This window comes from Bufo gargarizans, chromosome 1 (genome assembly GCF_014858855.1).
Source record: "Bufo gargarizans isolate SCDJY-AF-19 chromosome 1, ASM1485885v1, whole genome shotgun sequence".
In the NCBI taxonomy this organism is placed as follows: Eukaryota; Metazoa; Chordata; class Amphibia; order Anura; family Bufonidae; genus Bufo; species Bufo gargarizans.
In genome coordinates this window covers 91815547-91887635 of record NC_058080.1, presented here as the reverse complement: position 1 = coordinate 91887635, position 72089 = coordinate 91815547, and positions in this window count along the sequence as shown.

Genomic DNA, 72089 nt, shown 5'->3' with positions numbered 1-72089 from the left:
AATTGGGCACCAAAGAACTAGGACCTCTGGCACAGGGCAAGCTATTTGGTGAGACTTTTCTGAAGGAGCTCAATAGACATGTGAATGTCTTTACCTCGCTTAACAAAGCACAGACCTCCATGAAGCGGGTCTTCCGAGCCAACTCCCAAAGGGGTGTTTTTGGAAGGGCTGGCCGCCACAGAGGCCGAGCAGCCAGCCGATTCTGGCCTTCGGGCCCCAGTTCTCAAAGGCCTCAACCGTTCTACCCAGAAACAGGCTATAGACAGCCTTTCTCCTTCACCAGAGGAGCCGACAGAGGTCGTGGATCACGTGCCCGGGGCAGGGCTCGCTTCAACTCCACCGGTAAGTCGTCACCTGTTGCAGGTACCTCTTCTCACTCATACAGCAGGTCGTATTTCCCTTTGTTTTCAGAACTGGGCGGCTATATCGTCGGACGCATGGATACTCCAGACGGTGCAGGGTTACGTCATAGACTTCGTGGGACGTCCAGACCAGTCGATCCTGCCACATCCTTTTCTCTGCTCCGCAGAGGACTACAGGTTGATAGCAAACGAGCTACTAGACCTCCACTCCAAGGGTGCGGTGGAGCCCGCACACGATCAGGGAGGCTTTTTCAGCAATCTTTTCTTGGTGAAGAAAAAGACCGGGGATTTCAGACCAGTCTTAAACTTAAAAAAGCTCAACTCCTACGTGCGATACAGGCACTTCAAGATGGAGGGCATACACCTTCTGAGGGACCTCCTTCGAGACGGAGATTGGTTCACGAGACTGGACCTCAAAGACGCGTACTTGTCGGTACCGGTCCACTTGACCTGCCGATGTTTCCTCAGATTCCTGTGGCAAGGTCGGCCGTGGCAGTTCACGTGCCTCCCTTTCGGCCTCAGTTCAGCCCCGTGGTGTTTCACCAAGTTGCTGAAGCCTGTGGTCGCACATCTTCGTGCTCAAGGGATTCGGTGCATTATATACCTGGACGACCTGCTTCTGTTTTGCGACGACAGGTCCGGACTGACTCGGCACACACGTTTTACCGTCGACTTCCTGACCTCCCTAGGGTTCGTGGTGAACTTCTTGAAGTCGGAGTTGTCCCCGACTCAGACTGTCCAGTTTCTGGGATTCGAGATAGACTCCAGGTCCAGCACACTACGCTTACCAGCGACGAAGATCGCGGCTATCAAGAAGGAATTGCGCAGAGTCATCCGCTGCTTCTCCATTCCACTCCGTACTCTGGCTCGGATCGTAGGTCTACTATCCGCTTCCATTCAGGCCATTTTCCCGGGACCGCTCCACTACAGGGCGATGCAACGTCTGAAGACCTACTTTCTCCATCGGAATCCTTCCTACGATCAATCGATCCCGATAACGGAAGAGGTCAGGGAGGAATTCAGATGGTGGCTAGACAGCATGGAGGCTTGGAACGGCCGAGCCATCTTCGGGAGCTCTCCCGACGTCGTTTTGGAGTCGGACGCCAGCCTTTGGGGCTGGGGCGCGATGGGCGGAGGCAGATCAACAGGAGGCGCCTGGACCACTCAAGAGAGTCTTCTCCACATCAACTGCCTGGAACTGTTGGCGGGGTCGTTCGCTATCCGCAGTCTGGCGAAGGACAAGTCACATTGCTGTATTCTCTTGCGGATGGACAACATCTCGGCGGTCCGCTATATCAACCGCCTGGGCGGAGCCCGTTCCCGTCTACTGTCGGAGGTGACGAAGGAGATCTTCGACTTCTGCCTTCCCCGCAACATTTCACTCAAGGCGGAATACCTTCCGGGGGAGACGAATCTGATGGCAGACTGGTTCTCACATCACTGGAGGGACAGCAGCGACTGGAGATTGGATCCTCAGGTCTTTCAACGACTCTCGGTCAGGAGGGGCCCCTTCCGACTGGACCTATTCGCTTCCCGCAACAACAGGCAGACTCCGGCCTACTTCAGCTGGCTACCGGATCCGGAGAGTTTAGCGGTGGACGCGTTTCTCCAACAGTGGCCAGCCAAGGGAGCGTACGCCTTCCCCCTGTCATGGAACCATGAACCAGACGTACAACAAGAGATAAGTGGAAATAAGAAGGCTTTATTGAAAATCAAGCTGTAGCAAAAGTCCAAACGGATGGCTAAACCGAAGCAGGGTCTTGCGTAGACAGAGGTCAGGAACCAGGAGGGTAGTCAGACGAAGCCTGGATCAGGAACCAGCAGGGTAGTCAGACGAAGCCAGGATCAGGAACCAACGGGGTAGTCAGACGAGGCCAGGATCAGGAACCAGAAGCAGCAGCAGTCTTAGAAGCATGTGAACACAGGAGGACCAAGCAAGGAACTGAAGCCACAGACCTTCTATATATACAGTCATGTGAAAAAATTAGGACACCCTTTGAAAGCATGTGTTTTTTTGTAAAATTTTTAATAAAAGGTTATTTCATCTCCGTTTCAACAATACAGAGAGATTAAAGTAATCCGACTAAACAAAGAAAACTGAAGAAAAGTCTTTTCAAGATCTTCTGTAAATGTCATTCTACAAAAATGTCTATTCTAACTGAGGAAAAAGATAGGACACCCTTGCCCCTAATAGCGAGTGTTACCTCCTTTGGCTGAAATAACTGCAGTGAGACGGTTCTTGTAGCCATCTACCAGTCTTCGACATCGGTCTGAGGAAATTTTACCCCACTCCTCAATGCAGAACTTTTTCAGCTGTGAGATGTTTGAGGGGTTTCTTGCACGAACAGCCCTTTTCAAGTCACCCCACAGCATCTCAATGGGATTCAAATCTGGACCTTGACATGGCCATTCCAGGACTCTCCATTTCTTCTTTTTCAGCCAATCTTTGGTTGATTTACTAGTATGTTTTGGGTCATTGTCATGTTGCATGGTCCAGTTCCGCTTCAGCTTTAATTTTCTAACTGATGGTCTCACATGTTCTTCAAGCACCTTCTGATACACAGTAGAATTCATCGTGGATTCTATGATGGTGAGCTGACCAGGTCCTGCTGCAGCAAAGCATCCCCAAACCATGACACTTCCACCTCCATGCTTCACAGTTGGTATGAGGTTCTTTTCTTGGAATGCTGTGTTTGGTTTACGCCAAACATGTCCTCTGCTGTTGTGTCCAAATAATTAAATTTTGGACTCATCTGTCCAAAGAACATTATTCCAGAAGTCCTGGTCTTTGTCAACTTTATATCTGGCAAATGTCAGTCTGGCCTCGATGTTTCTCTTGGAAAGCAAAGGTTTCCTCCTTGCACACCTCCCATGCAAGTTAAACTTGTACAGTCTCTTTCTGATTGTAGAGGCATGTACTTCTACATCAACAGTAGCCAGAGCCTGCTGTAGTTCTCGAGATGACACTTTAGGGTTTTTGGAGACCTCTTTTAGCATCTTGCGGTCTGCTCTTGGGGTGAACTTGCTGGGGCGACCAGTCCTGGGCATGTTGGCAGTTGTTTTGAAAGCCCTCCACTTGTAGACTATCTTCCGGACAGTGGAATGGCTGATTTCAAAATCTTTTGAGATCTTTTTAAATCCCTTCCCAGACTCATAGGCTGCTACAATCTTTTTTCTGAAGTCCTCTGACAGCTCTTTTGCTCTCACCATGGTGCTCACTCTCACTTCAACAGTCAGGAGCACACCAAACTAAATGTCTGAGGTTTAAATAGGGCAAGCCTCATTCAACATGCAGAGTAACGATCTACTAATTATGTGCACCTGGTGTGATATACCTGTGTGAGATCTGAGCCAATTTAAGAGGGAATACATGTGAGGGTGTCCTATCTTTTTCCTCAGTTAGAATAGGCATTTTTGTAGAATGACATTTACAGAAGATCTTGAAAAGACTTTTCTTCAGTTTTCTTTGTTTAGTTGGATTACTTTAATCTCTCTGTATTGTTGAAACGGAGATGAAATAACCTTTTATTAAAAATGTTACAAAAAACCACATGCTTTCAAAGGGTGTCCTAATTTTTTCACATGACTGTATATGAGCTAGGCATCCAGCTCCTCCCAGTGGGAAGGAGAAGCCGCAGGGTGGGAGGCTACAAGAAACCCAGAAACCAAGATGGCCGCCAGCACATGTCAAACGAAGGAGAACAGTAAGAAGGTAAGACCATGACACCCCCCTTTCAGCATGATCGCACGGACAATTCAATTCCTGAGGAATCAACGCATTTCTCTCCTGCTCGTCGCTCCGCTTTGGCGGAGTCAACCGTGGTTCCCGGACCTTCTGGAGCTCTCCTACATCGATCCGTTGCTTCTACCGTCTTTCCCGATGCTCCTCACGGACCCGAAAGGGAATCCGCATTCCCTGGTACTCGAGGGCCGTCTCCTTCTGGTGGCTTGGGCTCTTTCCGGGGAGCCTGGCAGACCAGCGATTTATCGCAGGCAGCTAGAGACCTCATATGGGACTCCTGGGCTCCTGGAACTAGAAGATGTTACTTATCAGCTTGGGATTCCTGGTCCTCTTGGTGCTGTGAACGGGACTTCGATCCATTTACGGCACCTGTGACCGCCATATTGAATTTTCTGTCACATTTGTTCTCTTTGGGCCGCTCCTATCGTTCTCTCAACGTGGTGCGCTCCGCTATTTCGGTGGCGCACGTTCCCTCTCTTGGTATCCCAATCGGTAGGGATCCACTTGTTTGCCGTTTACTTAGGGGTATAAGGTTGCAGAGACCTCCGGGCCCCAGATATTCTTGTCTCTGGGATGTGGCCTTGGTTCTTCAGTTTCTGAAAGATTGGCCGACTAATACCTCCCTCTCTCTAAGACAGCTGTCGGCAAAGTTGACTTTGTTACTTTGCCTCGTTTCCTTTCGTCGAGTTTCGGACGTACGGGCTTTCGACGTCGACGCCTTTTCGGTCTCTCCGGAGGGAGTTACCTTTCGGGTGTCTAGACGTACCAAGTCCAACTCTACGTCGGTCTTTTATCCCTTCTTTGCCTCAGAACCGCAACTTTGTGTCGTTTCTACCCTTACTCGGTACGTTGAGGTCACTTCCGCGCTTCGAACTTCTGCCTCGGGACAGCTTTTGGTGTCCTACGTTCGGCCTCACGTTCCCGTCTCAACTACTACACTCGCCAGGTGGATACGGTGGCTTCTGTCTCTGGCGGGCGTGGACCCCTGTTTTGGGGCACATTCAGTTCGTGGGGCGGCTGCTTCCTCGGCCTTCTCGGCAGGCGCTTCTCTGACAGACATCCTACATTCGGCGGACTGGTCGAGGGAGTCTACCTTCAGGACATTCTACTTTCGTCCAAGCACGGGGGCGGCTATGTGTCTTGTGAATCAGCGTTAAAAAATGCAAAATACGAAGCCTCCTGTCATGTGGTAAAATTGAAGATTATGCTAGCGCTAGTGTACTTATAATCTTAATTTTAGTAATGACAGGAGGCGAGTATTTTCCCACCTCTTTCCCACCCTTGGTAAGTGCTCGTGGGTAAGTATATGGTTTCATTCCCTTTTGCGTTTTAGCAACCAAGATCCTTTTAAGTGATGTCATTTACTGTCATTTTGTGTGGGTCATGCCTGCAAGCAGGTTCAGTTTCGGTTCCTAACCCATTTCACATTGTTTTTCAGTATAAATGCTTGAGGTTTCCGGTCCAACTTCAGGGAGTTTCTTCGTGTCGATCGGACTTCGTCTCACGGAGATCTGAGTGCGGACAGAAGGTCTTTTGATTCCGGTTACAGTTCATTCCGGATTTTCTTCATGCCTTACAGTTACAGGACAAGGAGTTCGTTCGGTGGTTCGTGGTTTAAGAGACATTGACTTTAGTTTGTCCAGTTTTTGGTGATGTCGCATGCGAAAGAGGAGGAGGAGTCTCTCGGCTCAGAATATATTACCTCCTATTGCATTTTGATTGGTTACTGTTTTAACTGTTTCTTTACTGCTATGTGGAGTAAGTAAAGAGAGTTTAATGCAAAATACTCGCCTCCTGTCATTACTAAAATTAAGATTATAAGTACACTAGCGCTAGCATAATCTTCAATTTTTGTGCCACTAATACACACCAAAAAGGGCTTTAGAACTTATAACTGCACAGCTGAATGGTAAAAAGCTTCTGAGCTCTGTGGGTTCCCCCCCCCCCCCAAACAGATACGTTTTAAAACTGCCTGCTGTCGTTTACCCCTGGCTGTGCTGAAGTTGGTGGTGAAGGTTTTACGCTGACTGGATGAGGAGCCGGTAGAGGATGAGGAAGCGGAGTAGAAGGAGGAAGCAACAGAAGGCAAAATGAAGTGCCCCGCAATCCTCGGTGGTGGAAGGACATGCGCCAAACTACTATCCGCCTCAGGCCCAGCCGCCACTGCATTTACCCAGTGTGCTGTTATGGAGATATAACATCCCTGACAGTGCTTACTGGTACAAGTATCCGTAGTTAGGTGCACCTTGCCACAGATGGCGTTGCACAGTGCACACCTAATTTTGTCCCCCACTTGGTTGTGCAGGGAAGGGATGACTTGTCTGGAAAGTAGCGGCGGCTGGGCACGACATACTGTGGGACAGCCACCACCATAAGGCCTTTAAAACTCTCCGTCTCCACCAGACGGAATGACAGCATTTCAAAGGCCAGCAATTTAGAAATGCTGGCATTCAGGGCTAGGGATCGTGGGTGGGTAGGGGGGTACTTCCTTTTCCTCTCCAGTGTTTGGGAGATGGAGAGCTGAATGCTTCCGTAGGACATTGTGAATATGCTTGGTGGTGGTGTTGCTGGCAGATCCTCTGTTTGCGGGTGGCAGGTAGCACTGTCACTCCAGAGGGGGATGAAGATGCAGAAACTGCAGCAGAAGAGGAAGCAGGAGAAGCCAGAGACCTTTCTTGGTTTTTGAGGTGTCTACTCCACTGCAGCTCGTGCTTTGCACTTAAATGCATGGTCATGCAGGTTGTGCTCAGGTTGAGAACGTTTATGTCTCGCTTTAGTCTCTGATTGCACAGCATGCAAGGTGGAACTCCACCTTGCACATGCTGGCCAGACTGTGCGAGCAGCAGCAGGCAATAGTGGAGTTTCAGCTGCAGCATGCACAGGTAAGTCGCTCCGTGGAACAGCACCACTTCACCACCAATGACAGGGACTCCATGCAAGACCTGTGTTCCTTATTGCGCTGTTTTGAGTACTCCACCAACATGGCCATTGCCGATAACGCAGTTTTCAGCGCTACTATCCCACTTCTATGCATCCTTCCTTGAAAAAACGCTGCTGGAGAGGATGGAAGAGGATGTGGCACAGGAGGAGGAGGAAGAGGAATCATTTTGTAGGGTGTCCGGCCAGTCATTCACAAGTGGCTCCGAGGGTGGGTCCGTGCACCCACAAACGCCAGGTACACAATTGTCCAGGGCACAGTTCAGGAGGATGACGAGGTGGAGGATATGGAGATGGAGGTGGAGGAACCTTGTTCACAGCAGGGTGGCACCCAGTCCAGCTCATGGCCATCACTGTTGCATGGCTGGGGGGATAAAGAGGACACAGACTATACACCTCCCACAGAGGACAGCTTTTAGTTGCCTCTGGGCAGCCTGGCACACATGAGCGATTACATGCTGCAGTGTCTCCGCAACGACCGCCGAGTTGCCTACATTCTAACTTGTGCTGATTAATGGGTGGCCACGCTGCTGGATCCCCGTTACAAGGACAACGTACTGTCCTTAATTCCGTCACTGGAGCGTGATCATAAGATGCGCGAGTACAAGCGCACACTAGTAGACGCGCTGCTAGTGGCATTCCCACCTGACAGCAGGGGGACCGTGGAAGCACAAGGCGAAGGAAAAGGAAGAGGTCGCTAACGTAGCTGGGGCCCCGCCAGCACCTCAGAAGGCAGGGTTAGCATGGCCGAAATGTGGAAAAGCTTTGTCAGCACGCCACAACAATCAGCACCACCAGCTGACATGGAAAGTCTTAGCAAGAGGCAGCATTTCACCAATATGGTGGAGCAGTATGTGTGCACACGCCTACATGTACTGAATGACGGGTCTGCCCCCTTCAATTTCTGGGTCTCCAAATTGGGCACATCGCCTGAGCTTGCCATTTACGCCTTGGAGCTGCTGGCCTGCCCTGCAGCCAGTTTATTATCTGAACGTCTGTCTGCCCCTAGCACTGCAGGGGGTGTCATCACAGACAAACGCAGCCGCCTGTCCACAGCCAATGTGGACAAGCTCACGTACATTAAAATGTACCAGGCATGGATTCCACAGGACTTGTCAGTACCTTGTGCAAAAAAGACAAGCATGCCAAAAGTTTTGAGAATTACATAAATATTGTAAATTGGAAAAGTTGCTGCTTAAATTTTTATAATAGCAATTTGCATATACTCCAGAATGTTATGAAGAGTGATCAGATGAATTGCATAGTCCTTCTTTGCCATGAAAATTAACTTAATCCCCCCAAAAAAACTTTCCACTGCATTTCATTGCTGTCATTAAAGGACCTCTGAGATCATTTCAGTAATCGTCTTGTTAACTCAGGTGAGAATGTTGATGAGCACAAGGCTGGAGATCATTATGTCAGGCTGATTGGGTTAAAATGGCAGACATGACCTGTTAAAAGCAGGGTGATGCTTGAAATCATTGTTCTTCCATTGTTAACCATGGTGACCTGCAAAGAAATGCGTGAAGCCATCATTGTGTTGCATAAAAATGGCTTCACAGGCAATGATATTGCGGCTACTAAGATTGCACCTCAATCAACAATTTATAGGATCATCAAGAACTTCAAGGAAAGAGGTTCAATTCTTGTTAAGACGGCTTCAGGGCGTCCAAGAAAGTCCAGCAAGCGCCAGGATCGTCTCCTAAACAGGATTCAGCTGCGGGATCGGAGTGCCACCAGTGCAGAGCTTGCTCAGGAATGGCAGCAGGCAGGTGTGAGCGCATCTGCACGCACAGTGAGGCGAAGACTTTTGGAAGATGGCCTGGTGTCAAGAAGGGCAGCAAAGAAGCTAGTTCTCTTAAAAAAAAAATGTCAGGAACCGATTGATCTTCTGCAGAAAATATGGTGAATGGACTGCTGAGGACTGGGGCAAAGTCATATTCTCCGATGAAGCCTCTTTCCGATTGTTTGGGGCATCAGGAAAAAGGCTTGTCCGGAGAAAAAAAGGTGAGCGCTACCATCAGTCCTGTTTCATGCCAACAGTAAAGCATCCTGAGACCATCCATTTGTGGGGTTGCTTCTCATCTAAGGAAGTGGGCTCACTCACAATGTTGCCCAAAAACACAGCCATGAATAAAGAATGGTACCAAAACACCCCCCAACAGCAACTTCTTCCAACAATCCAACAACAGTTTGGTGAAGAACAATGCATTTTCCAGCACGATGGAGCACCGTGCCATAAAGCAAAAGTGATAACTAAGTGGTTCGGGGACCAAAACGTTGAAATTTTGGGTCCATGGCCTGGAAACTCCCCAGATCTTAATCCCATTGAGAACTTGTGGTCAATCCTCAAGAGGTGGGTGGGCAAACAAAAACCCACTAATTCTGACAAACTCCAGGAAGTGATTATGAAAAAATGGGTTGCTATCAGTCAGGAATTGGCCCAGAAGTTGATTGAGAGCATGCCCAGTCGAATTGCAGAGGTCCTGAAAAAGAAGGGCCAACACTGCAAATACTGACTCTTTGCATAAATGTCATGTAATTGTCGATAAAAGCCTTGAAACGTATGAAGTGAGTGTAATTATATTTCACTACATCACAGAAACAACTAAAACAAAGATCTAAAAGCAGTTTAGCAGCAAACTTTGTGAAAACTAATATTTGTGTAATTCTCAAAACTTTTGGCCACGACTGTACAGCACAATTGCTCATTCTTGTATTTTGGATATTTCACACTCTTTTGGAGTGTACCCTAATACAAAAAATAAAATTAAAACAAAAACCAGTGTTGGCTACCTCGTCCTCCTCCACCGCTGCTTCCACCTACACCACTACGTCCACCGTCTCCTCAAACTCCTACTCCATATGGAACTCCACCTCATAAATAATTTTTTTTATTTTTTTTATTTGTATGTATTTTATTTTATGCCATTTCATTACTTTGTCTGTTACATTTTTGGGTGAGATTCACAAATTTTTGGGTGTGATGTACCACTTCTATAACTAGTAGACAGATAAAAAAAAAAAAAACAACTACGGTAATTTGTCTGTTACATTTTCAGGTCAAATTCTGCAATTTTGTGGTGTAATATACCCCTCCTCTACCTAGTTGACAGCTTAATGAATTTCAATAATTTTTCTTTTACATTTTTGGGTGACAATAAACTATTTTTTTCTGTCATAGACCCCTGCTCTAAGAAGTAGACAGGTTAATAAATTTAGTAATTATTCTGTTACATTCTTGGGTTGACATTTTACAATTTTGGATGTGAATAAACCCCTGCTCCGCATAGGTGTCAGGGAATAAAAATTCTGAAATTCTTCATTAATTGATGCGTGCCCCCTCTTTTCATTCAATGCTTAAACATTAACAAGTTGTCCCACATTTGCTCTTCAATAATTTGTCCCACATTTGCGCTTCAATAATTTGTCCCACATTTGCTCTTTACTAATTTGTCCCGCTTTTGCGCTTTACTAATTTGTCCCACATTTGTGCCTCAATAACTTTTCCCAGATTTCCGCTCGATCCCCAAAAAGTTCATCCTTTTATCTCCCTTGGATGTGGTCTCTCTTTCTCACGCTCCCTTTCCCATGTGGAACCCTGTTTCGCCGATAACCGTGATCAACATGGTAGGTGCAGAAAAGAACATTGAAAGTTGATAGAGCAGATATACAATTGGATCGTGAACATCACGGGTACGTGCGACATGGTGGGACAGTATGTAAGCACACGCCTACATGAACTGACTGACAGGGGAAAGCCCCTGCAACTTCTGGGTCTCCAAATTGGGCACATGGCCTGAGTTTGCCCTTTTCGCGTTGGAAGTGCTGGCCTGCCCTGCAGCCAGTGTATTGTCTGAACGTGTGTTTAGTACGACTGGAGGGGGTTATCACAGGTTATATTTCCTAATGTTTTGGGGTGTACCCTAATTTAAAATAATACAAATAAATTTAAAACCAAAAAACTATGTAGTGTAACGGGGTGCCGAAGGCGCACTCGGTCTCCCATCAGCCGCAGACCTGCTGCTCAGCTTCGGGAGCGAGGATCTGTGTTTTACCTCGTTCCCAGGGCAGCTTTGCTAGCTGGGAGGCTCACTGCTCCGAGGTCTGCCTTGAGCGCCGAGCTGATCACTTGGTGCTCGACTGGTCGGTCTGTCGGTTATGTTACGCTGGCAACGTCACGTGACCCTCACTCCCCACTATAAATACTGTCAGCCTGCTGGCCACAGGTTGCCTGTTAATTTAGGTTCCTGGCGTTTGTTGGATACCTGTATACTTACCTGACCCTGTTCCCTGACGATCCTTTGCCTGCTTCTCCTGTACTGCTCATTCTCCTGGTATTTATGAACCTGGCTTCTCCTGACCATTCTTTGCTTATCACTCTGAACTGCGCTGTCCTCTTGATTTTGACCCGGTCTGTTCACTATCTGTTATTTGTCTTGTCTGTTTTTCCCGCACGTATCCTAAGTTAAGGACTCGTGTCCAGTTGTCCCCTGTCATCAGGACTCGTGAGGCAAGTAGGCAGGGCCAGGGGTGAGGGTGGAGCGCAGTGGTCACTATCCTCCCCCTGTGTGTGTGTACATGACCGTTACATGTTGGCTACCTCCTCCTACACCGCTGCTTCCACCTACACCGCCATATCCACTGCCTCCTCAACCTACTACTCTATATGGACCTCGTCCTCCTAGATTAGGATTATATATTTTTTATTTTGACGTATTTTATGTTATTTAAAATAATTTCCCTATCCACTTTTGTTTGCAGACTACTTGCCATGCTCTTAACCACATTTTGCTGGCATTTGCAGCCCTCTAGCCCTTTCCATGACATTTTTACAGCCATTTTAGTGCTCAAAAGTTCGGGTCCCCATTGACTTCAATGGGGTTCGGGTTCAGGTCAAGTTCGGGTCCAGAACTCAAACTTTTTTGTGAAGTTCTGCCGAACCCGTCGAACTCGTGCATCCAGGTGTCCGCTCAACTCTAATAGTGATACCGCATATAATAGTTATTACTTTATATTTCCAATATGTCTACCTCATGTTTAGATCATTTTGTGAATGTAACAGTTTTGGCACAGTTTTTATAGAGCAGGTTGATAAGGATGTGACAATACCAAATATGACAAATTTATTTAGTTGTTTGTTTCAGTTTTGCATAATAAAGCATTTTTTATAAAAAAAATTTTTTTTTTGTGTCTCCATATTCTAAAAGATGAGATGTCGGTTTGATTGGTACTATTTTAGGGTGCATATGACTTTTTTTATCACTAAGTACTACACTTTTTGTGATGTAAGGTGAAAAAAATGGCTTTTTTAACACAGTTTTCTTTTTTTTTTCTGGTGTTCATCTGAGGGTCATGTGATATGTTAATAGAGCAGGTTGCTATGTGTAAGAGCCTCACCTGTCTCACACTCCAGGTTGACCAAAAAGAGTCCTCGTGGAGCTGTGGGACAGGTTACGCGTGTTTCAATTGATAGACCAGCTCCGACCCCTTTGCGAACTGACACGGGGATGCTTTTGCATGTTCACCAGAGGGGAAGACCACATGGCTTTCGGGGACAGCTTAGCCGGGCTAGTGGCAGTACGCTCTCGGCCGAGCTTGTCTCTGGTGCTTATTGCGGATTCCATTCCAGTGTCCATGTTGACGCGCTCGCTCACTCTCACAGAGTCTGTTGTGCATCCGCATTTATGTTCAAAAACAGGTTTGCAAGGGGATACGCAGTCGCGCGTACGTGCTTCTTATGCGCTTCGCTGACCATCAAAGGGAATAGCACCTGGCCGCAAGTTCAAAGCAGATTAGGTGGCTGGCATTGGTCTAATTGACTGATGACCGACCAAAGCCTTGTACACAGGTGTAGGGCAGGATCATGACCTATGAGGAGTGGACACTTGGCGCCCTGGGATTTGTTAGCAGGCACAGAAAAGGTGGCCTCCCAGGTCGGTCCGTGGCCACTGTTATCCTTCCTTATCCAGGTGCAGGTCAGTACTCCTAGCTACTGACTGAAGTTTGCTGGGACTCCGTCCGTTCCAGTGGGACCCAGGACCCGGGACTTTCCGCGACGCATCCGTTTACCTGGCAAGTTGCACAGACACTTATGCACGGATCTGGACTACTCCTGGCTTTCCTTTGTTTTTTCTTTGCCTGACGTTTGCCTAGGGAAGTTTACCTGGACTTTAGTTTGTTAATAAACCTCTTTGACTTCATCCTCACTGGTCTGTTTCGTTGGTGCCTTGCATTACACTATGGACGTGGCAATACCTAATATGTATACTTTTCTTATTTATTTAAGTTTTGCACAATAATATAATTTCTGATTAAAAAAGGATGTTTTTTTGTTTTTGGGCGATTGTCTTAGGTAGGGTAAAATTTATGTAGGATGAGATGTTGGTTTGATTAACACTATTTTGGGGAGCATAGGAATTTTTGATTGCTTGCTATTACACTTTTTGTGATGGAAGGTGACAAAAAAATGGCTTTTTTGGCACCATTTTTATCATTTTTTTTTACATGGTTCACCTGAGGGGTTAGTTCATGTGGTATTTTTATAGAGTAGGTTGTTACAGACACGGCAATACCTACAGGGAGTGCAGAATTATTAGGCAAATTAGTATTTTGACCACATCATCCTCTTTATGCATGTTGTCTTACTCCAAGCTGTATAGGCTCGAAAGCCTACTACCAATTAAGCATATTAGGTGATGTGCATCTCTGTAATGAGAAGGGGTGTGGTCTAATGACATCAACACCCTATATCAGGTGTGCATAATTATTAGGCAACTTCCTTTCCTTTGGAAAAATGGGTCAAAAGAAGGACTTGACAGGCTCAGAAAAGTCAAAAATAGTGAGATATCTTGCAGAGGGATGCAGCACTCTTAAAATTGCAAAGCTTCTGAAGCGTGATCATCGAACAATCAAGCGTTTCATTCAAAATAGTCAACAGGGTCGCAAGAAGCGTGTGGAAAAACCAAGGCGCAAAATAACTGCCCATGAACTGAGAAAAGTCAAGCGTGCAGCTGCCAAGATGCCACTTGCCACCAGTTTGGCCATATTTCAGAGCTGCAACATCACTGGAGTGCCCAAAAGCACAAGGTGTGTAATACTCAGAGACATGGCCAAGGTAAGAAAGGCTGAAAGACGACCACCACTGAACAAGACACACAAGCTGAAACGTCAAGACTGGGCCAAGAAATATCTCAAGACTGATTTTTCTAAGGTTTTATGGACTGATGAAATGAGAGTGAGTCTTGATGGGCCAGATGGATGGGCCCGTGGCTGGATTGGTAAAGGGCAGAGAGCTCCAGTCCGACTCAGACGCCAGCAAGGTGGAGGTGGAGTACTGGTTTGGGCTGGTATCATCAAAGATGAGCTTGTGGGGCCTTTTCGGGTTGAGGATGGAGTCAAGCTCAACTCCCAGTCCTACTGCCAGTTTCTGGAAGACACCTTCTTCAAGCAGTGGTACAGGAAGAAGTCTGCATCCTTCAAGAAAAACATGATTTTCATGCAGGACAATGCTCCATCACACGCGTCCAAGTACTCCACAGCGTGGCTGGCAAGAAAGGGTATAAAAGAAGAAAATCTAATGACATGGCCTCCTTGTTCACCTGATCTGAACCCCATTGAGAACCTGTGGTCCATCATCAAATGTGAGATTTACAAGGAGGGAAAACAGTACACCTCTCTGAACAGTGTCTGGGAGGCTGTGGTTGCTGCTGCACGCAATGTTGATGGTGAACAGATCAAAACACTGACAGAATCCATGGATGGCAGGCTTTTGAGTGTCCTTGCAAAGAAAGGTGGCTATATTGGTCACTGATTTGTTTTTGTTTTGTTTTTGAATGTCAGAAATGTATATTTGTGAATGTTGAGATGTTATATTGGTTTCACTGGTAAAAATAAATAATTGAAATGGGTATATATTTGTTTTTTGTTAAGTTGCCTAATAATTATGCACAGTAATAGTCACCTGCACACACAGATATCCCCCTCAAATAGCTAAAACTAAAAACAAACTAAAAACTACTTCCAAAAATATTCAGCTTTGATATTAATGAGTTTTTTGGGTTCATTGAGAACATGGTTGTTGTTCAATATTAAAATTAATCCTCAAAAATACAACTTGCCTAATAATTCTGCACTCCCTGTAATATGTCTCCTTTTTATTTGTTTTACATTTAACACAATAAAAGCATTTTTGAAACAAAAAAAAACATGTTTTAGTGTCTCAAAAGTCTGAGAGCCATAGTTTTATTTTATTTTTTGGGCTCAGTTTTTGCGGGATGAGGTCAAAGTTAGATTGGTACTATTTCTGGGGGCATACACCTTTTTGATCAATTGGTATTGCACTTTTAGTGGTGTAAAGTGACAAAAAAAAGTTTTTTTAGCACTGTTTCTATTTTATTTTTTTGACGATGTTCACCTGAGGGGTTAGGTCATGTTATATTTTTATAGAGCCGGTCATTACGGACGCATAAATACCAAATATGTCAGTTTTTTCTATTTTTTTACAATTGTATGCATTTTATTTTGGGAAAGGGGCGTTTATTTTATTTTTTACTTGAAACATTTATTAAATTTATTTTATTATGAAAAATATAGTTTTAAAAATGTTTTTTTTTTTTCCCCACTCTGGGACTTCAACTTCTGTATTCCCGGAAGGCAGCCACGATGCCTAAGCAAGTCAGCAGGCTGCCTTTTATGCCATTGGGACCATGTCACAGCTGCACGGGGACCAGATGGACACACCTGGCAGGATACCGTAAGTGCCGTGGTCAGCAATGACCGTGGCAGTGCAAGGGTTAATGCCTCAGCATCAGTGTTTTCACTGGTGCCGGCGTATGCAGCAGGGAATCGGCTGTCAGTGACTGCTGGGTCCGTGCTGCTGATCGGGCGGGTGCAGCTTCTGTATCCGCCTGATCAGCCTGTCGTACATTTACGTCACTGGACCTTAAGTGACATCCAGCTGTAACATATATGTACGGTAAGGGTCCTTAAGGGGTTAAAACTTTTTTTTTTTCTATTTCAGTTAAGACAGAGAGGAGATGATGCTAGAGGCAGCAGACAGACCATAGTGTTTTGTAGTAGTCCAGTGGTGATGTCATGGGAAGAAGTACATACAATAATTAGGTGCACGCAACATAATTAGGTGCAATTAACATAGAGATGCTGTTGAAGGCCAAATCTACTGACTTTCCTTGGAAATCAATGGTCTTCCCTTGCTTAGAGATTACAATGATGTTGATTGTCCTCTACAATGAAAAAAGTAATTTTCAAGTTATCTCCTTTTTCAGTCACCATGCTTTCGAACATTTCCAGCAGCCATTGCCAATGAAGGCAAGTAGTACAGACCACTTCATAACACTTGCCAAACTCCTCTGATGTATGTCGGTAATAGAGCATACATATAGTGTACATTTTTATGATTCCTTCAATAAAGGGGTTTCACTGCTTGATTTCTCTATATGCAGTACTTGTGAGTGTTCCTTCATTGTAACATACTCTACTTGGCATACAATATTATGTCTTCAGAAATTGCATGGAGAAAGCTTTAAGAGGTGAAAAAGTAAAATTTGTTTCTAGATTTCTATTCCACTTCAATGCCTTTAACATCAAATAGGTTCTTATCTTCGTTATCTACTGGGACTAGGATTTAAACTATTAACCTTTTGGTCCATCTATAAAATCATCACAGCAGTAGATGAATTTGGGGCAGCAGTTTTGCCTTTAGCAAAAGCTGCCTTAGGTTTTCAGTGAAGCCTTCCCAGCAGGTTTTAATACATCAGTCAATTAAGGAATACACAGCTCTGAAAAAAGTTTTATGTTTCATTGACTGCAATTTCTGGGAAATAAATTACCAGAATGTTTAATTTACAAATTTAAATATTTTGGTGCATTTAATTTTTGATGACATGATTTTTTTTTCAATGACCTGGAGGTCACAGTTGTATTGATAGTTAGAGACACATGAGTTTCATTACCCATAAGAAACTAAAGAAGGTTGCAAAAAATAAATAAAAAATAAATAAATATATATATATATATATATATAGAAATGGAAATTCAAGGCAGCACTCCTGGTAGTAGATGGTATGGGTGCCAGCGGTGGAGTCACCTCACCAAGGTGTATCATATAGAAAGAAGAATAACACCGCAGCACTCCATTTAGTGAAAAAAGTGGGACCCTTTATTCACCTATGCGACGTTTCGGTCCGCTTGCTGGGACCATTATCAAGCAATACAACATTGTGAAGACTGTGGATATTTATGCAGTCGTGACTAATTGTCTAACATAAGTGACAATTATTAAAATATTCAAAAAACAGAATGTACAATACATATCATCAAAGAAAAATGTGGCTTATCTGGAGGGTAACAAAGAGTGAAGCCATAATCGGTATATATCAAGCCCCCAGATATACATATTCATAGTTATTACAATCAATATACATAAGTGACAGTAAATTGTGAATCATCATCACCTGTGAGTATAAAAAAATTAACAGGACCAGACGTGGAATCAGGCGTGCTCAATCCTGGGAGAATACAATGTAGCGAGTTGCGTCGCATGGATCCGGCGTCCCGGAACTGCAAATGCGCATGTCCGTGACGTCACTGTGGGTGATTCACGTGATCACTCACGGAACGTCACATGGTAACAGACATATCGCATCACTGTCATAGAAACTAGTATACAAGCAAGAATACCATATAGGAAATTCATACAGTAGTTAGAGGATAAAGCACCCGGGTTATATGGGCAGATGACGTGCAACTATACAAAAGCACCGTCACGCGGCATCTGCATACAGAAAACAGGGGGAGGAAACGGCATCAGTCGTAATCCTCCCACTATGTTCATCACAATTTAACCCTTTATCGGGTGGATGTCCTCCACAGTAATTGTGTAAACGCACGTGCAACAGTAATAATTGTACAATGTAATTGGCAGTAATCCAGGGACAGATCATACATGGCCAGAATGAGCATCTCGCCTCCCTTTGAGCAGAGCCTTTCCAACCGCAGGTCCTGAAAGTGAAATAATAAAAGAAATATATTATCCAAATATATTCATTAAAAACAACAATTTTTTCAACACAAACATCGGCAGGAAACAGTACTAGAGGAAATCATATGAATAGCCAGGGCCTATATTCTACATTCAAGCCCATCGGTCGAATGGTTTGTAACTTAAAAATCCATTCGGACTCACGTTTTTTGAGCATCCTTATGCGGTCACCTCCAGTCCGCGGTAACGGAACATGGTCAAGGATCATGAATTTAAGATCTCTTTCAACATGTCCCATATCCGCGAAGTGGTGTGAAACAGGCAAATCCATACGTTTTTTACGTATGGAAAACCGGTGTTGGTTAAACCGGGATTTGAAGTCACATGTGGTTTCACCCACATATAGTAATTTACAGGGGCACCATAAAACATAAATCACAAAACACGAGTCACAGGTCAGAAAAAATTTGAGGGGGTAAGAAATCCCAGTTTGTGGATGAGTAAATACTCGTCCCTTCACCATGTATTTACAATTTACACAGTGAAGGCACGGGTAGCTGCCATTATTTTTCGGGGCCAAAAGTAATTGCCGTGTGCTTTTTTGTGAGCCTATATCGTTTTTGACTAATTTGTCTTTTATATTACGGGCTCTCTTGTAAGAAATGAGCGGTCTACTGCAGAATTCAGGGATATTTTTATGTTCCATTTTGAGAATTGACCAGTGTTTATTGAGTATCTTATTGACATGTGGACTTGCTTCACAAAAAGTAGAAACAAAAGGTATTCGCTGGAATTGTTTTTGTGGAGTACCTTGAAACAGTTCACTTCTTTCTTTTTGATTAATACGTCTAAGTTGTTGCTGCAAAACGGAAGCAGGGTACCGTCTCTGTCTAAAGTTTTGTGTCGTAATATCCAAAGTTGTATTCAATGTCGAGGTATTACTGACTATGCGTTTTGCCCTGATAAATTGGCTATAAGGTAACGACCGCACCATCATCCGGGGATGAGCACTGTCAAACCTCAGGACGGTATTGCGGTCAGTAGGTTTGGTGTAAACCTCAGTGCTCAACGCATTGTCAGTGTACCTTACATTAACATCTAGAAAATGCAATGTATGAGTAGAAAACTCCAAAGTAAATTGTATATCAGAAGTCAGACTGTTTAAAAAATTGTGAAACAGGTGTAACTCCGAGGCAGTACCAGTCCAGATAACAAAAATATCATCTATGTATCTCCACCACCTCAGCACATGGCTGAAGTGGTGGGACACATAGAGGTAACGTTCCTCCAAATAGGAGACGACCATGTTGGCGTAAGTGGGGGCCACATTCGTCCCCATGGCCGTCCCTCTGATTTGCATGTAATAATCGTCCCCAAAAAGGAAATAATTATTATGTAAAATCATGCGTAGCAAAGCCAAGAAAAAAGTTTGTGCCTCAATCGTATAGTCAGAGTTGGCTAAAGCGGATTCCACAACTGTCATCCCTAAGTCATGCTGTATAGAAGTATACAGACTGACGATGTCGAAGGAGGCCAAAATGGCATCCTCCGGCATCGTCACGTCTGCTAATTTAGTCAAAAAATCTGTAGTGTCGCTCAGGTAAGATCTTGAGTTAATTACATACGTCTGTAAAATCTTGTCTAAAAAAATAGAAGCGTTACTGAGTAAAGAACCACGGCCAGAAACAATAGGTCGGCCGGGTGGGCACTGTAAGTTCTTATGAATTTTTGGTAACAAATAAAATAAAGGGGTGACTGGATGTTCTATCTGCAGGAACTCGCTCAATGGTTCATCAATGAGGCCAGTTTGTGTGTAAGTATTAACTAATTTAATTCACGTTGTATATCAAATCTGGGATCCCTTTGGAGTTTGACATAAACTGCAGAATCTGACAGTTGACGGACTGCCTCCGTCAAGTACATGGCAGTATCCATGACCACCACCGCACCACCCTTGTCGGCAGACTTGATGGTGAGGGAGTGGTCATGGATCAACTGCTCGAGTGCATATAGTTCCTGTTTAGAAATATTAGGGTGTTGGATGCGATCCAAGAGCCCAGATTGTTTTAGCTCCTGTATATCACCCAACACCGCATCTGAAAACACGTCAAAAGCCTTAGATGAAATTTGGGGGGAAAAATCCCTCCTGACCCGCAGTCCCCAGTCGGACAAACGTAATTCATGCATAGGCTGGGTAGTTACACTATGTGCATCCTGAAAATGGATCTTTAATTTAATTAGTCTAAAAAAATTTAACAAATCGGCTTCCAATTCATACCAATTAGTGACACTAGCTGGACAAAAACTTAGACCTTTTTCAAGTAGCTGTGTTTGTACAGGTGTCAATATGTGGGAAGATATATTTACCACCGTCAAGCATTGGTCTTTCTCAGCGTCTTTTGGCTTCTTGTCTTTACGGTACCGATTTCTGTTTCGACCGCCCCTTCTTGTAGCTTTTTTCCAAGGTTTGGTGGAGGCCCTAAAAAAGCCGTTTCCTCCCCCTGTTTTCTGTATGCAGATGCCGCGTGACGGTGCTTTTGTATAGTTGCACGTCATCTGCCCATATAACCCGGGTGCTTTATCCTCTAACTACTGTATGAATTTCCTATATGGTATTCTTGCTTGTATACTAGTTTCTATGACAGTGATGCGATATGTCTGTTACCATGTGACGTTCCGTGAGTGATTACGTGAATCACCCACAGTGACGTCACGGACATGCGCATTTGCAGTTCCGGGACGCCGGATCCATGCGACGCAACTCGCTACATTGTATTCTCCCAGGATTGAGCACGCCTGATTCCACGTCTGGTCCTGTTAATTTTTTTATACTCACAGGTGATGATGATTCACAATTTACTGTCACTTATGTATATTGATTGTAATAACTATGAATATGTATATCTGGGGGCTTGATATATACCGATTATGGCTTCACTCTTTGTTACCCTCCAGATAAGCCACATTTTTCTTTGATGATATGTATTGTACATTCTGTTTTTTGAATATTTTAATAATTGTCACTTATGTTAGACAATTAGTCACGACTGCATAAATATCCACAGTCTTCACAATGTTGTATTGCTTGATAATGGTCCCAGCAAGCGGACCGAAACGTCGCATAGGTGAATAAAGGGTCCCACTTTTTTCACTAAATGGAGTGCTGCGGTGTTATTCTTCTTTCTATATATATATATATATATATACAGACGTGGACAAAATTGTTGGTACCCTTTGGTCAATGAAAGAAAAAGTCACAATGGTCACAGAAATAACTTTAATCTGACAAAAGTAATAATAAATTAAAATTCTATAAATGTTAACCAATGAAAGTCAGACATTGTTTTTCAACCATGCTTCAACAGAATTATGTAAAAAAATAAACTCATGAAACAGGCATGGACAAAAATGATGGTACCCCTAACTTAATATTTTGTTGCGCAACCTTTTGAGGCAATCACTGCAATCAAACGCTTCCTGTAACTGTCAATGAGACATCTGCACCTCTCAGCAGGTATTTTGGCCCACTCCTCATGAGCAAACTGCTCCAGTTGTGTCCGGTTTGAAGGGTGCCTTTTCCAGACTGCATGTTTCAGCTCCTTCCAAAGATGCTCAATAGGATTGAGGTCAGGGCTCATAGAAGGCCACTTTAGAATAGTCCAATTTTTTCCTCTTAGCCATTCTTGGGTGTTTTTAGCGGTGTGTTTTGGGTCATTGTCCTGTTGCAAGACCCATGACCTGCGACTGAGACCAAGCTTTCTGACACTGGCTAGTACATTTCTCTCTAGAATTCCTTGATAGTCTTGAGATTTCATTGTACCCTGCACAGATTCAAGACACCCTGTGCCAGACGCAGCAAAGCAGCCCCAGAACATAACAGAGCCTCCTCCATGTTTCACAGTAGGGACAGTGTTCTTTTCTTGATATGCTTCATTTTTTCGTCTGTGAACATACAGCTGATGTGCCTTGGCAAAAACTTCGATTTTTGTCTCATCTGTCCACAGGACATTCTCCCAGAAGCTTTGTGGCTTGTCAACATGTAGTTTGGCATATTCCAGTCTTGCTTTTTTATGATTCGTTTTCAACAATGGTGTCCTCCTTGGTCGTCTCCCATGTAGTCCACTTTGGCTCAAACAACGACGGATGGTGCGATCTGACACTGATGTTCCTTGAGCATGAAGTTCACCTTGAATCTCTTTAGAAGTCTTTCTAGGCTCTTTTGTTACCATTCGGATTATCCGTCTCCTAGATTTGTCATCAATTTTCCTCCTGCGGCCACGTCCAGGGAGGTTGGCTACAGTCCCATGGATCTTAAACTTATGAATAATATGTGCAACTGTACTCACAGGAACATCTAGTTGCTTGGAGATGGTCTTATAGCCTTTACCTTTAACATGCTTGTCTACAATTTTCTTTCTGATCTCTTGAGACAGCTCTTTCCTTTGCTTCCTCTGGTCCATGTCGAGTGTGGTACACACCATATCACCAAACAACACAGTGATTACCTGGAGCCATATATATAGGCCCAATGGCTGATTACAAGGTTGTAGACACCTGTGATGCTAATTAGTGGACACACCTTGAATTAACATGTCCCTTTGGTCACATTATGTTCTGTGTTTTCTAGGGGTACCATCATTTTTGTCCATGCCTGTTTCATGAGTTTATTTTTTTACATAATTCTGTTGAAGCATGGTTGAAAAACAATGTCTGACTTTCATTGGTTAACATTTATAGAATTTTAATTTATTATTACTTTTGTCAGATTAAAGTTATTTCTGTGACCATTGTGACTTTTTCTTTCATTGACCAAAGGGTACCAACAATTTTGTCCACGTCTGTATATATATATAATCTCATGAACGCTATAGTCAAAATGCTTTTTTTTTACCGTTTCATAAATATATATATATATATATATATATATATATATATAATACTTTATGGACTTTTTGCATAAAAAGAGTTAAAACACACTGTAAAATGCAATCAATTTTTTTCTGCCATTGCTTTTGCATTTAAAATTTTGCACCTTTCACAGTACCGACCTATATTATTTCATTCAGTATGACTGTATTGATATGATTACGGTATTTACTAATTTATATTTTTTGTTCAGTGAAATCACTTAACATGGTGTGTGTGTGTGTGTGTATATACAGTACAGACCAAAAGTTTGGACACACCTTCTCAAATAGTTTTCTTTATTTTCAAGACTATGAAAATTGTAGATTCACACTGAAGGCATCAAAACTATGAAATAACACATGTGGAATTATATACATAACAAAAAAGTGTGAAACAACTGAAAACATGTCATATTCTAGGTTCTTTAAAGTAGCCACCTTTTGCTTTGATTACTGCTTTGCACACTGTTGGCATTCTCTTGATGAGCTTCAAGAGGTAGTCACCTGAAATGGTCTTCCAACAGTCTTGAAGGAGTTCCCAGAGATGCTTAGCACTTGTTGGCCCTTTTGCCTTCACTCTGCGGTCCAGCTCACCCCAAACAATCTCGATTGGGTTCAGGTCCGGTGACTGTGGAGGCCAGGTCATCTGGCGCAGCACCCCATCACTCTCCTTCATGGTCAAATTGTCCTTACACAGCCTGGAGGTGTGTTTTGGGTCATTGTCTTGTTGAAAAATAAATGATGGTCCAACTAAACGCAAACCGGATGGAATAGCATGCCATTGCAAGATGCTGTGGTAGCCATGCTGGTTAGGTATGCCTTCGATTTTGAATAAATCCCCAACAGTGTCACCAGCAAAGCACCCCCACACCATCACACCTTCTCCTCCATGCTTCACGGTGGGAACCAGGCATGTAGAGTCCATCCGTTCACCTTTTCTGCGTCACACAAAGACACGGTGGTTGGAACCAAAGATCTTAAATTTAGACTTATCAGACCAAAGCACAAATTTCCACTGGTCTAATGTCCATTCCTTGTGTTCTTTAGCCCAAACAAGTCTATTCTGCTTGTTGCCTGTCCTTAGCAGTGGTTTCCTAGCAGATATTCTACCATGAAGGCCTGATTCACACAGTCTCCTCTTTTCAGTTGTTCTAGAGATGTGTCTGCTGCTAGAACTCTGTGTGGCATTGACCTGGTCTCTAATCTGAGCTGCTATTAACCTGCAATTTCTGAGGCTGGTGACTCGGATGAACTTTTCCTCCGCAGCAGAGGTGACTCTTGGTCTTCCTTTCTTGGGGCGGTCCGCATGTGAGCCAGTTTCTTTGTAGCGCTTGATGGTTTTTGTGACTGCACTTAGGGACACTTTCAAAGTTTTCCCAATTTTTCGGACTGACTGACCTTCATTTCTTAAAGTAATGATGGCCACTCGTTTTTCTTTACTTAGCTGCTTTTTTCTTGCCATAATACAAATTCTATCAGTCTATTCAGTAGGACTATCAGCTGTGTATCCACCTGACTTCTCTACAACGCAACTGATGGTCCCAACCCCATTTATAAGGCAAGAAATCCCACTTATTAAACCTGACAGGGCACACCTGTGAAGTGAAAACCATTTCAGGTGACTACCTCTTGAAGCTCATCAAGAGAATGCCAAGAGTGTGCAAAGCAGTAATCAAAGCAAAAGGTGGCTACTTTGAAGAACCTATAATATGACATATTTTCAGTTGTTTCACACTTTTTTGTTAAATATATAATATATATATAATTTTTTCTATATTCTGAGAACCATGACTTTTATTTTTTTCATTAAGGGAGCTGTGTGAGATCTTGTTTTTGCCAGTGTGCATACAACTTTCTAATCATGTTTTACTTTATTTCTTTTTGAGAAGCAGCATGGGCAAACATAGTTTCCTGCTGCCAGAGGAAAAAAAAATTAAATGGTACCCCCATGCCAAATTTGTGACCTAACCCCTCCCCTCCAGCCAGAGGTGTAGCTTGAAGACTCTGGGCCCCAGTGCAAAATCTATGACAGATGCCTCCCAATATGCGCTTTATATAATACTTGTGTCTTCTTATGCGGCACAAGTATTGTTTGGCTAGTAACTAACCTACAACCTACATTTATTTGATTTTGTTAGTTTTTTCATGCGGCACCTTAGACCTTTCTTTTCTGCCTTTAGATGAGAGATATAATAAATAAAAAAAAACATTGATGGAAAAAATGTAAGTTATAAAAAAATATATATTTTCCCTTTATCATTTTTTATCAAATCGGATATCACCATTTCCAGGCATGTCAAATGGAGATCCGAGTTAATTGAAATTCTAGGGGGTATATGTAAAAAGTCATTTAGTGCAAGAAAGGGCGATTTGGACAAAGTCCTCCTTCAGGAAGAAACAAGGTGGATATATCGTCTTGACAGCGTCAGTTCCAATGGCATAAATGAAGGATTTACACTTTCCTCATTTCCTATATTTCTCAGGAGCGGTTAGTCATCTTCTTATGACATATCAGTCATTTTTGTAATTAATATGAATTAGTGAGCGTTTTAGACTCCTTTTTTTATTTTTGTTGCTTTTAGTTTTTCATTCATTAACAACATGTATATCTATTTACCCTGTATTTCAGTGCCACTTGTGACATAGTACATTATTTAGTAACTTTCTATATGTTTTCTTTAGTTGCTAATAAATCTCAGTACAGTATTTACTGCCTTTCAGATGTATCAAATAGGATGTTGGGCATTATGTCACAGGTATGTGTTCTCTCAATATTGTGACCTAGGTAGGCGTGCATGTCCTTTATTTAAATGAGCTTATTCATCAGTATGGGCTGTAAGTGCTCATTCTTACCAGAGACTAAGTCCGTGGCCAGAGGTAGCAACAAGTGCACGGATGTGCTGGAGACTAAGTCCATGCGCAGCCTCAGTTGATACACACGGTCCTGCCAGATTCTAAGTTTTTGTGCAGCCTCCTTTGAGAGCGCATTGTCTTCTGGCAGGGCTAAGTCTGCACGCATTGAAATTGCAAGCATCATGTCGTAGGTAAACCCCTCCTTTACCTTCCGATAAGACAGATGAGTTTAGCATCATTACCTTATATGGAATTTTACTGGTCCAGGGTTATGCTGTCTATACCTACCCCAAGGTGCCTCTGATTCCCAATGGTAGCTTTTACTGTCACTTATCTTTAGGCACTTGTAAAATATCTGGCGTCTTTTTTTTCAATTCTGCCCATTACCCCTGATTAAGCCAGTGTAGCTGGCAAAACCTGTTGGGTTGCAGCTCATAGGTTTTTAGGTGTCTGAGCTCTTTTGTCAGTGCGTGTAGATACATTCATACTTAAAAAATGAAGACATAATTACAACTATGTAGCATATGTCAGTGGCAGTAATTTATGGCAATTTAGGGCATAGTAGTGAAGTTCACTCCCAATTGCCCTTCCAGTGAATTCTTCACTTAGTAACCAGCAATTTTTAACCACTTTAGTAGCTCACTTTAATTTGAAGTTCAGCTTTTATGGCAAATATAGTAAAAGTTAAGTTTCATTAATTTTTGTTTTCTGGGACAAGATAGGTTTAGGGCCCTCAAAGGCTTTTTGTCTAATAAATATGATATAACCTTTACCAGATAGGGTCCCCCTTTTCTTTTGCTGTGTAAATAGTAAACAGTGAACAACCAAAAATTATGGAACACTGTACATCAACCATGGCCTACTTGCACAATAAATCAAATATAGAACTGTGATATACTGTAAATCATGAGTGGAAATATGTTGGTTTATAGATTACAACATTCGGATAAATTTGTCTGGTTTAGGTCTTTTTTGGAATTTATTTTTTTTAAACTTATTTTTATGGAAAAAAGGAAAACAAAACCTAGGGAAATTAATTTCAGATACAGAATCATATCCCTGCTCGTGTCAACATTCAGCCAGCAGGGACGGCATTACAGCATGACCCCCAAAGTAACTTCATCACAGTGTAACATCATTTATATTCTCATGTTTCCCTTTCTTTTCTTTTCTTTATTTTTTCCCCCAGACGAATTAAAGTATATGATAACACAAAGAATAACTTTAACCTCCTTCCCTACCCCACCCCCCTCCCATAGGACCTTCTCATTTGTAAGAAGAACCCACTCTGTAATCTCTTGTTTATGGAGCAATAGAAATGGTGGAGTTCAGTAAATGGGTAAAAGTCTAGCTTGTGATACTCTAAATTTCCGGTTTACCTAATTTTCCCCCAACTCTAGCCTCCAAGTACCATGTAGTTTGGGTGAATGGCGACATTAGCTCTTTAATTTCTTCTATCGATAGAGAAACTTCAATAAATCTTCGCCATTTTTTTTATAAAAGTGCAAATAGATTGTTCTTTATGCCTCTCCATTTCCAACGTTTCCAGGTAAAGCACCTGCTTTATAATACCTATCACCACTTCCCATGAGGGGGATTCTTTTTCTTAATGGACATAAGTAGTATATGAACTCCCTTCTCGGATAACCCAGACCCCTCCGAGTTGGACTGTGTATTCAATATGTAGTGAAAAATACATTGAATTGGTAACACCTCTATGTCCCAAACCTCCTTAATATATCTTACTCCCTTCGACCACAACTGATTTAGCCTCGGGCAATCCCATATGCTGTGTAGAATACCCGCTTTAGGCAATTCACATTTAGGACAATGACGCAGATAGTGGGAAGGCGCATCTTTAAATGATAGATCAAACGCATAGGTCGCCCTGTGCATTAAACTCAGTTGCGTTTCCCTTCACTGTTCATTGAATATAGCTTTTCTCACAAATTCATAACCCTCTCATGTTTTCGAGTCATTCTCTCTCCCCCACTTCGAGAAGGCATTGGCAACCACACTTTTATATTCTTGGTGTTGTGAATTTTGCGGTACAATTATGACAGAGGGAGCATAGAGTAATTTACCCCCACCAACGCCTCAAACCATGGCATTCTATCCGTTTCCCCCAAGCTCTCCGACTGTGCTCTACAGTAGGACCGTATTTGTTGATACCGATATAGTGAGAGGCAGCAACATTACATTTATTTCAGAATTCTTCCTATTCTATCAGCTTCTGATTTAAGGCATCTAAAATGTCTCGTAGTTTGTGGATGCCTTTCTGCTGCCACAACTTATACATTTTATTGTCTCTGTCCTGAGAAAAGGCAGGCAATGTCCACAACGGCATGTGGGGGGTGAGGTACATAGGCAGTCTGTAGAGTTTACGTATGGCCTTCCATGTCATTATGGTATACCAAAGTAGGACGGTCTGTTTGATACGTGGGGGTAAGTCTTTTAACCTGGTGTGCAACAGAGCTGTTAAGTCCCAAGGTGCAGTTAGCGCCTGTTCTATATGCCCTGCAGTAAAATATGAAGTAGCCCACCACAACCCCTTTAATCTGCCCACAAAATCCTCATCCGTCAACAGATGAAACGGCAGTCGCCATGTAAATTCCGATCCATTTGGGGTCCCATCTCTCATCTCCATGATTACCGGGGGCGTGATCCGATATAACTAAATCAGAAATCTTTACCTCCCGGACACTGGAAAATACCTGTGATGTGACAAGGAAATAGTCCAGACACGACCGGGAAGACTGGGCATGAGAGTAATGTGAGAATTCCCTCGCTTTAGGGTGATAATGTTGTCATGCATCCATTTCTGTTGTTTGCAGAAAAGGGAATAACGTGTGGGCACCCTTAGGGTTCAAGTGTGGTTTAGACACTTGTTGCCTCCTATTCTCCCCGTCATGTATCCTGTTAAAATCTGCCGCTACCAATAACTGCCCTTTCCCCTCCTGAGTCGCTTATAGCTTTCGGTAAAAAACATGTTGGGCCCAGTTGGGTGAGTAGATATTTTATATTGTCATTTGACCTAACGGAGAGACTAAAACCCCCTTTGCCATTCTGCCATCATCATCCACCATCATGGATTTGACCTCCCATGTCAAGCGGCTGTGTAAGAGAATGAGAACCCCTGCTTTCCTATCTTGTGAAGAGGAACCCACCACTTGCCCTACCCATTGCTTCCACATTCTCCAAGAATCCTGTTCCTCAAGGTGTTCTCCTGGGGAAGAGCTACATCAATTTTGAGTTTTTTGAGATTCCGTAGTACATTTGTGCGTTTATATTGGGAACACAAACCCTTCACATTCCACATAGCTATCCTCATACTTGTGGTGCAACAATCAGGCATCCCAGAGACATCACCCAGAGGAACAGAATCGCCCCTTGACTTCCCATCAGAGTGAGAACATGCATTTTGAGAGAACATTGACAAGACACCTATCCCACCCCCTGTAGCCCCATTCCCCTCCCCAAACAAAACATAACCTGCTAAACACAACGTTAACTTATAGTTTGTAGACTTCACTTTTTTCGCGCGGAACTTGGCTAAGACATTGTTGCTTCGAAATAATCTCAACATTACAACATGTAATGTTTTGGACTGATTTTTGTAGGAGGCGTGTCCCTTGCTGCAGTGCTGGCCAATCGCAGCACACAGCTCATAGACTGTGCGCTGCGATTGGCCAGTGCTGCAGCAAGGGACACGCCTCCTACAAAAATCAGTCCAGTACAACAGACGGAGCTGAGACACCGGAGCCTATACTGGGCGAACGGAGCGGCGCCCAGGCATACTAGTAAGTGCAGGGGGACCCCTGGGCGCCGCTCTGCCCACAGATAGAGTTAGTTTTTAGTTTGTATACGAGTAAAAGGTCCTCTTTAACAAATACTGTAGTAGATCACTAGCAGTCCTATGTAACACAGTGATAACTCTCTGAGTACAGATAATGTTGTAGATGGGTGTGAGGCCCCAGAATTCAGAACACACACAGTGTGACCTCAAGTCTGGGGCCAGGCTGAGGCAGTGTGGGTCAAATTCTATATACCCCTTACCCTACCGAGAAACAGATATGTGCATGGATAATATTATTACAGGAGAATGCTGCACCATACCTGTTACATCCAGTGACGTCTCCTGTGATGTAGACTTTTCTCAACGTCTTCATCCAGAGATAAGACCGCCATGATACCTTCTTTCAGCCGCTTCTCGTCTCTGCAGAGTTTCACAGAAATTATTTTAGGTTCCTCACTTTACTATAAACCTCTCCTTCCTGGTGTCTCAACAACTCATCCTGCTGCCCCCCAATATTGTGCTAGAGCCAGACAGATAGTCCCCCATTCCCCATAATATTATTCCCCCTGTATATTATAATGGCCCCCACTTTATTATTAATATAATGGCCCCCTCTTTATTATTAATATAATGGCCCCCTCTTTATTATTAATATAATGGCCCCCTCTTTATTATTAATGTAATGGCCCCCTCTTTGTTATTAATGTAATGGCCGCCACTTTATTATTAATATAATGGGCCCCTCTTTATTATTAATATAATGGCCCGCTCTTTATTTCTAATGTAATGACCCCCACTTTATTATTAATATAATGGCCCCCTCTTTGTTATTAATGTAATGGCCCCCTCTTTATTATTAATGTAATGGCCCCCTCTTTATTATTAATATAATGGCCCCCTCTTTGTTATTAATGTAATGGCCCCCTCTTTGTTATTAATGTAATGGCCGCCACTTTATTATTAATATAATGGGCCCCTCTTTATTATTAATATAATTGCCCGCTCTTTATTTCTAATGTAATGACCCCCACTTTATTATTAATATAATGGCCCCCTCTTTGTTATTAATGTAATGGCCCCCTCTTTATTATTAATGTAATGGCCCCCTCTTTATAATTAATATAATGGCCCCCTCTTTATTATTAATATAACGGCCCCCTCTTTATTATTAATGTAATGTCCCCCTCTTTATTATTAATGTAATGACCCCCACTTTATTATTAATATAATGGTCCCCTCTTTATTATTAATATAATGGCCCCTCTTTAATAACAAAGAGGGGGCCATTATATTAATAACGAAGAGGGGGCCATTATATTAATAATAAAGAGGGGGCCATTATATTAATAATAAAGAGGGGGACATTACATTAATAATAAAGAGGGGGCCATTATATTAATAACAAAGAGGGGGCTATTATATTAATAATAATGTATTGGCCCCCTCTTTATTATTAATGTAATGGCCCCCTCTTTATTATTAATGTAATGGCCCCCTCTTTATTAATACTATAATGTCCCCCTCATTGTTAATATAATGTCCCCCTCATTGTTAATATAATGTCCCCCTCTTTATTATTAATATAATGGTCGTCTCTCCACTCTTATTAATACTTTGATGTCCACTGAGTACTGTCAGTGGTCCTCCTCTCGTGCCCCCAGTGCCTCTGCAATAAGGGTAGAACGTAGGGTGGGTACATAAAAAAAAATAATAATAATACTTACCGCTCTCTCCTTCACAGCTTGTGGCATCCTGGTACAGGCGGTCACCAATGCCTCGCTCACTGTGCCTTCCCGCGCCGCGTCATCGCGTCATCTCGCGAGATCCGACGCAGGAGGTCACAGTGAGGTACGTGAAGCTGCTCCCCCGGCCCCTCCTCACTTCGCCTGCCCAGCTGCTCTGCACAGTGCGCGTCACGCAGGGCCTCTCCTCTCGGCCTCCGCTCCGCCCCCTGTAAATGTTATTTTAGTTTTTCAGCTGCGGCTGCGTTCTCCAGGCTTGAGGGGGCCCTGTGGGCCCCCCTGACTCAGGGGCCCGGTCGCAATTGCGACCGCTGCGACCCCTATAGCTACGCCACTGCTGTTGGAAAATCCATAGAGTGGCCAGACCAAATTTGGTCTTTTGTGCGACCAGAGAAGAGCAAATGGCTGAGAAAGCCCTCCTGTGACGCATCACCTCGGCAGAACAGTCACTGAATAGTAGAAGAGGGTGTTTACTTTTTCTGTAACTGCGAAGGATTTCTTCTTCTGCAGCGCAATTTAGGTATTTTACAATAACCAATCTTGGTCTGTTTGCATTCTAATTATGCTCAGAAGGTCTCCACAGCCCCAGCCTGTGAGCTCTCTCCACTATAAATTTACCCAGAAGCCCCAGGGCAAGCGGGATGTCCATCTAACACAACTTAACCAATTGGTGCGGTTGAATCGATTCCGGAATCCCTATGATTCGTAAATTACTCCTCCTGGAGCGGTTCTTCAGATCGTCAACCTTTTCCTTTAAGAGCTTGATTAATGCAAAGTGCCTCACTCGTCTGGGAACGGGACTTCTCCAACTCATCTTCCACCCTTGTAATCTGCTGTTCCAGTTCCGCGATTAGCACCAAATGGTTCTGGATATCACTGTGGAACTGCTGCAATGCTGCTGCTACTGTGACTTCCAAAGAGGCTTTAATCTCAGGGGCCAGCAGCTTGGCCACTTCTATGGCCATACTTTTACATGATATGGCGAGATCTGGCTCTGGGGGCAACTCGCAGTCCTCCTCACTAGTGATCTGAACTGTCTGCGAGCGCTGGGGTGGCTGTGAGGCTGACCTTGAAAGTCTGCTTCCTCTCTCACTCACCGATGCCATCTTGCCCCTCTGCTCCTTTTCTGCACGCTGCAGGAGTGCCGGGGATTGCTGCTGGGCGCCGCACTGTACAAATGTGTCCATAAGGGGGGGGGTCCCCCGGACTAGCAGTAGTAAGTATGAGGGGCTATTAGGGGCCCCTGATCTTGCGGCTACCCAGGATATCAGGCAGAAGAAATCAGAGCCTGCTACTCCCCTGTCCGCGCGCGCCGGAACTGGAAGTCTAGGTCTTATTTTTATAAGCTTATGGGGCACATTTACTAAGACTGGCATTAGGGTCATTCCATGTCAAGTGGACCAACCTAAAAATCAGAGCATCTCCAAATTGAATAAAATGTTGCACAGATGTTCCCTAGGGTCCTAAATTAAATCTTACTTTTTTTTATTTATCTGGATCTCTTATAGTTCCAGAGTTTTAGGCAGCTGATGATGGACCAGCTGTAATGTGCTGCTTGATGCTTAACCCAAAGTGAAATTTTGCAGGTTAGTAAAACTACTTAGTCTTAGTCTCCTTGGAAAGTTTGGTGCCTTAAGAATGCTTGAATCAATTCTTAAATGCCATCAAAATAGGCCAAAAAATTGACCAATGACCGTTAAGGGCCTACTGTACTTTGACTGCTCACTGCTCCTGACATGCATGTCCAATCAGGCTGTAATTTTGCCAGGAGTTATGGCCCATGTGATATGTAGGTCACATACATAAGCTTTCCAACCAACTTGAATACAGAATATGATTAGACAAAAAGATTACATTCAATTATTCATATTTTTGCCAATTTTTGCTACTATTGGGGTGGAAATATCTCAAATGTGTAATTTTTTATCTTTTTTTTATTAATCTCATCTAAAACAGCATTTTTTTGCCACAAAAGTCACCCTGTTTTATCTTTGACCCGACCTTATGTTGGCCGAAACTAAGCTCACAAGAATGTACCTATTTTGCATGCGTGCATGAACTTCACTACAAGAAGACATTTTTGGTGTCCTTCTGTCTGACAGGCTGGTGAGCTAAAAACATAAGCTTATGTAGTGCTGCTAAGCTTGTTATGGCACATTTATCATCAATCTTGCATTGGACGACTCAGCTACTGCCAGTTCAACAGAATTTTTGCCTTTGCCAAGGAGCAATTTCCACCAACCAGACAAGATGCCAGCCATGGGTAAAAACACAACATGCATACTAAAATTGCTAAAAATACAGATTTCGCAAGACTTTTCTTTCAATCTTTCTTAAATTGAACAAAGTTTTGAATTTCCTGTCAATGTTCACCAAAACATCTTGTCAGAAGACATATTACCTGCCAGATGATGTTGTGGGTGCATCAAGAGAAGCAATGACATGGTCTTATGGAACCTAGCAAGTGTCTCTGCGGGAAGACCGGTAAAATGACCTTGCAGGACAATGGGGATGCAAGAAATTGATAAAACCATCATGCTCCTTAATTGAAACTTCACATATATTGCCAATCCACTAGTAGTTATCATACTAGTGGATAAAAAACTGACCAGGTCAAAAACAGGATACTTTGAGGACAGATTGACATTCAGGTACCAGAACACTTACAATAAATGAGAATGCATCATTAAAAATTTTGCTAACACAAATATTAGTTGTATCAATGGATTTGAACTGATGGTGCTCCCTTGTCCCAGCAACAGTATGACCCTTGCTAAACCTTTCTTCTTGAATACGGTAGGTCTGTTTGCATCAACATTTTCTTTTGGGACAAAGAAAAATGTAATACCTGGAACACTTTTGCTGCAGAATTCATACAGATCTTTTGGTGTCAAAATTTGGTTATTGACTGGACGCTGTAAACTACCCCTGGCAGCCAAACTTTTTGCAGTTCCTCCAATTCTATCACAAGGTGATTTTCCATTGCTTGTGCCAAAAAAGTTCCACTCAGCGGTGATGCAAAAGTCCTTATTATGACTGCATAGATTAATAAAAGTTTTTGCACTGAGCAGCGGATCCATCACTAAAATAGTGAATATGCTTTACAATGGCTAGTGCGTCCTTCAGATGCCTAATCGGCTTTTTATTAATTAACAATTAGGTGGGTCACCTTGTTAAAACTTAACTTTTAACCCCTTAGTGACCACAGACCTTTTTTTTTTAAATCACATTCCAAGAGCTATAACTTTTTTGTTTTTTCATCAATGTCCTTGTATCAGGTCTTATTTTTTTGCAGGACAAGTTATAGTTTTTAATACATCATTTTGGGTCCAAGTAATGATTGATTAAAGCCAGCTGTATAGCTAAAACCATCTAGTGACACTGCCGCATGCAGGATGTGAAGCAAGCTTGAGCCATGGACATCAGCTTAAGGCCTCTTTCACACTACAGTTTTTTGCGTTCCGTATACGGTCCGTTTTTTGCGTTCCGTATACGGTCCGTATACGGAACCATTCATTTCAATGGTTCCGCAAAAAAACGGAATGTGTTCCGTATGCATTCCGTTTCCGTATTTCCGTTTTTCCGTTCCGTTGAAAAGATAGAACATGTCCTATATTTGGCCGCAAATCACAGTCCGTGGCTCCATTCAAGTCAATGGGTCCGCAAAAAAAACGGAACACATACGGAAATGCATCCGTATGTCTTCCGTTTCAGTTCCGTTTTTTGCGGAACCATCTATTGAAAATGTTATGCCCAGCCCAATTTTTAATATGAAATTACTGTATACTGTATTTGCCATACGGAAAAACGGAACGGAAAAACGGAACGGAACGGAACGGAAACGGAAGCAAAAAACTGAACAACGGATCCGTGAAAAACGGAACGCAAAACACTGAATTCAACATACTGTAGTGTGAAAGAGGCCTAACTTTGTAAGATACTGTGCCTTGACAAAGTTGCCACTTTGGGTTACGCAGCAAGCAGCGCATTACAGCTGGTCCATCATCAGTTGCCTGAAACTCTGGAAACAGAGGCCCAGATAAAAAAATTTGGAAGATTTCATTTAGGACCCTAGGAAACATCTGTGCAAATGTTTATGCAATTTGGAGAGGGTTGGATTTTTAGGTTGGTCCAATTGACATGGAATGACCCATTACATACACAACTTTTAGTGAAAATTCTGTTAGAGCAAGCTGCACAACATTTCTTGTGGCATGGGTAGTCTGTACACCAGAAAATCATATCAAGCTGGCAGAGAGTTGAACTATAATTTATGCCTGTCTCTGTGACTCTGAGGAGCTGCAGGAGGCCCAAATTAAAGCACAAATATGGTGTTCCTTCATAATTTGTGAATTTTCTACATCATAAAACTGGATTATAAACATTATTCAATCGGCTGATATGTGTTTTAGGTCCCTTGAATACACTTACAAATGCACTCATTCATTCTTAAGAAATTGATAATTACAGATAAATATTTTAATGGTTGGACTTCTTATCAGCAAAAAATATATCTGCTAGTTATCTTACATATATTAGAGTAACTGAATAAAGACACAGTACATAATCTTTGTAGCTCAGATGATGCTTTGTCTCCAGTGATAAAGTCAAATGTTGGCTGGAAAAATTCAGTTAATTTCTATAATCATGAGTCACCTTAACCTCCTTCCCCATGTACATATCCTACTAATACGGAATTCTGGAGAAACCAATGAAGGGACTAAAAGTTAAAGGGCTGTTCTACGAAAAGAGCTTATCCCCTATCCAAAAAGATCCATCTATGTATCCCTTATGATTTCAAGGATAAGAGGTGGCTTATCCAACCAGGCAACATTTTATTACATGTAATGTTTCATTAGAAAATTACCTATTTTTAGATCAAGTTTTTATGTTAAACTACTTTTTAAGAGTTTTACTTTAAATATTCCATGTGACTACCCAAAAAAACCTGAAAGAAGTCATATATATGACGAAACTCAAGCTTTAAATTTTGATTGAAACATTTTGATTTTATGCTATGATTAAAGCTCATATTTGGTAGTATAATAAAAGACACTTTTTGGAACGTTTATGAGACGGTATTGCCTATTGTCTGCTTTATATTTACTGAACAATGAAGATATTGCAGCAGAACCACTTTGTGCATTTGGTGTAGGTCTGGACTGTTCCTTTGAATAATCTTGGTGATCTGACCCTGTCTGAAAGGGTGAAGATTAGAGATGAGCACATTTTTTAAACGTTTGATTCGGCTGATTCGCCAAATTTCAAACATTTTTTTTATTTTATGACAAATTGCTTAATCATGAAGCGCATTTTTTTTGTAAGTAGCGGGTGCAATGACAGGGAGCTGCAATAGTGCCGCCCCCAATCATTTTAACTCTCAGATGCCTCGTTCATACATGATCGCGACATCTGAGTGTAAAAACTGTGTAAAAAAACGTAAATAAAATTTACCGACTCCATTTGCTCGTGATGGACCGGCCGCCCGCATCTTGCTTGAAGATCTGGCCCGGTGCATCACTGTGCACGGGAATTCGATCTTCAATCAAGATGGCGGCTGGGGGCCCATTGCGATAAAAATAGAGGATGTAAGTATGACATTTGCATTTTTTTTTTATTCTGGCCAATGAGCCTCATAATAACCTGTCAAATTCCTAATGTGTGCAGATCATTGTGCAGTAGTCATTTTATTATCATTGCAAGCAGGATTGCAATCATAGATAACACATATGTACTAGTGATGAGCAAGCATGCTCAGCCGAATGCTAAGCAGCCAATAAATGTGCAGGTAAGTACTGCCATCACTGGAATGCGAGTAGCCATGTTGGCTGCTGGCATTACAGTGATTGGCTGGCCGCAAAACGTCATCGGGTGCTATATAGACCCAAAAGTCCTTTGCTGCCAACCACACACTATTGTTACATACTTTGCAAAATAGTGATTCTTTTTCTATATAGAGGGTGTCTGCAGTGACTTGTGACATCTGAGCAATACCTTCTGTGTGTCAGGGACAGAGATAGGAAGAATATTAGTGAAAACAATATTTTTTTTCCAATAATCAATCCACATTTTTGCTGTAAACTGTGTTATCCGTGAGTTGTCAAATCTGTGCTTCATTACCTTGTGTGGTTGTCAGGGCTAGATATAGGAAAAATTTGAATACAGAAAACTTTTTTCTCCCATAATCTATCCACATATTTGCTGTCAACGGTGCAATCCATGAATTGTGTGATCTGCGCTTCAATACATTTTGTGGTTGTCAGGGCCAGATATAGGGAAAAATATAAATATAAACTACATCATAAAACAGTGTCAGTAACGCAGATTCCAATAATCTGGGCCTAAAATAGTGTCCATATTCTGTGTGTTTCTGTGACATATACTGTCCTGCATCAGAAAACTGTGTCTTTAGGCCCAGATTTGGGGATTTTGCCCTAAAGACAGTTTTCTGATGCAGGACAGTATATGTCACAGAAACAAACTGAATATGGACACTTGATTTGGCCCAGATATTTGGATTTTGCCCTAAAGATACAGTTTTCTGATGCAGGACAGTATATGTCACAGAAACATACAGAATATGGACACTAGATTAGGCCCAGATTTTTGGATTTTGCCCTAATCTAGTGTCCATATTCTGTGTGTTTTTGTGTCATATACTGTCCTGTATCAGGAAACTGTGTCTTTAGCGGACTGTAAAACTATTTGTGCCACATGTAGTGATAAAACAATTGAAATGAAGAAGGTGAGCACTAAGGGACGGGGAAGTGGGCGTGATGCTTATGGTGCACACATAGGCTGTGGCCCTGGGCACATGAAACTGTGCCTGCTGCCAGTGCACAAGAAAAAATAAAAACATCCACTGTACCCAGCTTCATGTCCAACTTAGCTGGGCGGCGCAGGACAATACTGTCCAAATCGGACCAGTGCAAAAAGTTGGTCGGTTGAAATGCTGAAGATAATGCTTCCAGTCGGTTAAGCACTACCCTCTCTTACATCAAGTCCAGTCTCTGTAGCCAAGAGTCTGGTCGACCGAATCCTCTCTCTGATCATCCTTTCTCCCACCATGGGATCACTCGTTGCCAAACGAGTGATCCCACACTCGGATATTCCGAGGAGCTCTATCCAGCACCACTATTACAATTAGCCCTCACGCCCAGCACGCTTTAAGAGGGACATGAGATATTGTGCCCTCATTCACAACCTCTTAAGCATTCACAGTCTCAAGAAGATGATGATGGTGAGCGGCAATCATTTATTCATGAGGTGGATGATGATGAGACACAGTTACCAATAACTGAGGTTGTGGTTAGGTCAAGTCAGTAGGATGAGCAGAGTCAGGAAGTGGAAGAGGAGGTGGTTGACGATGAGGTCACTGACCAAACATAGGAAGGTGAAAAGCCAAGCGAGGGCAGCAGTACAGAGGGGGAGGGATCTCTAGCACCGCAACAGGCTGGAAGAGACAGTGGGGTTGCAAAAGGAAGAAGTTGGCCCGCAACTGTTACACCGAGTACCCCATGCGTACCTCTACCTTGCCAAGGGGTAGGTATGTTACTGGCTCCAACCCCCACTTCTCCTCCTCCGCCGCCTCCTCCTCCACCTCCAGCAGCAGTCAGCCATCAGTCGCTAGCTGGAAGCAGTGTAGCACTGCTGTGGGTAAGCTTCAACATGCCATGCTGAAGTTGATTTGTTTAGGGGACAAACAGCAAACTGCTGCAGAGCTGTGGCAGGGTAGAAGGGACCAAACTGAGCTGTGGCTCTCGCCACTCAACCTACAACCAGGCATAGTTGTATCTGACAATGGGCATAACTTGGTGGCGGCTTTGAAGCTCGGCAACCTGACACACATCCCATGCCTAGCCCATATCTTAAACTTAGTGGTTCAGCGGTTTATCAAAACCTACCCCAATTTGCCAGAGCTACTAGTGAATGCACGCCACGTTTTTGCCCATTTCTGCAAGTCGTCCACAGCTTCAGCTGGTCTGTCAACGCTGCAGCAGCACTTGCGCCTTTCGAGTTAACTGCCACTATTCACAAGAGAGGAGTGGGCATTGATGTCAGACCTCTGTGAGGTTTTAAAAAACTTTGATGAATCCACACAGATGGTTAGTGGTGATAACGCTATTATCAGCATAACCATCCCACAGCTGTGTCTACTCAAACAATTAAGGATGACGCTCTGAATGTGGCAGACAAGGAAATGGGGGAGGACATTACAAAGGGTGATAACCAGCCAACCCACAGTTCATCTTCTCAGCGCAAATAGGACCATGAAAAGGAGGAGGAGGAGGAGGAGGAGGAGGAGGAGAAGGAGCTGGAGAAAGTTGCCTCTGCTACAGAGGGTAGTACCCATGGAACTTTAATTCCATCTGTTCAGCGTGGATGGTCAGAAGAGGAGGAGGATGAGGAGATGGAGAGTCATCCTGATGTTGACATACAAGTCTTGCCTGTTTGGTACTCTGGCACACATGGCTGACTTCATGTTAGGCTGCCTTTCCAGCGGCCTCATGCACACGACCGTTGTGTGCATCCGTGGCCGTTGTGCCGTTTTCAGTTTTTTTTCGCGGACCCGTTGACTTTCAATGGGTCCGTGGAAAAATCGAAAAATGCACCGTTTTGCAGCCGAGACCGTGATCCGTGTATCCTGTCCGTCAAAAAAATAGGACCTGTCCTATTTTTTTGACGGACAACGGTTCACGGACCCATTCAAGTCAATGGGTCCGTAAAAGAACACGGATGCACACAATATTGGCATCCGTGTCCGTGATCAGTGGCCGTAGGTTACTTTCATACAGACGGATCCGAAGATCCGTCTGCATAAAAGCTTTTTCAGAGCTGAGTTTTCACTTCGCGAAAACTCAGATCCGACAGTATATTCTAACACAGAGGCGTTCCCATGGTGATGGGGACGCTTCTAGTTAGAATATACAACGAACTGTGTACATGACTGCCCCCTGCTGCCTGGCAGCACCCGATCTCTTACAGGGGGCCGTGATCCGTACAATTAACCCCTCAGGTGCTGCACCTGAAGGGGTTAATTGTGCGTATCATAGCCCCCTGTAAGAGATCCGGGGCTGCCAGGCAGCAGGGGGCAGACCCCCCTCCCTCCCCAGTTTGAATTTCATTGGTGGCCCAGTGCGGCCCCCCTCCCTCCCTCTATTGTAATAATAGCATTGGTGGCACAGTGTGCGGCCCCCCTCCCTCTCTCTATTGCATTAACATTGGTGGCAGTATGCGCCCCCCCGCCCACCCCCTTCCTCCCTCTATTGTTTTAATACATTGATGGCAGAGTGCGGCCTCCCCTCTCCCCCCCCCCCCCGATCATTGGTGGCAGCAGAGTTCCGATCGGAGTCCCAGTTTAATCGCTGGGGCTCCGATCGGTAACCATGGCAACGAGGGCGCTACTGCAGTCCTGGTTGCCATGGTTACTTAGCAATAGTAGAAGCATCATACTTACCTGCTAGCTGCTGCGATGTCTGTGTCCGGCCGGGAGCTCCTCCTACTGGTAAGTGACAGCAATGCGCCGCACAGACCTATCACTTACCAGTAGGAGGAGCTCCCGGCCAGACATCGCAGCAGCCAGCAGGTAAGTATGATGCTTCTACTCCGCTGCCACCAATGATCGGGGGGGGGAGAGGGGAGGCCGCACACTGCCACCAATATATTAAAACAATAGAGGGAGGAAGGGGGGGGCCGGGGGGGCACACACTGCCACCAATGTATTAAAACAATAGAGGGAGGAAGGGGGGGCCGGGGGGGGGGGGGAGCACACTGCCACCAATGTATTAAAACAATAGAGGGAGGAAGGGGGGGGGGGGGGCGGGGGGGCGCACACTGCCACTAATGTATTAAAACAATAGAGGGAGGAAGGGGGGGGCGGTGGGGCGCACACTGCCACCAATGTTAATGCAATAGAGGGAGGGGGGGCGCACACTGTGCCACCAATGCTATTATTACAATAGAGGGAAGGAGGCGTACTGGCCACCAATGATATTCAAACTGGGGAGGGGGGTCTGCCCCCTGCTGCCTGGCAGCCCTGATCTTTTACAGGGGGCTATGATACGCACAATTAACCCCTTCAGGAGCGGCACCTGAGGGGTTAATTGTGCTGATCACGGCCCCCTGTAAGAGATCGGGTGCTGCCAGGCAGCAGGGGGCAGTCATGTACACAGTTTGTAGTATATTCAAACTAGAAGCGTCCCCATCACCATGGGAACGCCTCTGTGTTAGAATATACTGTCGGATATGAGTTTTCACTATGTAACTCATATCCGACAGTATATTCTAACATAGAGGCATTCCCATGGTGATGGGGACGCTTCAAGTTAAAATATACCATCGGATTGGAGAAAACTACGATCAGATGGTATAAAGGGACTCCAGAGTTTACATTGAAAGTCAATGGGGGACAGATCCGTTTGCAAATGCACCATATTGTGTCAACGTCAAACGGATCCGTCCCCATTGACTTGCATTGTAATTCAGGATGGATCCGTTTGGCTCCGCATGGCCAGACGTGTGCATGAGGCCTTATACGCATTTTAGATAACACGATTACTGGGTGTTCACCCTTCTCGAACCTCGCTACAAAGAGAACTTCTCATTTCTCATTCCTCTGGTGAAGAGGACGATCAAAATGATGCAATACCAGAAGATCCTTGCTGGAAAATTGCTCCAAAATTTTCCATCCGACAATGCTGGTGACAGAGTCCGTACTTCCTTAGGCAACCGAGACAAGGGGAACACACAGCAGTTCCAACAAAGGCAGGGCAACACTCTCCAAGGCATGGGACACTTTCATGACACCCCGCCAGCAATCTCACCCTGAAGCACGGCCTAGTTGTACAAGGAGGGAAACTTTTTGGAAGATGGTGAAGGAATACATAGCAGACTGTATCAGTGTCTTAAATGATCCCTTAGTGCCTTACAACTACTGGATGTCCAAGCTGGACACGTTGCATGAACTTGCGCTCTACACCTTGGAGGTGCTGGCCTGCCCTGCCGCCAGCATTTTGTCTGAGTGTGTATTTAGTGCTGCTGGTGGCATTATAACAGATAAGCAAATCCGCTTGTCCACTAGCAATGCTGACAGGTTGATTCAGATAAAAATGAACAATGCCTGGATTGCCCCTGACTTCTCAACTCCACCAGAGGAGAGCTGAACTGATGATGAACATAAAGGCAATTTCAATCTATCATTTAAAATGTACTCAATCTACTGTAGTGTATTCCAATGCACCTTTTCCACCACAAAAAGAGTATATGGTTGAATCTTGTTTCTCGTCCTCCACCTCCTCATCCAGATTGTCTATATTCCCTCCACTCAAATTTTTGGATAGAGACAGCTCAACTGCAGGCCCTCACCCCTAATGTTTTAGCGGGTCAGCTCACCAGCAGGCCCTCGCCCCCTAATGTTTTAGAGGGTCAGCTCAGCAGCAGGCCCTCAAATATAATGTTTTACAGGGTCAGCTCACCAGCAGGCACACACCTAAAATCTTTTACTTGGTCAGCTCACCTGCCTCTTCATTGCAATTTTTGGCAGGACTTGCACTTTATATACAAGTAAACATACAGGAAAGAATGTTTTCAATCAATTTTTCCTATAAATTAGATTTTTTTTTTCCTTTTTGGTTTTGTGCGTAAAACCTTAATTAGATTGTGGGCCTAGTGATCACTTTAAGCCCTTTTAAGCAGCATCAGCATCAGCATGGTGAGGAAAATGAGTGGCAAGATGACATGGTGTGGAGATGGCAGCATGAGGAGGCCACATAGTGGCACAATTACTGAGTCTGGATAAAAGACTAAGGCCACAGATTGCTTAGAAAGATACAGATGGAAACAATCTGTGGCGCTGTATCACCCTCACCTGCAGATTAATGCAGCCATCAAATTTAAGTTGGGTTTGTCGGTTCCACCCCAGCAGGCCCGCACCTAAAATCTTTTACTGGTTCAGCTCACTTGCAGGCCCGTGATGTAAATCTTTTACAGAGTCTATTCACATGCAGGACCGCAACTCATGCTGCCTTGCTTTGAAGTAGCTGTAGCAGTTTATCAGGCTCCCTCTCCAGCATGGAACCCTGATTCACCATTACCAGTGATCATCATGGTAGGCGCATAAAAGAACATCAAAAGTTGATAGGGAAGATATCCAAATGGATTGTGGACGTCAAGAGGACGTGCGATCAGGCAGAAGTTATCTAGAGTCAACAAAGCGGCAGCAAGGCCTATCCTGTAAAACGTTTCCTCATCCAAAATACTGCAGTGACGTTCCCTGTAATTTTTTATTATTCATTCCAACAACAGGGCATCTTAAGAGTCCTGTATTGTTATTTATCGTCACTACCTCCCTGAGTCGGGAGTGGGTAATTGCTGCATGCCTGCTGCCTTCCTTGGATGCTTGAGCTTAAATAACTTGTCCCACCTTCTCTGGGTGGTTCAGTTATGAAAAAAAAAGGGGCAAGGCAACAACAGCCAATCAGATTTCAGCCCATGACCTCCCTTGGATGTGGTATCTTTTTCTCAAGCTTCCTCTCCAGCATGGAACCCTGATTCACCGTTACCCGTGATCACCATGGTAGGCGCATAAAAGAACATCAAAAGTTGATAGGGAAGATGTCCAAATGGATCGTGGACGTCACGGCGACATGCGATCAGGCAGAAGTTATCTACATTCAACAAAGTGGCAGCAGGGCCTCTCCTGTATAACGTTTCCTCATCCAAAATGCTGCAGTGACATTCCCTGTAATTTGTTATTACTCATTCTAATAACAGGGCATCTTAAGAGTCCTGTATTATTTATCATCACTACCTCCCCGAGTCGGAAGTGGGTAATTGCCGGGTGCCTCCTGCCTTCCTTAAATTTTTGTGCTTTAATAACAGATTTCAGCCATTGACCTTCCTTGGATGTGGTATCTTTTTCTCAAGATCCCTCTCCGGCATCTAACCCTGATTCCCTATTACCCGTGATCACCATGGTAGGCACAGAAAAGAACATCGATAGGGCAGACATCCAAATGGCAATCGCCCAAAGGTTATCTAGAGTCACCAATACGGCAGCAGGCCCTTGCCCCTAAGGTTTTAGATGGTAAGATCAGCAGGCCCTTGCTCAAAATGTTTTTGAGGGTCACCAGCAGGCCATCAATAATAATTTTTGAAGGGTGTGTATGATGCCCTCCTTTATGTGTAACAAAGGGTGTTTTGGAGTTCCTTGTAATTCTTGGCAGCCCTTTCGCTTAGTGCATAGGCTTTATGAGTGTAGGAGTCCCACTACCTGAACAATTGTACCACAATGTGAATGAGGCCCTCCTTTATGTTATATACAGGCTGTTTCGGAATGCCTCTTGCAGCACTTGCACTTTATATACAATTGAATATTGTTAAGGGGGAATATTAATCACCAATATTTATGCAAATATCGATAATTAATATTCATAAATAGGAGGAGCCATCTATTGATGACTCCGCCTATTTATACCTTTATATAACAACAATACGATGCTTTGACTATATTTTGCCTTACACTAATCTCTAAGCTAACTGCAAGCGCCTTACTAACACTATACTACGGCGACGACTACTAAAAACACCATACACTATATTATGAATAATAAAGAATATTTATTACACAATCCAATTATACAAGTCTAACAATACATTATATCTATATATATTTATATATCAATGGATATAAATATATATACCTATAGACGTACACACCTTGTAATATACAGTACTACAAATATAATCCTAAACTACACTACACGTTCCCAATTCCACCCATAAACTATCTATACAATTCACACATCCAAGTATATTAACAGCCCACCCACCTAGTTCTATACTATCCCTATGGGGTACGACGAGGGTTAGTGGTGGTCTTACAGGGGTGTAAGCAAACCACAAACTGTAATAGGGGTGAACAGGGTTAATCAGGGGTTTATCCCAGCAAGGGTAACAGGGACTGGGATTACCACCAGGGGTTAATCAGGGGTAGTAGGCACAGTAAGGGTATCAAGGCAGGGACTAGGGTGGTCACAGCAGGGCAGGGACTAGGGTAAAACAATGTGAGGGTAGGAAATCAGGGGTAATAGGGTAAACAATGGGTGCAGGGGGTGAGGGTATACAACTGGGGAAGGTATGAGGACAGGGTGGATAGAAGGGTGATATAATTCTAGGAGGGTGTATAGGATATAGGTAGGTCGTTGGTGGTATAGGGTAGATAGTATAGGAGGGTCGTTGGTGGTATAGGGTAGATAGCGTTGGTGGTATAGGGTAGATATTATAGGAGGGTCGTTGGTGGTATAGGGTAGATAGCGTTGGTGGTATAGGGGGGGTGATACTTATGGTTTCTCGCTCGTTGTCCAGGGGGGGCTCGTTTGTCCAGGGATGATTCTTCAGCTGGGGTGGTCATCCGGACTGCCTCAGCGTAGCGCTGCCGGACTATTTAAGTCCAGCAGCGCTCGCTCCCGAGGCAGCCCGTCCTGCGGCACGCATGCGCGCCGCCGGCCCGAACACGTGGGCCGGCGCGGCGATATGACGTCACCGCGCCGGCCCGCGCCTCCCAGAGCGCGCTTCCAGGCGGAGGATTCCTTTGATCCTCCGCCTGTAGTGCCTCTGCATACCCTGCGGTGCGATGATTATCGCGCCGGAGGTATGCAGATAACAGAGGGAGGGATGTTTGTTTTCCTCTCTCTGTTATGTTAACTATCCCCAGCAGCTGGGGATAGTTAAATACCAAAAGGCATCGGATCTCTATTGATCCTATGCCTTTTGAGGTCACCAGAGGCTGGACATAATTGTCCAGCCATCTGGTGGCCTTCCTCATCCCCTGCAGGGATGCAGGAGGAGGGGGGGGGCACATTTTCTCTTATACTATATGTGTATGGATGCTTGGGGCACATCCATACACACATATCCATATATATCTATACCTAGTGGGGGGGGATCATATGTATATATGTATACTCATCGATGTTTGGGGCACATCCATGAATATACACCTACACACAGGGCACAAACATTAAGCCCATCAATACATATATCTATACATATACACGGAGATGTATGCCAAAAAGGGGCCTATATACATCTCCGTGCATATCTATAGTTCCCACCTGGACGAGCCTATAGACAAGGGCTGATATATATATGTATATATGTCAAGGCATATATACATATATATTTAAATATGACACTTCCCTCAACAAATATACAGGAAAGAATGTTTCCTAATTTTTCTTTCCTGTAAAATGGATATATATTTTATTTTTTGGGGGGGGGGGGGGGGGGGGCATTTTGCTTATTTTTGTCAGTCTGTAAAGGTGGCGTACAACTCGGACAACATGGTTCCCAGCAGCGACCTGGGAGTCCAAGATGCATCCAGACATCGTCCCCATGGTGTTCTTGATCCATTTTTGTGGTGTTTCTATCACTTGCTGACCTTTTTTCCAATGGACCAGGCACCCTCCCCTCTTCAGAGCAAGGGCTACCTGGTTGTCGCCCATTGACTTTAATTATACTCAGGTGCTCAGCCGAGCACACGAATATAGCAATGTGTTCGGGCCGAACATCCGAATACTTTGGTACTCGATCATCACTAATATGTACAGTATAAAAGGTTCCATCATTCACCACAGATGCTTGTCAAAACTCCCCTTCTACTTTGCACAGATCAAAGTGCACCACAATGATATGCAACTGACAACACTGGCTAATCCCTCAAGCTAATGTAAAGAACTAAGACCGTTGTTCCCACTCTGTAGGTAGCTTAATGGTTGGAACCCATGCCACTCTGAGATATCTTTACGCTGGTGCAAAAGGGCTCCGATGTGTTTCTGACTGGAATACATTGGCTAAAGTCTCAGTTCTTAACATCAGCTTGAGGGATTAGCCAGTGTTGTCAGTTGCATATCATTGTGGTGCACCTTTCGCAGTAATTTATGTACTTTTATATTTGCATCCACACATTATCTCATCATGTGTAGGATGCCATTGTGCTGCATGTGGTCCGTTGCCAACATCCTTCATTGTATTCATTTTTGCTGGGGATTGTCGTTAGCAGCGGATCACATGCAGAGGAATTGCTCCTCCGGTTATAAACACGCCACAGTGGTTTTTGAGCATTTCCTCCCATGGCCACTTTGTTTCAGTTATTTTTCTTGATATGTTTAGAATGTGCCATTGCGTACTGCTGGTAGCATTCTGTTGCACCTGGTGGCCTGTGTCACATGGCCTGTTATAGGTGGAGCTTACAGCCTTATCATCTCTCCCACTGTCTGAGTGATCTCACTATGGAGATATGTGGGAGTTTGGCTGTAAGTTGTATCTTAGCACCTCTCAGACCATTGTTCACACTCCGTAGGTAGCTTAGTAGTAGGAACCCATGCCACGATGAGATACCTTGACGGTGGTGCAAAAGAGTCCTGATGTGTTCCTGACTGGAATACATTGGCTAAAGTCTCAGTTCTTATCATCAGCTTGAGGGATTAGCCAATGTTGTCAGGTGCATATAATTGTGGTGCACCATTCGCAGTGATTTTATGAATTGCAAGTTCCAATAATCTGGGCCTAATATAGTGTCCATAATCTGTGGTGTTCTGTAACCAATACTGTACTACATCAGAAAACAGTGTCTGTATTGCATATTCCAATAATCTGGGCCTAATATAGTGTCCATAATCTGTGGTGTTCTGTAACCAATACTGTACTTCATCAGAAAACAGTGTCTGTATTGTAGATTCCAATAATCTGGGACTAAAATAGTGTCCATATTATGTGGGTTTCTGTGACATATATACTGTCCTGCTTCAGAAATTGGTGTCTTTAGTGCACAGTAAAATAATCTACGCCAGGGGGGCGGAGCCAGCGCTGAATGTGGATGGCTGTGTGAGGCGCTGCTCTGTGACCAGATATCCCTTATAGCACCTTATTATCAGCTAGCCAGAACGACAAAATGGTCAAAATCGGTGGACAGAAGCCCACTGACTCTGCCGGACCTAACAGATCGACAATACAAGCAGGAGATATGGAGAAATTCATCAAAAAGGCCGCTGCCGCATATGTGGCTAAAGAACCTAAGATGGCGCCCGGAACGCCGAGATCCTCTGGCCATAAACAACAAGCTCCTTCTGGTGCCGAAGGGAGGTAGAGACGACTCCCCTGACCCTGATACCAGGCCTATATCTCGGAACTTTCTAAAGGAGACACTGGCTGAAGCCCTTGAACCCCTGAGTTCTGAAATGGCAGCGATTAGAAGCGACATACGGCATATAGGCGCAAGAGTAGAATCGCTTGAAGAAAATCAATCCAAGCTTACTACTCATCAAAAGGAAATATCTTCGAATATGGCAGATCTTCATGCGCATATAAATATGCTGCACACGGCCATAGAAGACCAAGAAAACAAGGGGCGAAGAAATAACCTCCGATTTAGAGGAATACCTGAATCTGTTGACCCAAGCGATATACCAGAAACAGTAATGCAGATTTGTCTACAACTCCTGGGTCCAGACACAGCTCACGAGGTTACCATCGAAAGGGCGCACAGAGCCCTCAGGCCTAAACCGCAACCTAATGAACCTCCTCGTGACATAATTTGCAAATTTCTATATTTCCCTGTCAAGGGAGCAATTCTCTTAAGTGCCAGGAACAATCCGTCCTTGAATTGGGAAGGCAACGATATCACCGTCTTTCAGGACTTGGCACAATCGACGCTGAAAAAACGCAAGGCTTTAAAACCACTTACCGACTGGCTGCGAGCTCACAAGATCCTGTATAGATGGTCGTTCCCGTTCGGCATCTCTTTTTCCCATGAGGGACGTCGCCTCTTCGTTTCCTCATTCAAAGACCTGGAAAGATTTACCAACAATTGGATATCCAACCACTACCGATTGAAAATTGGGATCCGTTTCAAGGGATGACAGCCCTCCCTGAACTTCCGAATATATTGCCCTGGGAGATCCCTCGTACCCCGAAGCCGCAAAGAACAAGGAGAGGGAACATTTCTACCCCAAGAAGACTTCCACTATCAGAAGACTGACCAGCTGGAATATCAGCATAGCAGATAAATATGACTTCTCATATCTGAATTTATCTCTTATAATACTATGCGTCTTCCTGATATATAGAAGCCTAACTTACGTTTGGTTTCCCACCCTTTCCTGCTGCGACTTGTCTGAATAGAGATAATGCATAATCGCAAGGGTCGGGGGCACATTTCTGTTTGCGAGGAGGGAAGCTGGCTAATGGCGCATATCTTTTAAATTAGCGGAAGGAATTATGTTTTCTTCGTTTTCTTCGTTATTAGCGCATAAGATCTCTGTGAAATTAAAGATTCGCAAGACTTGCGGCTGCTTCCCTTATCGCAAACGAAGTGATTTATCTCAGGTTCTTGACAATAATATAATATTCAACCCCCTGTCCTTCGCAAAGTGGGAGGAACTACTTGTCTGCTATACAATATATTAGGTTTGCGGTGTCTATGCGGGAGATCCTCAGGCTATGTCCGCACAGTCATGCGACTGTATTATAACATAAGCTAACTCACACTTCTGAATGCGATCTTTTAGAGATGTCGGATCTGGGGGACCTCCCGCATGGATCATCATGTCATGCCTCAGAATATTTAGCTAAGAATATGTTACTCGCTTTACACTGTTTGTTCTTATATCTTTATTATTACTAGAACCATTTATGCGCGTAACTTTATAAGTGCGCATATACTGTCAGATTTGGTCGTGGAGCTATGGGAGCAATTAACAATGGCTTGAGACCAAATTAAGGTCTGGTATAAGTTAGACCCCAAAGGGATAGGTCTAGGAATTTTAGATTTTCCCCCTTAACTAACTTGTAGAGCCTTTATGCTCTACCTTACTAAAGAACACTTTGTTCTTTTTCTGTTGTGTTTTATTTAATGTTCTCACTTTCTTCACTCATTGATGTCATACTCGCAGGTATTTTGACATATAGTCATGATCTACAGCTCAATTATGGACCTAAGGGACGCCCTGATGCTTCGCCCGGGGAGGCCGAGCGCTTTACGGTACCTTCGTTACAATATTTCATTCTGCTCTTTGTCAACGCTATACTATCTAACCTTACCCCTTGCATTGAGGTATGTCTAGCATTCGCGTGGCATCCTTCAATGTGAAGGGTTTTAACTCCCCATCTAAACGTAGCCAGATCTTCTCTTATTTGAAAAAGGAGAAATGCTCGATCATCTTTCTCCAAGAAACTCACTTTAAATTCAATAAGTACCCTAATCTTACACACTCTCTATTTCCTAACTGGTATCATTGTGGAGCGGGATCCTCGGCCTCTAAGGGCGTAAGCATAGTATAAGAAAAGACCTCCCTTTCTCTTACATAAACCATATCCAGGATACTGACGGAAGATATATTATGCTTAAAGGGTCCATTGCTAATCAGGTTTATACTTTTGTTAATATATATGCCCCCAATACTGGCCAGGTTGCTTGGATTACAGAATCCCTTGCTAGGTTAGAGTCACATAGGGAGGGGATAGTGATCCTGGGAGGAGATTTCAATATGGCGCTTGAGCCAGAAATAGACTCCACCTCTGAAAGATCAGCTATTTCGAGCAAGGCTCGCAGACATCTCAAAAAATACCTACAAAGCTGGTTCGTTTGTGATGTCTGGAGACTCTTGAATCCAAAAGTCAGGGACTACTCCTTCTATTCACCAGTACATGGATCTTACCACAGAATAGACTATTTATTCTTATCAAAAGAATACCTTCAATTTTGCAACCTGGCTAGTATTGGCTTGATGCATCTGTCAGATCATGCACCTGTGTTTTTTACTCTTGACCTACCCACCTCTGAACCTCGACACTTTAGATGGCGACTAAATGAACAACTTGGTCTCACCCGGAGATCATTTATCACTTACTCAAAAAACACTGGAAGAATTTTTTTCTCTGAACAAAGGCTCAGTATCCTCTCAGCAAGTGCTCTGGGATGCTCACAAAGCATACATGAGAGGTCACTTTATTGCCATGGGTGCTAGGATTAAAAAAGCTAGGAAAATCCAGATAGATAACTTACTATCAAAGATTCAACACTTAGAATCCCTACACAAACAATCCCTGTTAAAAACCCATTATAAAGATCTAACTGATACACGTGAAGCCCTAAAAAACTTACTAAACTCGGCCTCAGCTAAATACTATCTACAAGCCCAATTTAGATACTATGCTCATGGTGATAGAGCCTCAAAGTTCATGATGCAACGTATCAAAAAAAGGCAATCACATAACTATATTAACAGAATTAAATCAGCGGATGGAAATATAGCCTTTTCCACTTCATCTATAGCTACAAAATTCAGAGAATTCTACCACGCGTTATATAACCTGAAAAAATCTGAGCCCATCACGCAAGTGGGAATTCCTTCACCTGATAATATGTCTGCTTTCTTAGATTCACTATCTCTTCCTACACTTTCTGAGGAACAAGCTTTGTCATTAAAAAAAACCTTCACCCTGAAAGAGTTAGAAGATACCATTAAACAACTCCCCAGGGGCAAATGTCCAGGCCCAGATGGTTTCTCAGCCCCATATTATAGATCACTGTCAAACATACTAGGCCCCCACTTACTAAACGTCTGCAACAGCTCACTACTGGGTACCCCATTGTCTGTAGACATGACCAGAGCTCATATATCCTTGATCCCTAAGGAGGGAAAAGACAGCTCAAACTGTGCAAATTATCGCCCAATCTCCCTGCTAAACTTAGATCTTAAAATTCTGGCAAAAATGATGGCGACACGTCTTTCAGGTTGCTTCCTGCATTGATCCAAAAAGATCAGGTAGGCTTTGTAAAGGGCAGAGAGGGCAAACAAAACACATCTAGAGTCCTCAACTGCATATACATCGCAAAAAGGAATAACCGTCCAATGATCCTTCTCAGCACAGATGCTGAGAAGGCATTTGACAGAGTCAATTGGGAATATATGAAGAAGGTTCTAGACACCTTTGGTATCCCAGACCCATTCATTAAGGCAGTATTCTCCCTTTATTCCAACGCATCAGCATCGGTCATTGTGAATAACTCCATCTCCAGCCCCCTTGCAATCAGTAATGGGACGAGGCAAGGATGCCCCCTCTCTCCCCTACTATTCGTCTTAGTTATGGAAACTCTGTTGCAGGCTATTAGGGGAGAGAGGGAGATCCATGGTGTACGAATGGGCGAGTTCGAACACAAAACCGCGGCTTTCGCCGATGACCTACTTATTATGGTCACCAACCCTAAAATAGCCTTACCACATATATACCGTATAATAGAACAATTTGGCCTTTTCTCAAACTTTAAAAATAATATGAGTAAGTCCCATATACTAAATGTAGGTTTCCCTAATTCACTCATCCAGAAACTTAAGCTCGAATCCCCCTTTAACTGGGATACCCCACACATCACTTACTTGGGTATTAAGATAAGCTCAGACCCAAGTGCATTATTCAATCTAAATTACACCCCATTACTGAACTCATTGAAAGAACAGCTAGCCTCCCTTGGTAAGCATATCTTATCCTGGTTTGGCAGAAAAAACATAGTAACGTCCCTAATAATTCCAAAATTAACATATCTTCAACAGGTAATACCAATCCTGGTACCTAACACGTTTTACAACAAGCTGAACCAAATGATCAGATCATTTATTTGGGCCGGAAAAAAAGCTAGGATAGCTCTACAGACTCTTAGTAAGCCCAAAGCTTATGGTGGAATAGGAATGCCTAATCCTGAACTATATAATAAAGCAGTTCTACTTGCTAGAGTGGTAGGATGGTTTAAAGAACCAACAAAGGAGCTTTGGGTCAATCTAGAACAATCGCAAATTGAGCTCATGTTTAGAGGTCTTTTGGTAGGAAACGTTATACCCAAATACATGAACAAAAACCCTAACCCGATAATTAAATCTACACTTAAAGCTTGGGATTGGTTCCAAACCACAGAACATGCCTTACCCCTACCATCCCCATTGCTTCAAACTAGGGATATCCTTACATTCGCTCCCAAAGCACTTATCAACAGCCTCCCACCGTCGGTGAGGAATTCAACACACCCAATTGTATCCCTATTCGATGATAGTGGGACCCTACTGGAACCTAAACTTTTATCTAAAGTCTTTCCAGAATGCAAATTTTTACCTCCCTTAGTATCTTTCCTACGTTCATTTACATCCAAAAACATCACATGGAGCTCTCTAAATAGACCGTTAAACTGGTTGGAAGACTTATTAACAAACTCAAGCACGAGGCCAAAACTGATCTCATTGATTTCTAAAAAACTTTCTACCCCTACCACTATGCCTAAACCTGCATTCATTAGACAATGGGAAAAAGATTTAGATTCCGCCCTCCCTCAAGAAACAATATCCAAAATTTTAATAAGGCCCCATAAAGCGTCAAGATGTATAAGGATACAGGAAAACGCTTACAAAATCCTCACAAGATGGTATAAAACCCCAGATGTGACCAAAAGATATAGGGCAGACAACAATGATATATGCTGGAGGTGTTGTGAAGATAAAGGTTCTTTTCTCCACATTTGGTGGACTTGCCCTCTAATCAAAGAATGGTGGTCAAAAATATTCGAGGAAGATAACAGGATATGCCATTCTAAAGTTCCCACATCGCCACTCCTGGCCCTGTTAGGAATACACACCTCTACTACTAAAGACAGATTTCACCCTTTATTCAGCCATCTCCTTGATGCAGCGCGTCTACTAATTCCCAAATTTTGACTAAAGGAAGACACTCCCTCCTTAACTCAGTGGATAGCCAAGATTGACCAAATATACAGATTTGAGGAATTAGCATCATGGGAAAACGATAGAAATAGAGATTTCAAAAACACTTGGTCACTCTGGTCAACTTTTAGAAATTTCTAATTTTGTAAATGCCTTATGTCTCCTACAAAAAGCGGCAACGGGAAAGGAGATTTGATATATTCTCTCTTATTTCTCTTACGAACCCGGTCCTTACGGGAACGTCAAGTAATGAGCATAATAAAAGTATTGCTTTAGATCAATGATGATAATGTCATACCAACACTGTATTGTCATACCTGCATTGTATCTGTGAAGAAAGTAATTTTTTTCTGTAATGTGTTATTTACTTTAGTATGTAATATCAGCACATTCTTCAATAAAAGGATTTTAAAACTAAAAACAAATAAATGAAAAAAAAATAATCTACGCAACATCTAGAGACAATACCATTAGACTAAAATGCTGATGGTGCACGCAGAGGCCGTGGCCTTAGGCGCAATGAAACTGTGCCTGCTGCCAGTGCGACAGAAAAAAATAAATAATCCACCGTACCCAGGTTCATGTCCAACTTATCTGGACGTGCAGGATAACACTGTCCTAGTCAGACCAGTGCGAACAGTTGACAGATGGATTGCTGAAGATAATGCTTCCAGTCAGTTGAGCACTACCCTCTATTCCACCAAATCCAGTCTCCAGAAGGAGAGGAGAGGCTTGCCAAATGAGTTATATCGGATATTCAGAGGAGCTCTTTCCAGTGTCACTTTTACATTTGGCCCTCGCGCCCAGCACGCTTGAAGAGGGACATGAGATTTTGTGCCCTGATTCCCAACCTCTTGAGCCTTCACAGTCTCAACAAGATGACGATGGTGAACGGCAATCATTAGTTCGCGAGGTGGATGATGATGAGACACAGTTGTCAATCACTGAGGTTGTGGTTAGGTCAAGTAAGGAGGATGAGCAAAGTCAGGAAGTGGAAGAGGAGGTGGTGGACGATGAGGTCACTGACCCAACATGGGAAAGTAAAAGCCGAGCGAGGACAGCAGTACAGAGGGGGAGGGATCTCTAGCACCGCAACAGGCTGGAAGAGTCAGTGGAGTTGAAAATGGGAGATGTCGGCCCACACCAAACAGGCCCGTTACTCCGAGCACCCCATGTGTAAATCTACCTTGCCAAGGGGTAGGTGTTCTGCAGTATGGTGCTTTTTTGAGGAAAGTGCAGAAGACAAAATAGCGGTAGTTTGCAATCTGTGCCGTGCCAAAATTTGCCGGAGCGTGAACACTAGCAACCTCATCACCACCAGCATTATTCGCCACATGGCATTAAAGCACCCTAACAAGTGGGCTGAACTCCTGAGTCCACAATCTGGGTCTGCGGGTCACACCACTGCCTCCTCTTCCCCTGTGTTATGCACTGCTGGCCGATCCCCTGTCAAAGGCGCAGGCCTGGATGCCCCTCGCACTGCACCTGGACCTTCGCATGAATCAGCAACATCATCCACTTCCCTGTTCCAGCGCAGCGTCCAAATGTCCATAACACAGTCATTTGAACGCAAGCGCAAATACACACCCATACACACCCACAGGCCATAGAACTAAATGTGCAACTTTCAAAATTACTGGCCCTTAAAATGTTTCCATTTAGGCTTGCGGACACTGAGGCCTTGTGCAGCCTGATGTCGGCGGCCGTCTCTCGGTATGCAGTCCTCAGCCGCCACTATTTTTCACTGTGTTCCATGCCCGCCTTACACCAGCATGTGTCCCAGAACATCACCCGTGCCCTAACCAATGCAGTTACTGGGAAGTTCCACTTAACCATGGACACATGGACAAGTGCTGGTAGCTAGGGACGCTACATTTCCCTGACTGCACACTGGGTGAATGTTGTGGAGGCCTGGAGTGAGTCATTCCCTGGGATGTCACAGGTGCTACCCACACCCAGGATTGCGGGCACTATGTCCTTTAGGGTCTCCGCCAGCAGCTATGCTATTGGCTCCAACCCCCACTTCTCCTCCACTGCCTCCTCCTCCTCCACTTTCACCTCCAGCAGCAGTCAGCCATCAGTCGCTAGCTAGAAGTAGTGTAGCACTGCTGTGGCTAAGTGTCAACAGGCCATGCTGAAGTGGATCTGTTTAGGGGACAAACAGCACACCATCGCAGAGCTGTGGCTCTCGCCACTCAACCTACAACCATAATTACAAAAACAAAATGGATGCACACCATTATATATACAAACAGTAGAGCTAAGAAATGGGGGTCATTCTAGATAAAAGTGGTACAATACCGACTATACATGAGTATACATGAATAATGGAAGATCTTAGCGCACATACGTGTCAGGCCCATCTACTAGGCGTCAAGGTGGCCCATCTACTCATTTATAGTCGGTATTGTACCACTTTTATCTAGAATGACCCCCATTTCTTAGCTCTATTGTTTGTATATATAATGGTGTGCAGCCATTTTGTTTTTTGTAATTATGTTTGCTTCATGGATATGCACCTGTGATCCTGAAGGTTTTAGTCTAAATTTTCTTGCAATATATTGAGGATGGCACCCCTTTTAGACTGGACACGCCCATCTACCTGGGACTTCTGAGCAGAGTATGTTTGTAGCTGGTTCCTACACTGCCCTGAATATTGTAGGCTTAAGTCCAAAGTGAGGCAGTTTCTTTATTGATAGCGACCCATCTGCGGAAGCCACCTTGACGCCTGGTAGATGGGCCTGACACGTATGTGCGCTAAGAGCTTCCATTATTCATATATACTCATTTATAGTCGGTATTGTACCACTTTTATCTAGAATGACCGCCCATTTCTTAGTTCTATTGTTTGTATATATAATGGTGTGCAGCTATTTTGTTTTTTTGTAATTATGTTTGCTTCATGGATATGCACCTGTGATCCTGAAGGTTTTAGTCTAAATTTTCAACCTACAACCGGGCATGGTTGTGTCTGACAATGCCCGTAACTTGGTGGCGGCTTTGGAGCTTGGCAACCTGACACACATCCCATGCCTAGCCCTTGTCTTAAACTTAGTGGTTCAGCGATTTATCAAAAACCTATCCCAATTTGCCAGAGCTACTAGGGAAGGTGCGCCGCATATGGGCCTATTTCTGCAAGTCGTCCACAGCTTCAGCCGCTTTGTCAATGCTGCAGCAGCGCTTGCGGTTTCCAGCTCACCAACTGTTGTGTGACATGAGCACGTGCTGGAACTCTACGTTCTACATGTTAGCCAGGCTTTGTGAGCAGCAGAAGGCAGTTGTGGAATTCCAGCTGCAACATGGTCGTCGCCTTTTAAGTCAAAAGCCACTATTCACATGCGAGGAGTGGGCATTGATGTCAGACCTCTGTGAGGTTTTAAAAAACTTTGATGAATCCACACAGATGGTTAGTGTTGATAACGCTATTCTCAGCGTAACAATCCCACTGCTGTGTCTACTCAAACGATCGCTGCTCACAATTAAGGACGATGCTCTGAATGTGGCAGACGAGGAAATGGGGGAGGACAATACACAGGGTGATAGCCAGAACACCCACAGTTCGTCTTCTCAGCGCAAATTGGACCATGAAGAGGAGGATGAGGAGCTGGAGACAGTTGCCTCTGCTACAGAGGGTAGTACTCATGGAACTTTAATTCCATCTGTTCAGCATGGATGGGCAGAAAAGGAGGAGGAGGATGTCCACATCGATGTCTTGCCTGTTGGTACTCTGGCACACATGGCTGAATTCATGTTAGGCTGCCTTTCCTGCAGCCCTCGCATTATACGCATTTTAGATAGCATGGATTATTGGGTGTTCACCCTTCTCAACCCCCGCTACAAAGAGAACTTCTGATTTCTCCTTGCTGTGGTGGAGAGGACAAGTAAAATGGTGCAATACCAGAAGGTACTTGTTGAGAGATTGCTCCAAAACTTTCCATCTGACAACGCGTCTGGCAGAGTCTGTACTTTCTTAGGCAACCGAGGAAGGGAGACAAGGGGAACACACAGCAGTTCCAACAAAGGCAGGGCAACGCTCTCCAAGGCATGGGACACTTTCATGACACCCTGCCAGCAACCTCCCCCTGAAGTGAGGCCTAGTGGTACAAGGAGGGAAACATTTGGGAAGATGGTGATGGAATACAAAGCAGACATGATCCCTCAGTGCCTTACAACTACTGAGTGTCCAAGCTGGACACGTGGCACAAACTTGCGCTCTATGCATTGGAGGTGCTGGCCTGCCAGCGTTTTGTCTGAGTGTGTATTTAGTGCTGCTGGTGGCATTATAACTAGGGTTGAGCGAACCCGAACTGTAAAGTTTGCATTCGTAACAAAATTTTGGATTTTTGGACCCCAGGCCCAAACTCGTTCGGCGAGTTAATGGCGCTTTTTTAAAGGCTGCAGAGCAACCAATCAACAAGCGATTAACTTGTGTGCCCTTAGAAGCAATCACAGCCATGCCTACTAATGGCATTGCTATGATTGTCCAGTGCAGCATGTGACCCACCTATATAAGCTGGAGTCACGTAGCGCTGCACATCATTCTGCTCTGATTAGTGTAGGGATAGGATGCTGCTGCTGTGAGGGAGAGAATAGGAAATTATCTTTTATCAGAAGTGCTTGTTAACTCGGTGATCTATAGCGATTTTTGTTTTGTGGGTGCAGTGCACAATTTTTTTTACCCTGCCCTGATCCCAGTGACACAAAAACAACAACTTTTATCCGTCTTTTGGTTAGCTGGGCATCGGCGGCCATTTAATGCAAGTTCAGTGCACCAGCACAGCATATGTGCATATGTGACAGTCAAGTACAAGCTTGAAATACTGCAATAATATTCTGGATTTTAAAAAAAAACACCCATTTTTGGCAATACTCTACATCTAGGGCCTTTGCTGCACTTGTTACTGTTAAATAAAAGCTTGAAATACTGCAATAATATTCTGGGTTTAAAAAAAACACCCATTTTTAGCAATACCCTTCATTTAGGGTATTTGCTGCATTTGTTACTGTGAAATACAAGCTTGAAATACTGCAGTTACATTGTTGGCTGACAAATTAAAAAATTTTGGGACCATAAAGTAATTGTATAAAATTTGCCTGTCACATAAATTTGCAGCCTTTGCTGCATTTGTCACAGTGAAATACAAGCTTGAAATACCACAATAATATTCTGGTTTTAAAAAACACACACATTTTTGGCAATACCCTACATCTGGGAACTTTGATGCATTTGTTACTGTAAAATACAAGCTTAAAATACTGCAATAATATTCTTGGTTTAAAAAAAAATACCCATTCTTGGCAATACCCTACATCTGGGGCCTTTGCTGCTTTTGTCACAAGCTTGAAATGCTGCAGTTACATTGTTGTTTGACAAATTTAAAAAAATTGGGACCGTGAAGTAACTATATAAAATTTGCCTGTCGCACTGTGTGATCTCAAAAAATGTTTCCTCTTTATGACACAGGCACAGTGAACTTAATTGTTGATGGTTAAATTTTTTGCCTGACATAAACCATCTATTATTTTGGTGGGTGAACGCAAAGAATGAGGAGAGCGTCAAATAAAGGACATGGCCCCGGTCGTGGTGCTGATGGTGGAGCTCCTGTTGCAGGGAGAGGAAGTGGTAGATCTGTGCCAGATACACGCACAAGTGAAACACCTTCCTCAGGTGCGAGTAGGCGACAGAACCTTGAGCGTTATTTGGTAGGGCCGAATGCGGATCTATGAAAGGTGAGGCCAGAACAAGTACAGGGAATAGTGGGTTGGTTTGCTGGCAGTGCCTCCAGTTCCTTCACTTTGTCTCCCACCCAGTCTCCTGCAGCCCATGTCCATCAGTCCTTCACCTAACCCCCTTGCAAATCAGCCAAACAGTCTGAGCCCCAAGTCATGGAGCAGTCTATTTTGCTATTTGAGTCTGATAGCAGGGTTTCCCAGGGCCATCCACATAGCCCTGCCCCAGAAGTGGAAGAGATAGAGTGCACTGATGCCCAACCACTTCGTTTCAGGATGAGTACATGGGAGGACCACCGCAGCACGTCTCGGATGATGACGAAACACAGGTGCCAACTGCTGTGGCTTTCTGCAGTGTGCAGTCCGACAAGGAGGGCAGGGGTGAAGACTGGGTGGAAGCTGATGTAGAGGACGATGAGGTCCTCGACCCCACATGGAATGAAGGTCATGCGAGTGACCTGTGTAGTTCGGAGGAAGAGGCGGCGGTCGCATAGAGCCACTAGCACAGCAGAAGAGGGAGCAGGGTGCAAAAGCGTCCGTCCCCTAGACAGTACACCTGCTACTGCCCAAAAAAGCAAGGGACCAAGCACACCAAAGCCAAGTCCAAGGAGTTCCCTGGCATGGCATTCTTCAGACAATGTGCTGACGATAAGACACGAGTGGTTTGCACGCTGTGCAATCAGAGCCTGAAGCGAGACATAAACATTCTCAACCTGAGCACAACCTGCATGACCAGGCATCTAAGTGCAAAGCAAGATCTGCAGTGGAGTAGACACCTCAAAAACCAAGAAAGATCTCTGGCTACTCCTGCTTCCTCTTCTGCTGCAGTCTCAGCCGCTTCATCCACCTCTGGAGTGACAGTGGCACCTGCCACCCCGCAAACAGAGGATCTGCCAGCAACGCCACTACTAGGGTCACCAAGCATCTCCACAATGTCTTATGGAATCTTTAAACTCTCTATCTCCCAAGCACTGGAGCGAAAGAGAAAATAGCCCTCCTAACCACCCGTAATCTCTGGCCCTGAATGCCAGCATTTCTAAATTACTGGCCTTTGAAATGCTGTCATTCCGTCTGGAGGAGACAGACTTAAAAGCCTTATGGCAGTGGCTGCTCCACAGTACATTGTGCCCAGCGCTCACTACTTTTCCAGACGAGCCATCCCATCCTTTCACAACCAAGTGGGGGACAAAATCAGGTGTGCTCTGCGCAAAGCCTTCAGTGGCAAGGTCCACTTAATTAAGGATATGTGGACTAGTACGTGCGGTCAGGGACGTTATATCTTCCTAACAGCACACTGGGTAAATGTAGTGGCGGCTGGGCTGGAGGCGGATAGCAGTTTGGCGCACGTCCTTCCACCACCGAGGATTGCAGGGTGCTTCAGTTTGCATCCTGTTGCTTTCTCCTCCTATTCTGCTTCCCCTTCCTCTACCGCCTCCTTATTCAGTCAGCATAACAACTTTACCACCAACTTCAGCAGAGCCATGGGTAAATGACAACAGGCAATTTTAAAACGTGTCTGTTTGGGGGACAAACCCCACACCGCGCAGGAGCTGTGCACAGGCTTGGAACAACAGACCAATGCGTATTTGGTGCCAGTGAGCCTCAAGCCCAGCCTGGTGGTGTGCAATGATTGGCAAAATCTTGTAGCAGCTCTGGGACTAGCCGGTTTGACGCACATCCCTTGCCTGGCGCATGTGCTGAATTTGGTGGTGCAGAAGTTCCTTAAAAATTAAAAGTGCGGGCCGTCTGCGCTCTTTTGGCGTTTCCACCCTGCTGCTGCTCGCCTGTCAGTGCTGCAGCGTAACTTCAGCCTTCCCGCTCATCGCCTCATATGTGACATGCCCGCAAGGTGGAACTCCACCATGCATATGCTGACAAGACTGCGCAAGCAGCATCAGGCGATAGTGGAGTTTCAGCTGAAGCACGCACGGGTGAGTCGCTCTGCGGAACAGCACAACTTCACCACCAATTAGTGGGCCTCCATGCACGACCTGTCTTCCTTGTTGCACTATTTTGAGCACTCCACCAATATGGCCAGTGCCGATGACGCCTTTCTCAGCGTTACTATCCCACTTCTATGTGTCATGAGAGGCAGACGGCGGGCGTCTTGTTCCCTGTGCCGCCGTCGGCCCCGATCTCGCGGCAGCCAGGACATTCATGTCTCCTGGCTGCACTCTCCTGTCTGCGGCGTCCCGGTTGCCATGGTGACGGGGGAGGCAGGACGTTTGGCCGCACTCCTCCTGCTGGAGTGGCCGACGCTCCTAGTCGCCATTGGGACCAGCTGGGGCTGAGCGCCTAGCTAGGCGCTCGGTTACTGTCAGGGAGGAGGGATCATGTGACGCTGGACACGTCACATGACCCTTTCCCTCCACTATTTAAACAGGCAACCTGCTGACCACAGGTTGCCTATGATTTTTGTCCCTTAGGCTGTGCATTATTATTATTATTATTATTATTATTAAGCTGATCTCTGGAATTGACCCTTGATCTGCTTCCTGACACCTCTTCTGCCTGCTCCCTGAACCTTGACGCTACCTCTCGGATTTTGACCTTGGCTTGCTTTTGGATTTTGTCTTTGCCTCCTAACTGGTACTGACGTGAACTCACCGATTTTGACCTCAGCTCGCTCTCGGATCTGTCTCTGTCTCGGCTAGTTGACCCGCCTCGCCCTTCTGTTTTTGGTGGTACCTTGCTTGTTCCACCTCTCTGTCCGTTCAAGTGCTTCCTCTCATTGGCTGTCCGCTTCCCTGCTGTCTCTATCTCTCTGCTTGCACTTACACAGGTCAGGGACTGTCGCCCAGTTGCACCCCGTCACCTAAGGCGGGTGGTGCAAGTAGGCAGGGACAGGGGACCGGGTGGGCAGAGGGTGCACCTCTGCTCTATCTTGATAACCGTGACGCTACCCCTTGTGACACTATGCCTCCTTTAAAAAACACTTCTGGCGATACTGGAAGAGGATGTGGCACAGGAGGAGGAGGAAGAGGGATCATTTCATAGTGTTTCAGGCCAGTCATTCACAAGTGGCTCCGAGGGTGGGTTCCAGCACCTACAAACGCCAGGTACACAATTGTCCAGCCAGGGCACAGTTCTGGAGGATGATGAGGTGGAGGATGATGAGAAAGAGATGGAGTAGGAGGAACAGTGGTCACAGCAGGGTGGCACCCAAACCAGCTAATGGCAATCCCTGGTGCATGGCTGGGGGGATACAGAGGACACAGACGATACACCTCCCACAGAGGACAGCTTGTCGTTGCCTCTGGGCAGCCTGTCACACATGAGCAATTACATTTGCAGTGTCTCCCCAACGACCGCCGAGTTGCCCACATTCTAAATCGTGCTGATTACTGGATGGCCACGCTGCTGGATCCCCGTTACAAGGACAACATACCATCCTTAATTCCATCACTGGAGCGTGATAGTAAGATATGCAAGTACAAGCCCCACCTGACAGTGGGGGCACAGTGGAAGCACAAGGCGAAGGCAGAGGAGGAGGAAGAGGTCGCCAACTTAGCTGGGGTACCACCAGCACCTCAGAAGGCAGAGTTAGCATGGCCAAAACGTGGAAATGCTTTGTCAGCACGCCACTACAATCAGCGCCATCAGCTGATAAGGAACGTCTTAGCAGGAGGCAGCATTTCGGCAACATGTGTGCCCCAGCCTACACAGAATGACTGATTGGTCTGCGCTAGGGATGAGCGAACCCGAACTGTATAGTTCGGGTTCGTACCGAATTTTGGGGTGTCCGTGACACGGACCCGAACCCGGACATTTTCGTAAAAGTCCGGGTTCGGGTTCGGTGTTCGTCGCTTTCTTGGCGCTTTTTGAAAGGCTGCAAAGCAGCCAATCAACAAGCGTCATACTACTTGCCCCAAGAGGCCGTCACAGCCATGCCTACTATTGGCATGGCTGTGATTGGCCAGAGCACCATGTGACCCAGCCTCTATTTAAGCTGGAGTCACATAGCGCCGCACGTCACTCTGCTCTGATCAGCATAGGGAGAGGTTGCAGCCGCGACGTTAGGGCAAGATTAGGCAGTGATTAACTCCTCCAAAAGACTTCATTCAGAGATCGATCTGCAGCTGTGGATAATTGAACTGCTGCTATTGAATTGCTCACTGTTTTTAGGCTGCCCAGAGCATTTTTCAGTCACTTTTTTCTGGGGTGATCGGCAACCATTTTGTGTCTTGTGGTGCGCCAGCACAAGCTGCCACCAAGTGCATTTAACCCTCAATGGTGTGGTTGTTTTTTGGCTAAATCCTACATCAGGGTCAAGCTGTCACACCAAGTGCATTTAACCAGCAATAGTGTGGTTATTTTTTGGCCATATACTACATCAGGGGCAGGCTGAGCCTGTCACCAAGTGCATTTAACCCTCAATGGTGTGGTTGTTTTTTAGCTAAATCCTACATCAGGGTCAAGCTGTCACACCAAGTGCATTTAACCAGCAATAGTGTGGTTATTTTTTGGCCATATACTACATCAGGGGCAAGCTGAGCCTGTCACCAAGTGCATTTAACCCTCAATGGTGTGGTTGTTTTTTGGCTAAATCCTACATCAGGGTCAAGCTGTCACACCAAGTGCATTTAACCAGCAATAGTGTGGTTATTTTTTGGCCATATACTACATCAGGGGCAAGCTGAGCCTGTCACCAAGTGCATTTAACCCTCAATGGTGTGGTTGTTTTTTGGCTAAATCCTACATCAGGGTCAAGCTGTCACACCAAGTGCATTTAACCATCAATAGTCTGGTTATTTTTTGGCCATATACTACATCAGGGGCAAGCTGTCACCAAGTGCATTTAACCCTCAATGGTGTGGTTGTTTTTTGGCTAAATCCTACATCAGGGTCAAGCTGTCACACCAAGTGCATTTAACCATCAGTGGTCTGGTTATTTTTGGGCCATATACTACATCAGGGGCAAGCTGAGCCTGTCACCAAGTGCATTTAACCCTCAATAGTGTGGTTGGTCAAGCTGTCACACCAAGTGCATTTAACCATCAATAGTGTGGTTATTTTTTGGCCATATCCCAGTCTAATTCTGTGAGTAAACCTATACCTGTCACCCAGCGCCTAAATACTAGGCCTCAAATTTATATCCAGCTAAATCTGTCGTTACTGCTGTGGCTGGTCAAGTTATTTAGTGTCCGCCAAAGCACATTTTTTGTTCTGGGTTGAAATACAATTCCCAATTTAGCAATTTCTTAATTTAGTGGTTTCTGCTGTAACAGGGCTATTTTAAATCTATCCCTAAAAGGGTATATCAGATTCAAGGTGCACATAGGGTCATTCTGAATAACTTCACACACACGCTACTGTGCATTTCCAAGTCTAATTCTGTCAGTAAACCTATACCTGTCACCCAGCGCCTAAATACTAGGCCTCAAATCTATATCCAGCTAAATCTGTCGTTACTGCTGTGGCTGGTCAAGTTATTTAGTGTCCGTCAAAGCACATTTTTTGTTCTGGGTTGAAATACAATTCCCAATTTCGCAATTTCTTAATTTAGTGGTTTCTACTGTATCAGAGCTATTTTAAATCTATCCCTAAAAGGCAGGGGCGTACATAGAAATCATTGGGCCCCATAGCAAGAATCTTAATGGGGCCCCACTAACTCCGTCCACTGGCCCATCCCACCACCTGCCCTGGCTTCTCCCCTGCCTTACCCCCAGCAGTTGCAGCCGTGTAGACATTAGGAGCTACTTTCACACTTGCATTTCTATTTTCCGGTATTGAGATCCGTTATAGGGTCTCAATACCGGGAAAAAAACTGCTTTTGATTGTCCCCATTCATTGTCTTAGGGCACTTTCCACTATAAGCAGCACACAAGCACAGCTCATTGGGGGGGGGGGGGGCTATGGTGGTGCTGGCATAATAGTATACCAGTGCCACCATAGCCCCCCTTACCTTATGAACTGCCAGAACCTCCTAATGCATACCTCAGCTGCTGCAGAACATGAAAAGCTTCATTCACATCTGTGCTGGGGCCTCATTCGTGGATCAAGTCATAAATGCTAGACACAATTTTATAGCCTGGAAGATGGAAACCTGACAGATCTCATCATAGTCAGCGGTATCCGTTGGGTGTTGTCGTCCATGAAGTGCCAGATCTGGAACTGCAGTGATTTTCGTTGATTTGCTCCTATGACGGCAGAACAGCGAACGTCACCAGCACAGATGTGAACAAAGCCTAATACTCACCTCAGCGGCTGCAGAACATTATAACAGTGACAAGGGAACTACAAGTCTCATCATCACCAGATTATTATTGGAAATTAGGGAGCAACACAGGGAGAGGTGAAAGTGGAGAGAACTACAATTTCCAGCATGTCCAGGCTGTTATGATCAGATACAAGTAGATATTACACAGAGTATAAGGCCGGGTTCATATCACCATTTAGTTTTCAGTTCTTCTGATCCGTCAGATGAACAGAAAAATAAAGAAAAAAAATGATCCTGTATTTCAAGCATCAGTTCTGCACATTTGGCATCCGTTTATGCCATATCTGTCGGAGATCTGTTATTTTAGACAGAAAAAAGTCCTGCATGCAAAACGGAAAACTAAACTGTGATGAGAATCCAGCCTAAGAAAAGAGAACTACAACTCTCAGCATGTCCAGATTATAGGACATCATCTAGTTGTACCAGGTAAGAGCTTTAAAAAGAAATAACTATAACCCCCAGTATTGCCAGACTTATTATGGGGCATCAGTATACATTTAAAAGAGGGGGTATAGGAGGAGAGAACTACAACTCCCAGCATTACCAGCCTGTACTAGGGCATACGTTTAAATTACATTGAGAAACATATAATACGACAAAACTACAACTCCCAGCTTTTCTAGGATGTTATGGGTTATCCCAGAACACCACTAACCTCTCCTCCAGGCACCACACAGAAGCTCCGCCCCCTCACAGTGATATGCCACAGGTCTTTCACCAGTCCTCTGCACTGGTCACATGATGATGACATCACCAAAGGTCCTTTAGACATCTGCTGCTCTGCTATTTATTGGCTTCCTGCACTGGTCACATGGTTGATGACATCACCATAAGCCTTTAGATTTCTGCTGCTCTGCTATTCATTGGCTTCCTGCACTGGTCACATGGTTGATGACATCACCAAAGGTCCTTCTCCACCTCTTACTTTCTCAGGTAGCCATACAAGTGCAATTAGTGGGCGGGGCCTATCCTCCACTGCGGGCCCCCTTCCCCCAGGGGCCCCATAGCAGCTGCGTGGTCTGCCTCTATTGGAGGTATGCCACTGCTAAAAGGGTATATCAGATTCAAGGTGCACATAGGGTCATTCTGAATAACTTCACACACACGCTACTATGCATTTCCAAGTCTAATTCTGTCAGTAAACCTATACCTGTCACCCAGCGCCTAAATACTAGGCCTCAAATTTATATCCAGCTAAATCTGTCGTTACTGCTGTGGCTGGTCAAGTTATTTAGTGTCCGTCAAAGCACATTTTTTGTTCTGGGTTGAAATACAATTCCCAATTTAGCAATTTCCTAATTTAGTGGTTTCTGCTGTATCAGGCCTACTTTAAATGTATCCCTAAAAGGGTATATTAGATTCAAGGTGCAGATAGGGTCATTCTCAATAACTTCACAGACACGCTACTGTGCATATCCCAGTCTAATTCTGTCTGTAAACGTATATCTGTCACCCAGCGCCTAAATAATAGGCCTCAAATTTATAGTTAGCTAAATCTGTGGGTACTGCTGTGCCTGTATTAGTGTAATACGGTACCTAAATAGATAGCCAGATAGTGTTAGTTGTCTTTAAAAAAAGGCCTGAATTTGAATTCAATACATTGGGTCAAATAATATTTTTGTTGTTGTGGTGAACGATAACAATGAGGAAAACATCTAGTAAAGGACGCGGAAGCGGACATGGTCATGGTGGTGTTAGTGGACCCTCTGGTTCTGGGAGAGGACATGGCCGTTCTGCCACAGCCACACGTGCTAGTGTACCAACTAACTCAGGTCCCAGTAGCCCCCATAATTTACAATGATATTTGGTGGGGCCCAATGCCGTTCTAAGGATGGTAAGGCCTGAGCAGGTACAGGCATTAGTCAATTGGGTGGCCGACAGTGGATCCAGCACATTCACATTATCTCCCACCCAGTCTTCTGCAGAAAGCGCACAGATGGCGCCTGAAAACCAAGCCCATCAGTCTGTCACATCACCCCCATGCATACCAGGGAAACTGTCTGAGCCTCAAGTTATGCAGCAGTCTCTTATGCTGTTTGAAGACTCCGCTGGCAGGGTTTCCCAAGGGCATCCACCCAGCCCTTCCCCAGCGGTGGAAGACATAGAATGCACTGACGCACAACCACTTATGTTTCCTGATGATGAGGACATAAGAATACCACCTCAGCATGTCTCTGATGATGACGAAACACAGGTGCCAACTGCTGTGTCTTTCTGCAGTGTGCAGACTGAACAGGAGGTCAGGGATCAAGACTGGGTGGAAGACGATGCAGGGGACGATGAGGTCCTAGACCCCACATGGAATGAAGGTCATGCCACTGACTTTCACAATTCGGAGGAAGAGGCAGTGGTGAGACCGAGCCAACAGCGTAGCAAAAGAGGGAGCAGTGGGCAAAAGCAGAACACCCGCCGCCAAGAGACTCCGCCTGCTACTGACCGCCGCCATCTGGGACCGAGCACCCCAAAGGCAGCTTCAAGGAGTTCCCTGGCATGGCACTTCTTCAAACAATGTGCTGACGACAAGACCCGAGTGGTTTGCACGCTGTGCCATCAGAGCCTGAAGCGAGGCATTAACGTTCTGAACCTGAGCACAACATGCATGACCAGGCACCTGCATGCAAAGCATGAACTGCAGTGGAGTAAACACCTTAAAAGCAAGGAAGTCACTCAGGCTCCCCCTGCTACCTCTTCTGCTGCTGCCGCCTCGGCCTCTTCCTCTGCCTCTGGAGGAACGTTGGCACCTGCCGCCCAGCAAACAGGGGATGTACCACCAACACCACCACCACCTCCGTCACCAAGCGTCTCAACCATGTCACACGGCAGCGTTCAGCTCTCCATCTCACAAACATTTGAGAGAAAGCGTAAATTCCCACCTAGCCACCCTCGATCCCTGGCCCTGAATGTCAGCATTTCTAAACTACTGGCCTATGAAATGCTGTCATTTAGGCTGGTGGACACAGACAGCTTCAAACAGCTCATGTCGCTTGCTGTCCCACAGTATGTTGTTCCTAGCCGGCACTACTTTTCCAAGAGAGCCGTGCCTTCTCTGCACAACCAAGTATCCGATAAAATCAAGTGTGCACTGCGCAATGCCATCTGTGGCAAGGTCCACCTAACCACAGATACGTGGACCAGTAAGCACGGCCAGGGACGCTATATCTCCCTAACTGCACACTGGGTAAATGTAGTGGCAGCTGGGCCCCAGGCGGTGAGCTGTTTGGTGCACGTCCTTCCGCCGCCAAGGATCGCAGGGCAACATTCTTTGCCTCCTGTTGCCACCTCCTCCTACTCGGCTTCCTCCTCCTCTTCTTCCACCTGCTCATCCAGTCAGCCACACACCTTCACCACCAACTTCAGCACAGCCCGGGGTAAATGTCAGCAGGCCATTCTGAAACTCATATGTTTGGGGGACAGGCCCCACACCGCACAGGAGTTGTGGATGGGGTATAGAACAACAGACCGACGAGTGGTTGCTGCCGGTGAGCCTCAAGCCCGGACTGGTGGTGTGCAATAATGGGCGAAATCTCGTTGCAGCTCTGGGACTAGCCGGTTTGACGCACATCCCTTGCTTGGCGCATGTGCTGAATTTGGTGGTGCAGAAGTTCATTCACAACTACCCCGACATGTCAGAGCTGCTGCATAAAGTGCGGGCCGTCTGTTCGCGCTTCCGGCGTTCACATCCTGCCGCTGCTCGCCTGTCTGCGCTACAGCGTAACTTCGGCCTTCCCGCTCACCGCCTCATATGCGACGTGCCCACCAGGTGGAACTCCACCTTGCACATGCTGGACAGACTGTGCGAGCAGCAGCAGGCCATAGTGGAGTTTCAGCTGCAGCACGCACGGGTCAGTCGCATTACGGAACAGCACCACTTCACCACCAATGACTGGGCCTCCATGCGAGACCTGTGTGCCCTGTTGCGCTATTTCGAGTACTCCACCAACATGGCCAGTGGCGATGACGCCGTTATCAGCGTTACAATACCACTTCTATGTCTCCTTGAGAAAACACTTAGGGCGATGATGGAAGAGGAGGTGGCCCAGGAGGAGGAGGAGGAGGAAGAGGGGTCATTTTTTGCACTTTCAGGCCAGTCTCTTCGAAGTGACTCAGAGGGAGGTTTTTTGCAACAGCAGAGGCCAGGTACAAATGTGGCCAGCCAGGGCCCACTACTGGAGGACGAGGAGGACGAGGATGAGGAGGATGAGGATGAAGCATGGTCACAACGGGGTGGCATCCAACGCAGCTCGGGACCATAAATGGTGCGTGGCTGGGGGGGAAAGGCAGGACGATGACGATACGCCTCCCACAGAGGACAGCTTGTCCTTACCCCTGGGCAGCCTGGCACACATGCTGCAGTGCCTGCGCAACGACAGTAGAGTTGCCCACATTTTAACGTTTGCGGACTACTGGGTTGCCACCCTGCTGGATCCACGGTACAAAGACAATGTGCCCACCTTACTTCCTGCACTGGAGCGTGATAGGAAGATGCGCGAGTACAAGCACACGTTGGTAGACGCGCTACTGAGAGCATTCCCAAATGACACAGGGGAACAAGTGAAAGCCCAAGGGCAAGGCAGAGGAGGAGCAAGAGGTCGCCAAGGCAGCTGTGTCACGGCCAGCTCCTCTGAGGGCAGGGTTAGCATGGCAGAGATGTGGAAAAGTTTTGTCAACACGCCACAGCTAACTGCACCACCACCTGATACGCAACGTGTTAGCAGGAGGCAACATTTCACTAACATGGTGGAACAGTACGTGTGCCCACCCCTCCACGTACTGACTGATGGTTCGGCCCCATTCAACTTCTGGGTCTCTAAATTGTCCACGTGGCCAGAGCTAGCCTTTTATGCCTTGGAGGTGCTGGCCTGCCCGGCGGCCAGCGTTTTGTCTGAACGTGTATTCAGCACGGCAGGAGGCGTCATTACAGACAAACGCAGCCGCCTGTCTACAGCCAATGTGGACAAGCTGACGTTTATAAAAATGAACCAGGCATGGATCCCACAGGACCTGTCCATCCCTTGTGCAGATTAGACATTAACTACCTCCCCTTAACCATATATTATTGTACTCCAGGGCACTTCCTCATTCAATCCTATTTTTATTTTCAATTTACCATTATATTGCGGCACAACCCAAAGTTGAATGAACCTCTCCTCTGTCTGGGTGCCGGGGCCTAAATATATGACAATGGACTGTTACAGTGGTGGCTGACGTGAAGCCTGATTCTCTGCTATGACATGCAGACTGATTCTCTGCTGACATGAAGCCAGATTCTCTGTCACGGGACCTCTCTCCTCTGCCTGGGTGCCTGGGCCTAAATATATGCCAATGGACTGTTCCAATGTTGGCTGACGTGAAGCCTGATTCTCTGCTATGACATGCAGACTGATTCTCTGCTGACATGAAGCCAGATTCTCTGTTACGGGACCTCTCTCCTCTGGCTGGGTGCCTGGGCCTAAATATATGCCAATGGACTGTTCCAATGTTGGGTGACATGAAGCCTGATTCTCTGCTATGACATGCAGACTGATTCTCTGCTGACATGAAGCCAGATTCTCTGTTACGGGACCTCTCTCCTCTGGCTGGGTGCCTGGGCCTAAATATATGACAATGGACTGTTACAGTGGTGGGTGACGTGAAGCCAGATTCTCTGCTATGGGACATCTCTCTAATTGATATTGGTTAATTTTTATTTATTTTATTTTTACTTTTATTCATTTCCCTATCCACATTTGTTTGCAGGGGATTTCCCTTCATGTTGCTGCCTTTTGCAGCCTTCTAGCTCTTTCCTGGGCTGTTTTACAGCCATTTTAGTGCCGAAAAGTTCGGGTCCCCATTGACTTCAATTGGGTTCGGGTTCGGGACGAAGTTCGGATCGGGTTCGGATCCCGAACCTGAACATTTCCGGGAAGTTCGGCCGAACTTCTCGAACCCGAACATCCAGGTGTCCGCTCAACTCTAGTCTGCGCCCTTCAACTTCTGGGTCTCCAAACTGGGCACCTGGCCTGAGCTTGCCCTTTATGCTTTGGAAGTGCTGG